The following is a 72089-nucleotide window of genomic DNA, read 5'->3' as shown; positions in this document are numbered from 1 at the left end:
CCCTTCTTATTCGTTTTGAGGCTGTTTCTAGGTTAAAAGTAAATTGGGCAAAATCTGTTTTGGTCCCTGTCGGAGGTACGGGTGAGGCGGGTGAGTTGGCTGGCATTCTCGGTTGTGGCACCAGTTCTTTGCCTTTGAAGTATCTGGGTCTTCCTCTAGGGGCTTCTTTCAAGCTTTTGGCCATTTGGGAAGACATGATGGAGAAGATTGCTAGACGGTTGGCCCCTTGGAAACGTTCGTATTTGTCCAAGGGGGCTAGGCTCACCCTCATCAAGAGCACATTATCCAACCTTCCTACTTACTTTTTGTCTCTCTTTCCTATCCCTGCCTCTATGGCGAATCACATGATTCAACGAGATTTTTTATGGGGGGGGCTCAACGACGAGCCTAAGATCCACTTGGTTAGCTGGCACGAGGTTTGTAGTCCGATATCGGAGGGCGGTTTAGGGATTCGGAGTTTGCAGTTTTTTAATCAAGCTCTTTTGGGGAAATGGTTGTGGAGATTTGCCAATGAGGAAGAGGCTTGGTGGAGAAGGATTTTAGTGGCAAAGTATGGGGTGTTTTGGGGTGGTTGGCGCTCTATAGTTCCTCGCGGTTCGCATGGGGTGGGGTTATAGAAACACATTTGTAGGGGTTGGAGTTCGTTTCACTGACACTTCAGATTCGATGCTGGCTTTGGGCTGAAAGTTAAATTTTGGGAGGATTTTTGGTGCGGTGAGATGCCCCTCAAGGATGCTTTTCAATATCGCTAGCAACAAGGCTGCCTTCATTGCGAATATCAGGGAGTGTATAAATGGTATGGTTCATTGGATTGTTACTTTTATTCGAAGAATTCATGATTGGGAGGAGACGGCCTTAGCCTCCCTTCTCTAGCTCTTGTATTCGCTCTTGTTGCGTGAGGAAGGGGAGGATCGGATGTGGTGGATCCCATCTAGCAAAGGGAAGTTTGAGGTTCGCTCCTTTTATAGGATGCTTGTCCTTAAAGAGCCCAACCATTTCTCTTGGAAAAATATTTGGCGCACCAAGGTCCCTTCAAGAGTGGCGTTTTTTGCTTGGTCAACTGCCCATGGGAAATCTCTTACCTTGGATAATGTTTGAAAGAGAGGTATTGTTGTGATTAATCGTTGTTACATGTGTGAATCGGAAGGGGAGTTTGTGGATCATCTCTTTCTTCACTGTGGGGTTGCGCGCTTTTTGTGAGATGTCATCTTCTCTCATTTCAACATGTGTTGGGTTAGGCCTAGAAGCGTCAAGGAGATGTTAGCTAGTTGGTGGTCGGGTGGTAAATCCCAAAGTGCGGTGATGTGGAAGATGGCTTCCCTGTGTCTTATATGGTGCTTATGGAAGGAAAGGAATGCTAGTTGCTTTGAGGATTTGTCGAGAAACCTTGAGGACCTTGTTCATTTCTTTTTGTACACGCTCTCTATGTGGACAGCAGGCTGGCTTGCACCCCTAGAGATCAATTTCCCTGATTTTCTTTTTATGTTCTCTTCTTCTTTCTCCTCTACTTAGCCACTCTCTTGTATACTTCCTGTGTACTTGGGTTGCGCCTCTCTACGCCCTTTAATGCATTATTACTTATCAAAAAAAAAAAAAAGTGTATGATCTATTGTATCTCCGTCCCCTTTTACACATATAGCAGTAACTATTAACAGAGTATTGTTCATGAGGATCAAGATCCTCTAGAATTCCTAGGATATTCTATCGAATAGATTTTTTCAAATCCTAACAATTGCTTTCAAATTAAATAGTTGAGATTTTGCCATATCAACATTTATTACTGTTAACTCCTCAACATTTATCACTCAATAGTTACTATATTTTTTCATATTTTGAAAGTGATGAATATGCTGATATAGCAAAATCTGAACCATTTAATTTGAGAGCAGTAGTTCAGATTTGAGAAAATCTATTTGGTATAATACCCTAGGAATTCTAGAAGTTTTTTGGTCCCTGTTCATGCTTCTTTGGTAATATAGTTCATTATTTTGTTTCAATTTGTAATAGACTTTTGAATCAGCTGGAGATGCATTTTTCTTTTCCAGTAGTTTGTGAAATGTACAATCAGAAAGTTATGGGCCTGGCAGATGACATAGCGACTAGTACCTTGCTTATATATAGATCAAAAAAATTTTCTTTCATCTTTTCATAAAATATACCCAAATAAGCTACGTTTTTTTAACCTCTTTGCTAGGTGATTCCACAGGTGCTTTTCCTGCTGCCATTGATTGCCTTCTTGCAGGGCTATGCCTCTCTGTATTTCCATTGTGTAAAACAAAGTGGTGTTTGTCTTTATATATTTCTTGCGAGTCTGAAAACTTACAGAGACAATATACTAGTATAACGTAATTAACAAATGAAACATAGGAATATTCTCTTCTAGCATATGGTAGATATTCATTTTTACTCCATATATCAGCATATGATTATACACAAACACACACACACTCATTTATATAGCGTCGTGGGCCCCTTGATATTTTGTATGTTAAGAAATTAATTATGAATGGACTGACGTAGAAAATATGTGATAGCTGATAATAGCATCTCTTGCTAGCCTACTTATTAGATCCTATTCAGTTAGTATTGTTTCGTTGTATTGCAGGTTTTTAATTTTATTGATTGAATTTACAACCTTTTTGTAGGTACATACCAACTGGAATTCTTTTTGATCTTCTATGCGCGGAACCTGAAAGACCTTGGAATTTGACAGTAAATTATTTTTCTTTGATTTTCATAATTTAATAGATGAAATTGTCACTTTGGAGTCCTTGTTTTGAAAATTAGGAGGAAAAAGTCTGATCTTGTCTGTCCAGGAGCTGCTTCATAATGTTTGCCTGGGTTTGGCTGATATGGTGTATGAATTGCTATTGAGATATGAGATTCATGAAACCTAGGCCTTAACTTAGGGGGAAAAGGGAAATAAAAAATAGAAAGATATAGGGTCTAAAATTGTCCTTAACAGTTGATATATGATGCTATGCATGCTACTTTGATGTACTGGTCACCTTTGTGATTCCTTTCTATGGCATTTCAAATTGACTCAAATCACTGTTTTTTTTTTTTTTTTTTTTTTTTTTTGTTTAATAAGCAATCGAAATATCATTAAAAGTAGAAAGCGCAACGCAGTACACAAGAAGTATACAAGAGAAACGCCTATCTAGAAGGAGAGAAAATAATAAGAAATCATTAGAACTAATCACTAGAGGAGCTAAAAATGCAGCTGTCCAAGTATAAAGAGTATAAAAAAAAGGACTTAAGATTCTTCAACATCCTCTCTTGGTCTTCAAAATCTTGATTGTTTCTTTCTTGCCAAAGGCACCGCAAAAGAGAAGAGGGCAGTCTTCCATACTACAACACTTTGAGAGCTACCACCTATTCACTAGCAAGCAAAAAAATCAACCACCCGGCTAGGTATAACTCAGGATAACCCAAAGCGACTGAAGAAAGCATTCCATAAGGAACAAGTCACCTCACAATGGAGAAGAAGATGGTCCAAAGACTCTTCGTTCATTGCACATGCAATACCAATCAACCACAATGACATATCGCTTTCTAAGATTATCTATGGTAAGGATCTTTCTTAAGGCTGCTGAAACAAAAAACGCCACTTTCAAGGCACCTTTGGTCTGCCAAATACTCTTCCAAAGGAAATGAATGTCATTATTAGAAGCAATGACCCTGTAAAAGGAGCTAACATTGAACATTCCTTTGTTTGAAGGGGACCACCAAAGCTTGTCTTTCCCTTCCCATCTCACTCTATAGGAATATAACAAATTAAAGAAAGAAGCCAAGACATCTACCTTTCAATCGTGAGCCATTCTAATAAAGCTTACATTCCATTGAAGGGGATCATTAGAAAGATCCAAATGAACTGCAAGAAAAGCATCCTTTACACAAGCAATGCTACACAACTCTGGAAATGCTTTCTTAAGGGCCATCTCCGCACACCACACATCATCCCAGAATCTGATTTTGGAGCCATCTCCGAGTACAAATCTGGTATGACTAGAAAACATGCTTCACACCTTTCTATTTTTCTTCTATAGACCCACCCCTTATGACTCAGGGGGATCAAAAGAACACCACCCATCTCAAGAACTGCGAAATTTAGAATCCAAAACTCTTCACCACGCCTCTTTCATGCACGCAGTGCCACAACCATTTCCCTAAAAGAGCACGATTGAATCTCAAGTTACAAACCCCCAAGCCTCACTCAGAAATTTGAGAGCAAACCTTGGACCAACTAACCAGATATATTTGAACTTGTCATCTATCCCAGCCCATAAAAAATCTCGATGGAGTATGCAATTTGTCACAACAGAAGGATGGAGGAAAAGAGACATAAAGTACGTAGGTAAATTGACAGGGGTGCTCTTTATAAGGGTAACCCTACCGCCCTTATACAAATACATAATTTTTCAACTAGCCAACTGACGCCTAATCTTTTCTACTACACCATACCAAATAGACTTGGCCTTGTAAGAGGCCCCCAGCAGAAAACCAAGATACTTCAAAGGCAAAGAGGAAACCCCACAACCCAAAATGCTAGCCAGCCAATCTACATTACCAATAAGAACCAATTCACTTAGCCTGGTTAACCTTCAAACCAAAGATAACTTCAAAACATAAGAATAAGGCACTCAGATAGCGAAGGTGATTAGGATCGACCCCACAAGATGGGAGTTCTCACAACCAATGTAGTAAGAACTCCCAGTTGACATGATCATAGGTCTCTCAATATCCAGCTTGCAAAGCATCCCTAGTTCACCAGATATGATTCTACTATCGTGACACTTATTTGCTATAGGCATTCAATCAAGGATTTGCCTACCTTTAACAAAGGCATTCTGGGTCTTCCAAAAAATCTTCTCTACTACCCTTCTTAACCTATTGGCAAGGACTCGAAATCGCACTTAGGTTAGAAGTTCAAAAGTAGCTTATGAAATGAATGTTGGTTCAAAACTCCCAGAAACAAATGTGGGGTCATATAAATTTGGTAATGGGACTCATTATGAAATTTTAGATACTGCTTTTCTATATGATATGGAACCAAAGTTTCTTTTACTGTGGACAACAAGTAGTTCTATATTATGCGGTATGAAAGTACAATGCAATGATATTGTCATCATATGAGAACAACACTTGGACTTGAATCAATATGCATGTATTGACCTTACCCTATGAATCTGATGCAGATATAGTTTAGAACGGCTTATCTTATCTTATCTTTTAGTCTTTTATTAGGTTTCTTTATTAGTCGTTTATTCTATCTTATCTTTCAGCCTTTATTTGAATTAGGTTTATTTGTTAGTCTTTTATTTGGTTTAGTTGTCTTTCGTAGACTTCTAAATTAATTTTATTTCATTGTTATTTTAGAATTATGAGTCTTGGGCTATAAATAGATGCTTATAGCCTTTAGCAATTCAGTTCTCATTGTTTGTTTTGTTTATCAATAAAGATTACTTAGAGTTTGAGTTTCTTCATTGTTTTCCTTAAAGCATAGATAGTCTCTATTGTTTAAGAAGATTTCTTTGATTCTTGTGATAGTCTCACAATCATAGAAATATTTACCCCTTCAACTTCCTGTTTTCTTGTTCACCACAATCCTACGCTGCATCAGTTGGTATCAGAGCCAGGTTTTCTTTCCATGAACGGGGAGGAGCGATCGTCTGGCAGATATGAACAAGGTGCACGTGTGCACGGAGGTAGCACATAAGAAGCCACCGGCGATTCGATTGCGCCACATGGAGGAGAGGTTTGGTAGTCTAACCGTGCGGAAGGAGGGGCGTGCGCGCACCCAACACGGGGTCCCTACCGATCACTTGGCCGACATGGATGGTCTGGGCGTTTGTCGTCATCAACCAAAACCGAGATACGCGGGGGTGGAAGACAAATTTATCGTCGAGGGTGAACCTGTCAATCCTTATCCGGGGCGCGGAGTGCGGAAGGAATTTCCAATGACACAAGCCCATGCTATATCACGGGATGCAGGCGTCAAGCTCGACACCCAAAAAGAAAAAAAGAAAAAATTCCTACAAAAAAAGGTGTCTTGGGAGATGGCAGAGGTCAAGCATCAATCGGTGTCTTGATACACTGGAGGTACATACCGACAATTTCAGACTACATGCACCATGGGAGACAAGGTGGCCAAGGTTGTCATCGATCCAAGGAGTGGTATGAATGTAGTCTCGGAGGAAGCGGTTCGGAAGCTAGGGCTTGAGACTAAGAGACATCCTACTCCCTATCGGTTGGAATGGCTTACGAAAGGAAACGAGGTAACGGTTTCTAAGCGTTGTCTAGTGTATTTTTCTATTGGTGCTAAATATGTGGATCATGTGTGGTGTGATGTGATCGACATGGATACGTGTCACCTATTGTTGAGAAAGCCATGGAAATATGATAGAGCTGCTATCCATGATGAAACAAAGAATACGTACAGCTTCATGTTTGGTAAAACCAAATTGACGTTGCTACATAGCCCATGGGCGGAGCCAAAACCTTCACAAGGGGATGATCAATCCTTCGTAGCCAAGCAGGAGTTGATGGACAAGAAAAGTGGCATCAAGGGAGAGGTACCGAGGTTGATAAAGGAGCTGTTGGGGAGATGTGTCGACATAGTCCAAGTAGAATTACTGAAAGTGATGCCATCATTGCGAGACATTCAACCTCAACTTGATTTGGTACGGGGAACTAATGTTACTAATCATCCGCACAACATCAAGAGTCCTAAAAAGCTTGAAGAATTGGGGAAACAAGTGGAAGAGGTAAACCTTTCAGAGAGTATCGTAATTTTTCATGAAGAAGAGGAACCCTTGGAAGAGATAAGTCTTTCGGAGAGTTTTGCAATTTTTCATGAAGAAGAGGAACCCTTGGAAGAGGTAAATCTTTCGGATAGTTTTGCCCTTTTTGACGACAATTTTACATATCATGTGCCTGATAAGAGCCCCGAAGATAAAGTCTTCGATTTTAGTGTTGAGCAAATTGACTATGTTGATTTCATTGCGATAGATGCTATTTTATCAAATTATTCAAACCAAAATTGTGATGAGATCTATATGGTGGAGAAGACTTTTCTATCAAAGATTGAAAGGGTCTTTATGAGTTCTTTGGGGATTCTCATGGCTTGTGGGAAGAGCAAAGAACGAGAGAAGCATGACAAGTCTACACAGCAAAGGGGTGTGTGGGGATTTCACGACAAACATCGAGGTACTTCGATGATGAGAAGCGTTACGCTTATTATGGAATGTTACCTTGTCTTGACCTTGAGGAACGGCAAGTGGAATGAGTTGACTGGGCATCCGAAGGACCGTGGAAAGAACCGGCCAAATTCGAGGACGAATTCTCTCCAACATGGGGAGAATGATGCAGATATAGTTTAGAACGGCTTATTTTATTTTATCTTTTAGTCTTTTATTAGGTTTCTTTGTTAGTCGTTTATTCTATCTTATCTTTCGGCCTTTATTTGAATTAGGTTTCTTTGTTAATCTTTTATTTGGTTTAGTTGTCTTTCGTAGACTTCTAAATTAATTTTATTTCATTGTTATTTTAGAATTATGAGTGTTGGGCTATAAATAGATGCTTTTAGCCTTTAGCAATTCAGTTCTCATTGTTTGTTTTGTTTATCAATAAAGATTACTCAGAGTTTGAGTTTCTTCATTGTTTTCCTTAAAGCATCGATAGTCTCTATTGTTTAAGAAGATTTCTTTGATTCTTGTGATAGTCTCACAATCTTAGAAATATTTACCCTTTCAACTTGCTGTTTTCTTGTTCATCACAATCCTACGCTGCATCAGAATCTCTAGCCATTCTTTCTATGGAGAGATTGCTGCTAAGTGTGGGATTGATCCCATCCAGAAATTTGTCGGTACTAGCACTCATCTGCTTCCTGTTTAATACCTTTTTAACCCTTAAGAACAAACTTTTATTGAGAAATTAATTTAGGATTTTGAGGAAAAACCATGCCAACTTTTTGTGTTAGCAGCAGTAAATTTTGGAGCATTATCCGTTATTTATCAAAGTAGACAAAATGGGACCATATAGATTGCTTTATGAAAACAACTTCGGTATGATAATAGCATGGGACATCTACAAATTGTTCTTTGTTATACAAGTCAGTGTATTTGATTAGGATGATGAAATAAATTTTGTGCCCTTTCTTTTCTTTTCTTTTACATTTTTTATTTCATTATGCAACATTTTTCGTGATAAACTCCTACTTTTTGGATCTCCTTTCTGCAGGTACATTTTAGAGGATATCCCGGAAATATATTGATTCCCTGTGAAGGTGAAGATAGTGTAAAATGGAGCTTTATTAATTCATTGAAGGAGGTCAGTGTATGATTGTTGTTTCTATGTTTGGTAGAGTTTTTTGGATTGTTCTAATTTTGATGTGATGTCCTGGTGTCTCTTCATGGAAAGTTGCAATATATATTCGAAGAAAATGAATAGGATATCTATTTTAGAGGCCGATGACATGATCCATATTTGCATGTAAATTGTTGAAAGGATTACATGTGAACTGAATGATCCTTAATACTTTTATATTTCAGTTTGTTAGATATGACAAAGTGTGACCTAAGAAAGTTAGTCTCATATTGGGAAGATGAATTGCCCACATAGAGTTGGTGGATTATAAAGGAGCTCATGGGTTTTAAGTCCTTACTAGATGAGACTGAGCTTTATAATTAACTTTAGGGAGCTCCAATTGCAACTTGACTATTCTTTTGGGACATTTGATAAAATTGGAACGATACAGAGAATATTAGCATGACCCCTGCGCAAGGATGACACACATAAATCGATAAATGGTCCAAATTTTCCTCTCTCTCTCTCTCTCTCTCTATACACTAGTTCAGTGAGAAATTGGGCCCTCCGTAGGCCCTAACTCTCTCAGCTTTGAAGTTTGTGTGATGGGGTATTCGAGAACATTTTACATTTGAAGCCAAAACGTTTGTGCTTGTAGCAGAGGAGGGGGCTTTAGTGTTCAAGTTCATAGAAAGGAGTAGGGGTGTTTCTCGTGTTGTGCATTTGGGGAAGGCAAGTGTGGTTGGTTGTTGGAGGCTGTTGAAGCTCTATTTTGCGAAGGAGGGCAACATGAGTTTGTGAAGTCTTAGAGGGTTGGCAGCACCATTTACATAGTGTAGAGATGTTCGAATCAGCATGGGCATTACTTGATGTTTGCAGAGTACATTGTGGCTTCATTGTTCTACCGGAGGGGCAAGAAGGGCAGGGATGGAAATGATGTGTTCTTGAGCTATGGAAGACTGTAACCTTTTTCTAGGTGTCCTTCGGCGGTGACCAAATAGGTGTTACCTCTACCCAACTAGCTATCACCGATGGGAAAGGAGTAGCTACCATGATTTCTCTTGGGCATGCTTCGTCAAACATGGTGGTGTGGCTACCGGAGCCCAAGAAGGCCATACTGGGGATATAGATGTGTAAGAGTTTGTACAAAGAGGTGTTGATTGGGTCGAGTAAGGACAATCACAACCATGCTCGGGCACTGGCTCGACACTTTAGCAATCGGGGTGGTACAAGGAAGGACAGTCCCAAGTTTCCTGCTAGAGGTGATTGTCGTATAGGTAGTGTCACAGTAGCAAGGGCGAGAGGCTCAGGGGGTCTCAAAGTTGACATTTGTTTTTGTCTTGTTTTGAAAGCCCAATTGGTTCATTGGAGAGAAGAAATTGATTGGGCTCTTAATCGTTTGGACGAAGGTTTGGGCCCATTTGGGTCAAAGCGTAAAGTAAGCCCGGTGGAGAATTGTAAGTTGGGGTTGGATTCGGGTCCATCATCGTAGGCTGTTTTTGTAGCCTTTAAATCCAAGTCTATGAGGCTAAGCCTTAAAAAAGAATTGGGATTCTTAGGCAAGGGCCCAAGGGTAGCCTAGGCTTTTCGGTTGCCACGGCCCACATTTAAACCCTTCCTTAAGTGGAGGGAGAAGTCATAGGTCGGGGCTAGTGGTAATTTAGGGTCGAGCAACCTCACAATGAAGCATAGGATGGTTCATAAACTCCCCATTCTTTTTACATAAACAATACCAATTAACCACAATGACATGTTGCTTTCGGAGATTATCCATGATAAGGATCTTTCCTATGGTTGCCAACCAACCAAAAAAGGCCACTCTCAATAGAACCGTAGTACGCCAAACACTTTTTCAGGGGAAACATATACTGTAGAAGGATTTAACACCAAACGGGGTTTTGGAAGGGACCCACCACAACTTGTTCTCTCATTCTCGTCTCACTCTCACTAAATACAACACTTTGAAAAACGAGGCAAGGCTTCCACCTCCCAATCATGAGCCTCTCTAGTAAAGCTCATGTTCCACTGAATCGCACCTCCTGAAATTCCACGAGTCTCAACAGAAGCATCCTTTATGCAAGCAATACCAAATAAAACCGGGAAAGTTTCCTTAAGGGCAGTATCCCCACACTAAAGATCATGCTAGAAACTAACCTTGGAGCTATCTCCCACCTTAAATCTAGTAAAACTACAAAAATTTCCCCAACTAATTCTAATATTCTTCCATAAACCCACCCCATACGCCCCGATGGGCTCCCTAGAACTTGTATTTTGTGCTATCATGTTTATTTCTATCTTTTGTAATCTTTGATTATTAATGAACTTATCTTACCCACAAAAAAAGCGAGACTCCTTTTACAAGATTTGTGAACTCAAAGTCTTCACAGTTCTATTGCGTCTTCTAGTATTCCTAAAAATAATCTAGGTTACATGCATCATCATAATTAGAAAGGAACAGAAAGAGCAAATAGGTTATTGACAACCTATAAAACTACCAAGGAGAAAATATGTTTAGAATATCTGACAATAAAATCTGTATCCTAGAAAGTGAAGTGCTTAAATTTTTCTGAGTGGAATTTGGTTGTTCACTTCTTGCCATGATTCTTTTCAGCTCTTTTAGTGTTATTGTTTTTTTTTTGGCAACTTCTGCTAATATTTCAATGAAATGAATTGTAGAAAAAGGACAAATTCTAAATTACCTTCCTGTGGTTGGGGTTAATTACGGATAATCTCCTTCTCTTTTGGATATATCCAAGAATAGAGTTGTTTTTCTGTCCTTTCAAGTGATACGTGCACGTGATGTAGGAGAATCCATCAAGAACAGATTATTAAGGATGTCATTTTACTCCAAACAGTAGAGGTTTAGTAATTTTTTTCCCAGAGATAGAGGTAATTTTTGATTATCTTTAACCACAGGGAAGTTATTTTGATGACGTATAGGAAATGTTCATTTTCATGACCTTGATTGCCATGTACCAAAAAAAAAAAAAAAAAATTGTCTTTAATGGTATTTTGTTCCTACAACAGGCAGCATATATAATCAATGGAAACTGCAAAAGTGTCATGAACATGTCTCAACCTGATCAGGTGGAGCTCTGGCGCTCTGTTATAAACGGTATGTCTGCTAATTGCTAACTAACTAGGAATTGATACATTTTTTTATTGCCTTTTCCCATATTTTGGTGCTTTGAATTGATGTACAAATGTCAGTAATAAATTATGATGATTCGCCAACCCGTTTTGACCAAAAAAGTGACTTATTTAACCTGATCGACCCAATTCAAGACAACTCTTTTGACCCGTTTTGACCCAAACACAACCCATTTGACTTGTTTCAACTTATATTTATTATATAAAATATATATAATTTCATAAACGGGTGAAACCCGTGATTGACTTGTTTATTAAACGGGTCAAGCCAATCGACTCGTTTATAACCCGAACTCGTTTATGCCAAACCCTAACCATCTAATTTCGTGTCGTGTTTGCGAGTCGTATAAAAATATGACAGCCCTTTCCATAGGTACCATCTGCTATACTTTTTAAAACCGAGGGATCTGTTTGATTTCGCGTTAAATGGCAAATTTGTGTAAAAGGATTTAACACTCTAATGTTTATAAAACACTTCCAAAATTTTACCAAACCAATTTTCAACTTTTTCAAATGTGGCTGCCACAAAATCAATTCTCAACTTTTACCTTTTTCAAAACCCAAAACACTTCGAGAGAACGGTGGTGGAATTAATAACTTTTTTCTTCAATACACTTTACCACTGGACATCGGCCTTTGACTAATTTAACATTTCTAATTTTCTTGATATTATTGATTTTTTTTTTCTTTTATTGCTTACCAAAAATAAGAATGTCTAGATAGTCTCAAATCTAGCAAGTAGGGCTTGTTATGTAAATTGGATTTAGAGAAAGTTCATGATCACATGAGTTGGAATTTTTTGTTATACGTGTTAAGGAGATGTGGCTTTGGGGGGAAATGATAAAATTGGATTGCTCACTCTTATCCATAGTCCGGTTCTCTATTCTGATCAATGGTACTCCGAGTGGTTTTTTCAATAGCTCTCAGGTCCAAGAAAGAATGACCCTTTGTTTCCTCATTTATTTGTGATTGTTATTCAAATGATGTCAACCTTTGTGAATGGGAGTTTTATCTTAGGCATTTCGGTGGGTGCTAGGAATGATGATCTATTATTTGTCTCTCATCTCCTTTTCACTGATGGTAACTCTTTTTTTTTTTTTTGTGGGATTGCACCAAATCATTTTCGCTATCTAAGATGTGTTCTCCTTTATTTTTGAATTTGCTTCAGGGTTAAAGATTAATTTGGTCACTGAATTGTTTCCTGTTGGTAATGAGTGAAATGTGGATGGTCTGGCTCATATTATTGGTTGTAAGGTTTCTTCTTTGCCCATGAAATATTTGGACCTTTGGGTTCTCCGTTCAGGCCAAATTTATTTGGGATACAATTATTCAGAAAATGGAAAGCTGATTAACTGGGTGGAATAGGCTCTACTAATCTAAGGGTGATCTTTTAACGTTGATTAAGAGAACACTTTCCAACCTTCCTACCTATTTTCTTTCTCTTCCCTATCCTTGTTCATGTTGCTAATCAGTTAGGAAAATTGTAGAGGGATTTTTGAGTCAAAATTCCATTTTTTTTTTTTAATTGGCAGAAGGTTTGTACTCCAGTTTATCTTTGGGGTGCTTACTTTCAATTAGGCTCTTCAGGGAAAGTGACTATGGAGGTATGTTGTGGAGAGAAACTTTTTGGAGATAGGTATTGGATAAAAAATATGGTAGTTAATGGACCATATGGGGTGAGCTTTTAGAAAAACATTAGTAGGGTTTCAGATGCCTTTTCTAGTTTTATTAGTATTGAGGTGGGTGATAACTTTCGAACCAGGTTTTGGCATGATGTTTGGTGTGGAGATCGCTCTTTGAAGGTAACTTTTCTGGAGTTTTTTTGATAGGGATGCTCTGGTAGTTGACCATATGCTTTCTCACAATGACGTGGTATATTGCGACATAAATTTTATTAGATTAGTGCATGATTGGGATGTGGATTCCGTATTTATTTTTTCAATGTTTTGTATTCCATTAGGATGGGTCTGGGTGGTAACGATAAGTTCTATTGGATCATTTTGAAAAGATTATCCTTTGAGGCCAAAACTTTTACAAAGTTCTCCTTCCCAACATTGATTCCTCTTTTCCTTGGAAGAGCATTTGGTGGACTAAGGCTCCTTTGGTGGACATCATCTTCAAGAAAAGTAGTCACTGTGAAAAATCTCCACAAGCGTCATATTATAGTGATGGATTGGTGCTAATGTGTAAAAGGAATGGAAAACTCTTGATCATCTTCTTCATCGTTGCGATGTTGCAAGAGATTTGTGGACCATTGATTTTAGATGTTTGGAGTAGATGCCTAGATGGTGGTGGATCTTTGGGTTTGTCGGAAAGGAAAGGTCAGTCGTAATGATATTAAAATTGTTTGGAATGTAGTCCTGTCATGTTTATTGTTTTGTATTTGGAGAGAAAGGAATAATTGAAGTTTCGATGATTGTGAGAAGACAAGTTCGATCCTACCGCTTTGTTTTCTTAAATCCTTCTTTGAGTGGATCTTTGCTAAGGTCTTTCTTCATATCTCCAATTTTATAAAATTTTGTGCTCTCTTTTCTCTTTCTTGATTTTCTGTGTTTTCTCTTGTATACGTACTGGAGTTGCGTATACAAGTGAAATAGTTTTACTTATAAAAAAAATCTGCCGTATATGCATGGAAAACATGCCCGATCTGTTTAGTGGTGCCAACAAACAAGTATTTAATGATGTGTATATTGATCAATGGAGTTAAATCTACCTCTAGAAAGTCAATATTTGAGTACAATACTGCAGCATTAGTAATGAGTCATAATAGCTTATCAGAAAATGGTTCTCTTCTAGATTTTGCTAATTGGCATTCCTCTATGTTAACAAACTGATTGTTGGCTTGCTCATCTTAAATACACGATCTGTTTAGTGGTGCCAACAAACCAGTATTTAATGATGTGTATATTGATCAATGGAGTTAAATCTACCTTTAGAAAGTCAATATTTGGGTACAATACAGCAGCATTAGTAATGAGTCATAATAGCTTACAAGAAAATGGTTCTCTTCTAGATTTTGCTAATTGGCATTCCTCTAGATTAACAAACTGATTGTTGGACTGCTCATCTTAAATATGTTTCCTCTTGGTTAATAGACTATTGTTTAGTGACAATCCGTAGCCACTATGAAGCAGACATGGTGGCTTAATCTTCTAAAAAACAAGAGTTGTGTCTCCCCCCATATGAAACAGATAAGTCAAATCCCTTAACTCTATACATGCTTCTTTTTAATTTTATTTATAATCACTGTGACACTAATATTATCTACAAACAAGTATGAAAAAATACGTTTCATGGTAAAAAATTGATTCTTGGAATTGATATGGTTTTCTTTTTGAGATGTACCAAAATCAATAAAAAAAATAAAAAAATAAAAATTATCCATTTAACTTTCCATATGACCATTAAATTTGGACTTGCATTTTAAACTAACTTGTTTTTATTTTTATTTTTTGAAAATAAAATTTTGGTCCCACCTTTCTTGGACCATCTAAGTGCATTTTAGGAAGAATATTTGTTTCTTCAAAATACATGTGATTTGTAACCTTGTACCTATTGTGGAACGGGAGTATATAATGCATCGACTTTCATGCATCCAGGCCTTCCTGAGAAAATTCCTTGCTCTTCCCTTAAGGTTATGCATGGGATCTTTACAGTCTCACCCTCATTTGAAGTTTGTGTTGTGAATGCAGCAATTTCATTAGCTTGTTTAGCTGGGGATGCTCTAACACACATTGTGTAGCAGGTAATTTGGAAGCCTACATACGGGTATCGTCTAAGCTTAAGCTTGGAACAGTTGGAGATGAATATGCAGCTGATTTGTATTCATCCTCATTGAATTCTCGGCAAAGTATTGGTGACACAGATAGTACTGGACAAGTCAAGACAGGTGACTAGAGACTTTACTAATTTTCAAGTGTTACAATATAAACCTGTTGACAAATAGTTCATCACGTTAATTCCGCTTCTTGAGAATTTTTTTCCCCCCATCATATTAAGTGGTACTTTGCTCTGGATAGCAGCGAATCAGGTGTATTGTGAGAGGGACTCTGGATACAGGGTTGTCCTTTATTTATTTATTTATTTTGGGAAATTGTCTCATATCCCCCCGAGTTTTGGCATTATGATGGATAAGCACCTGAGTTTCTATTTTTTTTTAGTAAGTAATTCATCTTGAAAAACCAAAATTGCCCCTAAGCGATGTGGCAATTGCAAAAGTCTGCCCTGACCCTATCAGAGCCTCCACATACAACCTTCTAGCAACCATAGTTGGAACCTTACTCCCAAACACCAAAGTAGTGCCACCCAAACCGTTCAAGTGATTACCACTGTGAAACTTTTGTGGTTAGGCAAAGCTGTGCACCCAGCGCCTATAGATGAAAGGTTAAACCTTTTGCAACTTGAGGGCACAACTTCTCCAATCCTACCGTTCTCGTCCTTCCGGAATGGCAATGAAGCCTCTCTGACCACCTCCATCATATATCGCTAGTGCCAGAAAACGGCCATGATTGTTCGAACATCTTTGTGTGATGAAAGCTTTGCTGCCACCCCTGCTGATTTCACAAATTCCTTGAACCTCTCCCCTTGAATCAGATCCTCCACGGTAGCCACCAACCACGCCATACTAACCTTAGCCAAGTATACTGCTTGAGAAACACACTTGCTCCATCCAACGATTCATACAACTGAAATCCCCCTCCTCTACAGAAAGCTCGAAAGCTTTGGCTTCAGCGTAGAACCAACTCAAAAACCCTATCGCAAAATGCCAAAAACGAGAAACTAAGGAATTGCCAATGCTGGAAAATACAAGAGACGAGAAAAACATTGGAACATGCCTACACGTGCCCGATGGAAGAATTGGACCTCCTATGATCGGTTTTCTAACTTTGACAATTAAGGATCTTAATTATTACCATGTGACGAATAGGTTCGTCTGTCAATTTTTTTGTGTCCTTTTTTTATAGTAGAAGTTCCAATTGGTATATTCTTCACATAAGACCAATGGATTTGTGCCACATGTATTAAAAGCCATGTCATCATGCCACAAGTTGGTCTACTATTAAAAAAGGGGGGAAAAAAAAGGAAAAAGAAAAGCTGAAAAAATTGGTTGGCCATTACTACCGACCATGTCTATATAAAATTTGGAAATTAGCCAAGTACCATGGAGTTAAAAAAGTTTAATAAAACCAAACTGGCGGTACTAATGCAAAAAAATTAAATATCAACTCAATATCAACTAGTCAAGGATATTTGAACTCTAGTGGAAGTGAAGTTAAACTACATTCGTCTTTTTCTTGTTCATCTAATTTTTATGAGCTGCCGATTGTCTGGTTGATATGAACCTTTATGTTTGTTAACTTGGGGAAATTGTACTACAACCAATTCAGGATATGAGTGCGTGGTTTCAAACTTGTAGTTACTTCACAAAATCTTGCCTTTTATGCAACTGGTTTTTCTCCATCATTTTTTCTTATTTTAATTCCTTCTGTTTCATAATAGTAACTGACTCATTATTATTATGGAAAATGTAGGCATTATTTCTCCTACGTTTTTATTGTAATCTTTGTTATGAATAAACTTCTCTCTGTTGGAGCTATGGTTAGGTAGAGTTCCCATTCGATTGTACGTTTGGAGTGTCAATGAGGATTTTGATGATCTAGAAGATGCTCCTCAAATTGATAGTTGGGACAAAATCTCTTACATAAACCGACCGGTTGAGATCCATGGAGAAGAAGGTAAGGCCATGCCTTATTTGTAGACCCCCATTAGGAGTGTTTAGATGGGGTGAGCTAAATTTATTGCTTTTCATTCTGCCTTTTTTGTTTCTTATACACTAGATTGTAGTAGGGAAAAAGTACTTTCCATCAGAGGACAGAATATAGAGTGCCTATTTTTTATAGTCAGTGGAAAGAGAAATAGTTGTAAAGAGAACTGATAATACCTTTATTGCCATGCAACTCTTTATGGGTAATTCATTTGAATTACGCCTCTGTTCACTGCAGTTTGGTAATGGTCGTTATTTTTTTGGCAAGTATGCTGGAATTTTTAGAGTTGCTAAATTTAGATGTTCATTTCAATTATATTTTAAATTACTCTTGTAAATCTCCCCTGTTCTTGGGTAGCACACCTATTTTGCTTTCTCTAATAAAATTTATTATTTATAAAAAAGTTATGTTTTCAGCCCCAAAAGTTTCTGACCAATGTCAGTTACATCCTTAAAGTTTCGATTGTGTCAATTACATCCCTTAATTCATGAAAATATTCCAATATTGTCATTAACCAGATGGCCCCTACTGGACTTGATAAATAATCTCTGATTGCTTATATTCTTGTACTGCAGGTAAATGCTTCACATTACTTGATGCTGTAAAAAGTCTTCTACCAGAATATTTTCCATACAAATCCTTAAACAATGAGGAATCATCCAGAGAAGAAGATAAGGATGAAGAGAAAGTTCCTTCAGAAAATTTGAGTGAACACGTGGAGTCTTGTTACTCGTCTGATGATGCTGAAGTGAAGCTTGTTCGCATCCAAGGCATTGAACCCAAATTAGAAATACCCTTCTCTTGGGTGGTCAACAACTTGGTCAACCCTGAGCACTTTCTTCATCTTTGTGTGTGCCTGAAACTTCCACAAGTTAAAATACCATCAGATACATAACCTTTATACCTTCGACCTCTTACAATAGGGAGAGGTGCCACTTGGCTACAAAAGCCTATGTTGGTGGTGATCTCAAAAGCAGTTGATTTTTTTTTTTAAAAAAAAATATTGTATAGAATTGCTCAGTTGCATTATCAATGTACTATTAACCATTCATTTCTTTTTCTTTGCTCCATTTGAGAAATTATGAAAATAAGAGGTTTGAGACTAAGGGCTTATAACAAGCGAAATGCTATGGTTCATCTCTTGATTTTACGTGAATATTGGTTTTTAAAATAAATATGAGGGACCGGTGTAGTAAGTTTTTTTCTATTTTTTTAGAAAACAACATCTATGTAAGATTAAGAGAACACCATGAGGAATTTTAACATGCTTTTTATAACAACCTATACAACATTCTTTTTATAACAACCTATCCCCCACTCCTTTGTAGGGTGGATGAACAGGGGTTTTGGGGGAGAATATTGGGTCTCCGTATGCAAGACCATTTAATATTTCATCTCTATTGTGATTTGTGAAAACAGATTCTAAAGTTTTAGTTTTTTTTTTAATAAAAAAAAAATCACTCGTACTTTTATTTGTCTATTATATTTTGCGACAGGAGTCCGTTTTCATGACATTAAGAACGTAGAATATGGAATAGGATTTATGAAATGGAGAGAATATACTTTTCGATGAAGGTTTTGTTTTGTTACATATAATGGTGTATATGATATCATTTTATTTATAATTATTTTAAATGATGCGGTAATATATATATACCATTAAATTTATAAAATACACTTTGGGGGTCTGGACCTGGTGTTGGAAGTGTAACGCCCCCAATATTGGGTCATCACAAAAAGGCACCAGGATCGACCCTTGCTAGGCAGTATCAATCTTGGTCCGTACAAGATTGATCCCAGTTCAACCATGATCGATCTCATTCCCTCAGGATCGAGGGGACTAAGATCGATCCCAACTCCTCAAGATTGATCCCAAACTATCCGGATTGATCCTAGACTGTTCAGATTGATCCCAAAACTTTCCAGATTGATACCAACTACCTTGGAAGCATGTTTTAGGGTTTCCAATGTGTGATTTAGGCTCCTAAGTATGTTTTAGGTCTGTGTTTAACATTTGTCTAATTGTAGGTTGGTATGCACTGCAAGAAGTAAGAATGTATAAGGAATTATCTGATTAGTCAAGGTAAGTGAATACTTACGGAACTGGAAAAAGAAAACCATTTTAGAGCATGCTATGTGATATAACTACCAAATATTTTGTTCATATTCTTTATGATTATGTTGGGAGCCTATAGATTTTCAAAGTATCGATTCATGTTTCTTTTGATAATTGGTTATCATTACAACTTTTAAAATTACGGTGAATTGAGAAAGAAATATAAATTATGTTAATTCATAATACTTGCATTTAGTATGACATGACAAAGGGTCATGGGCTATCATTATATGGGTTTGATCCATTTAGACTTGTTTACAAAGTAAATAAGTATGTGGGAGGCGCTGAAAAATTTAATCAATAAGTTGTATTTAAATATCCGGGCCGTTACACATCCTTAGGATTGCAATCATGGTATTCCTTAACAGATCAATAGAGATAGATTTGGGACCATTAAGGAGCCATGGTTTCAGATTGACTTTATCAAATGAATGAGAAGTAGAGAAATCAACCATTGTAGCGTGGAATAATGTGTTCTTTCTTCTTTTTTATTTTCTCTTTATTTTTTTTACTATTTGAAAAGTTGTAAGAATTTATTTGAATGATGTTCTTTTTTTATGCGTTGGATACTTTGAAGTGTTGTGACATTGGTTTTGACAAACCATATATTCTTATTTTAATTATGTTTTATTATTATTATTATTATTATTTCATATTCATTTTGTGTTTCGTTCTTTTTTTTTGTTTTTGTTATTTTTGCTGTTATTTAGGTTTTGTATTAAAAGTTTATTTATAGCTTAAAACCTATAAAGGTTTTGTTACAGATAGGTATTACAAACAAAACCCATAAAAAGTTTTACTAGCTATCAATGGACATTTCCCTAGCACCTTAGCATAAAAATTAAGCAGGTTGAACGGAGCTTCTGGCAGAGAATTGGAATAAGGCTTTTGTCAAGTAAATTTTAGAAGTACATTGATAACTGGAGGAAATGCAACCTAAGTGATTGTATTTCACTTGTGGATGAGGTGATTTTTTTTTTCTTTCTTTTTTCTGACGTTAATACTTTATAAGTTATCTTTAGGAACTCACAGGAACACTTGTGGTGGCTGCTATAATTTTTGTAGTGATGCCACATCTCATGTTTATCAACCATTTTTTAAGGATTTATCAATGCAGTGAAATGAAATCTATTTGAATGGTTTCATATTTTTTGCCCATAAACCCTTGAATACTTGCACTAGTGTGTATATATATATATATATATACACGCGCCTTTGCAAACACCCCTCCAAAGTTAAAATCTTTCACTTTGGTATATCGAACTTTAATTTCGTTCTACTCACCCCATTCTGTTAGGATTTTCTATGAAATCCTAACGGAGGTCCTCTCGCGTGCCACGCATGTGATTTATTTTTGCTGATATACCCGTTATACCCCTACCCATTCAGATAGAACACGTGTCTCTTTTCACCTCCTTCTTGCGATTAAAACCAGATTAGGGCTCCCAGGTTCTTCTTCACCTCCTTCTTCTTCTTCTTCTTCATACCCATTTCATCTTTTTACTTCTTCTTCTGGCTCACCATTTCATCCTTCTTCTTCTTTGTACGCATTTTATACGCATGATAGATCAATCAGACAGTGAAGTAAGCGACACAAGAGCAAGAACCAACAATCCAATGTGCAGATGTGGAAGGAAATCACACATCTTAACAGCATTCACGTGACCTAATTTCGGTAAAATGTTTTATACATGTGAAAATTATGTGGTAAGATTTTTTTTCCTTTTTTCTTCACGTATCGTCATATCTAAATCAATTTTTCTCGCAACCTAGCTATTTTATCTAAGCTGGGTAGATCCCATTTTTTTTTTTTTTTTGTGTATCTGAGCTGGGTATTTTGTCACAAATTGTGTTGCTGAGCTATTTTATCTGAGTTGGGTAAATCCCATTTTTTTTCTTTTTTTGATGCTATTGTAGAAGAAGGTGAGTATTGTATATAATGTCTTGTTTTTAAAATTAGTGCTCCTACATAATTTGTTCATGAAATTTTATGAAGCATTTTGATTTAGTTCTCTGGTGTGAAGTATTTTGATTCATTTGGAAATTTTAGAAAGCATTTTAAAATTTTAGGAAGCATTTCATGATTAGAAGGTTACACGGAAACAAAGAAAAGGTAAATGAAAACCAATAGGAAACTTGTGACGGACCTAGTGTGAAGGATTATTAGTAGGTATTGATACACAGTAAGTATTAAGTCATGAGAAAGATTCTCTATGAGCTATTTTTAAGTTGAACTAGATCAATATGTTGAGTATTGTTGTTATGATCTTGATGTACGTAATCCTGGAATAGTCGTGTTTTAGAATCACATTTCTTAATGGGATTAGGGTTGACAGTAGCAGTTTCTATGTTGATAACTTTATAATCCAAGCATTCAGGCTAAGTTCAAATTTGAAAACTTAGCACCCCCTTTATTTAACATTTACCTGCAAATTGGTTTATGTCCTTTTTGGTTCTTGTGATTATGCATAACATAGACAACCGTGGATGTAGCTTTTTCAAATGGGTGGATCTAGATATTTGTCAGCATAGTAAGCGAGCGGTGTCAAAGCTGTTTGAGTGGCACGAGAATATGAAGTTTGAACGTGCACAGATTGAAACAACAATCTCAAATGAAATTTTGAAATGCAAGATTGAATTGGCTGAATATAAGTTCAAAATGGAGGTTGAATCTGTTAATTTTGAAATGGAAATACAAATGCAGAATAACAGGTTTCATGCAAAGGAGATGAAGTACCGGTTTGCCTTATCATGTTCATTGCTTCTTCTTGTTGTATTGATGTTTTATCTCGTGTCTAATAGATATTCCTCAAGGCTAATGTTACCCTAAGCATATAGTCAAATGTGTAATGAAAACTGTTGCAATGTATTTTGAGTGAAATATGTAATGAAAACTCTTGAAATGTATTTTGTGATGTTGTGGTGTTGCCCACTATTTTGTGAAAGATTTGTAACTTATCTTCTTGTAATTTAATCCATATTTGTCTTTTTTCTAATTCACCATTGGTTATGAATGAACTACCTACATTAACATCAATCAAAAAAACCATAATGCATGTGATTCCTATACAATAACCATTAAAATCAAACTAACCATCATAATCCAAATGACCATTCACATTTACCATAAAAATACCATTCACAATTACCATCCAAAAATCCATTAATCACAATAACCCTTCATTCACATTTACCATAAACATACCATCCACAATTACCATCCAAAAAGCCATTACATTGGCTAATATGGTGAACACCAAATATTCAAATTACATAGTAGTCACAAAACATTCTTCAAATCATAAAATAATCACAAAACATTCCTTAAGTCACAAAAAACAAATACCCCACATCAATTCATGGTTGCCATATTTTCTTCTTTCCTTTCTCTTTCCTTTCCCCTTTCTCTTGTCCATCTTTGCAGTTCCTTCAAAACCAGGTAGAATTGTGTCACTTGCTACTATTTGGGATTTGGGTATGTCAAAATCAGGGGGGAAACCCTAAAGGTTATACCACCTACACGGAGAAGTCCCCAAGAGCATAGTGGTCTACCTCCTGAAATTTTTGGTGGCTCAGCAGGCTCACCGGTGATATCAATTAGGAGAAAATGCAGTTTACCTCCTGAAGTTTTAGGTGTTTTTTTAATTTGAATCCCAAAGTTTAAAAATTGGCAATATACCCCCTTAAAGTTTCAAAAAATTTTAATTTAAACCTTTCGTTAAATTTTTCCGTCTAAATGGATGGAACTCGCCCCACATGCTTCTCACGTGACATATTAACCCATTATCTTCCAATTTTGCCCTCAATCTAACCTAATGGCTTCTTCCTTCTTTTTTTTTTCCCAATTCCAACATTAGTCAACCCCTTTTGAACCCCACCCACACACGCACTGCTCACTATCCTTTTCACTCCAACACCCACACATTGCACACCTGAAGCACGACAAGAAGAAGAAAGTTTCAAAACGTGGTCCCCTCATTTATTCAAGCAGCAAATCACGAGTACCCAAAGTTGTGTTATTCGTGATCTCCTTTTGTTTCTACCCCATCCACACGACACACACACGACAACAGCAAGCCGACAATTTTGGTGAACTTGTTCGTGGTCCTATTGCGTGGAGAAAGGGGACAACAAACTACTTGTTCCCATAAATTTCGCTTTCTATCTAGGTATGCCCCAATTTTCATTTTAATCTTCGACCATCTACTTTAAGGTTTTTTGTAAAATTGGGGGTTTTGGGGTTATTGTCAATTGTTTATTGAATATTTTGTAGGGTTTTTGTCAGTATGCCCCAATTTTACAATTAATTTTCGACCATCTACTTTAGGATTTTTTGTAAAATTTGGGGTTTTGGGGAAATATTGGTTTTTGGGTTATTGTCAATTGTTTATTGAATATTTTGTAGGGTTCTTGTTGGCATGCCCAATTTTACAATTAACTTTCGACCATCTACTTTAGGGTTTTTTGTAAAATTGGGGGTTTTCGGGGAATATTGGTTTTGGGGTTATTGTCAATTGTTTATTGAATATTTTGGGTTTATGGTTTAGGGTCAATTGTTACATTATTGATACGTCATCATAATGAATTGAAGCAGTAGTTTTTAAGTTTTATTCTTTGGCTATTGAATTTTCTATAACTTATCATGTACATTAAAATTGTCCACAATAATGTTTGTTTTATTTAGCTACCAAAATAGATTCATGATAATACGCTTTCCTTCTTGGAGTTTACTGTAACATAATTTTAGCATTCCAATTATGACATTATATTATAATAAAAGTATCTATAATGCCATCCGAGCATTACCTCTCTCCTCATATGATTTTCCTTCTTCCACCAAATTTCCATGGAATTTAGAATTCTTTGGCACGTTAGTTTTGGGTATATATATCTCCTTTTTTTGTATACAGAAGCTACAATCTTTATAGATTCGAACATATGACTTAGAAATTATCATCGCATGGTCCATCTCCTTGTTGTACTTGTGATTATATTCACTAATTTTTTTTTCTTCTTCTTCCTATTTGACAATATTTTTAAAGCCCTATTTCTGAAAAACCCAATGGGTCATGTCAATTCTTTTTTATGAATCCAACTTTTCTTTTTAAGAGATGTACACACACACAGAGAGATATATATATATATATATGCTTGGAAGTTGGAAGAGAGACAAATGTAAGCAACCACAACTTGGATTTTCATTACAAAAAATCGAATGGTTTCTGACGTGGCAAACAGTAACCAAATTTTGCCACGTTAGTAATTATTGACGTGCCAAAAGTAGCATGTCAACAAATTTTTTTTTGACGTGTTGAATGTGCCACGTCAATCTTTATTGACTTGTTACTTTCAACACGTCAGGATTTCCTGACATGTCAATATTTGACACATTAGGAAATTTAAATTCAATTTAATTTTATATATATATATATATATATATATATATATATATATATATATATATATATCAAAGTTTATTTATATTATATATTTTATTTTTTTTTTCTTATTAGAGTTCTATCATGCTAAAAATTTGGCATTGTCAAAATTTTCTGATGCTATTTTTATTATATATATATATATATATATAATGCTTTTTTTGATGATGCTAAAACTATAGAAGAAAGTTTTATTTTTTTTTCTCCCACTCCAGACGCTTTATATATATATATATATATATATCTTCTCTATTCTTTCTTCTCTCCCTTTTTTTTTTTCTTTCTCCGATGGCTTCTAATTATTCTTCATTCCTTCTAATTTGTTTTTCCTTCTTTTTCCTCCCCTGTTCCAACACCCCAATTCTCACGACGCTTCTATCTTCTTCATTTTTATTTTTTATTTTTTTAATTTCTGACGTGTTAAATGTTGCCACGTCACTACAAAAAATGGGCGCCACATTAAACTTTTTCCCTCTTTTTATATATTATTTATTCGCTCCCTTTTCTATTTATTTCCCCACACACTCTCTCTCTCTTCTCTCTCAATATGCACAGCTAGCCGGCCAGCTCCCTCTACTCTCTCAACCCACACTTTCTTCTACTCTTCTTTTATTTCCGTCTACTTTTCTTTCCCTCTTCTCTGATCTGCACAGCCGGCCAGCACCCTCTAGAGGGAAGAAAAAAAAAAAAAAAGGAGAAGAGAAAAAGAAGAGAAGCAACAGAAGAAATGTAGAAGAAGAAAAAGAAAAGGAGAAGAGAAGAAGAAGAAGAAGAGAAGATATATAAGAAGATTTTTTAGGTTTTTGAAGATTTGTTGGGTTTGACGTTTGGGTTTTTGATTTTTCAGGTTGATTTTTTTATTTGAGTTTTTGAAGATTTTTTGGGTTTGAATTTTTGAAAATTAGTGGAGAAAAGAAGAGAGTGAGAGTGAAAAAATGGAGAAAAGAAGAGGGGGAGAGCTGGCAGGAACAAAAATGGAGAAAAGAAGAGAGAGAGAGAGTGAGAAAATGGAGAGGGAGATCGATCGATTTAGAGATGGTGAAAAAGATTAAAAAAAAAACATTTTATTTTAATTGAAAAATAATTTAAATTAATAAATTTTTTAATTGAAAAAAAAAATTCCAGAAAAAATTTTAAAAAAGAAAAATTATTATTTTTTAATAATTTTTTAAAATTTACTGACGTGTTAATTTTAACACATTAGAAAATTTCCTGACATGTCAATTTCTGACACGTCAATAATTTTTTTTTGACGTGTTAAATATAACACGTCAAAATTTTTTCTAACGTGTCACTTCTAACCCATCAAAAAATTCTAACGTGTTAAATCTAACACGTCAGAAATTTTCCGTTTCTGACACCCATAATATTAACACCTGAAACACGTCAAAAATGCCCCGTCAAGAGGATTTTCTGATGTGTCAGACCACTTGACACGTCAGAAAACTTATGTCAGCAAAAAATTGGTTTTTTGTAGTGTTTAGTTGGAATCTAAAGTTAAAAAGAGTATTGGTGTTTGGCTAGAGGCGCCAGTTAGACGGTGATATGGACTTGGAAAGTTGCAATTCCCACTTGGAATTAACATTTTGTTTGCCTAAATATATTTGTTTTGGTCTATGAATCATGATATCATGTGTTGTGTTTTCTAGTACTACATACTAGATGAATGTGTTGTGTTTCTAGTATACGTACCAGATAAAATGAGGGCCGCACATTAGTTTAATTTCCAAGAGATTAAGGATTGCAAATTAAGGTTGACCAATTTCTTCTTCCCTTTTTTTGTTGCAAACTAATCAAAAACATTGACCACAAAAACCAAATTAATCTTCAATTCTTTTCACACAACCGCATACCAACTTAATTTTTTTTTTAATATTGGTTTTGAGGTTATTGTCAATTGTTTATTGAAATTTTGTAGGGTTCTTGTTCATTTGTCCCACATAACCCATTATTCACATTTGTTGCTGGCATGCACCCACTAGGTGGGTCATTCAAACAATCTTAGGGTTTCTGTGTTTTTTTATTTTTTTAAAATTTTTTTTTTTTAGTTTTTTTTTTCCCTTCAAATGGTGGTTTGGGTTTATTGGATTTTGGATGAAATTCACCATGTCAATTTCTAATTCATCGTCTATATGTGACATGTTATTGAATTTGAAACACAATTATATGATGGTGTTGTATTTGTACAGCTTCTTTGTTGTTCTTGTGTTTTAGACTCGTTAAATCTTTATTTTGTTCTCCTAAAAAAGGTTATAGGTAATAGAAACATGTGAATTTACTATTTGAAATAAGAGAATGAATATGAAATTAAGGTTTAAACTGAGATTATGGATTTGTCTAAAATAGATGGTAAATTGCTTGAAGTAAGTGAGCTTTCACAACCTTCTTCTCTATGAAATTGTCCGAATTGCAAATAATGTCAAAGGGGGGCCTCTTATGCAAAATGAGAATCTCCAACAATTCGAAAAAAATTAATTCAATTCATTAAAATTATTAGTTTAGGATGGCCAATTCAATAAAATTATTCACTAAAAATCTTTATTTGTAGGATGGCCAATTCAAGATTAGTGTTTGAGGTCCACTATGGTGGTAGATTCAACAGGACACTTGGATGTGAGTACGTGGGGGGTGATGTGGTAGTCCATACAGAAAGTGTTGACTATGATGAATTGTCATACTTTGAATTGGAAGCCATATGTCGACACTATGGGTACAACTCAGGGGACTTAATATTTTTTCAAGAACCTTGTAAAAGTCTAGTCATTGGTTTGCATTTGATTACATCTTACCATAATGTACTATTTATGGTTGCATCCAATACTAGTCATAACATAGTTCACTTATTCGTTGTTTCTTTCGGGGAGGGTGTAGTTGATGAAGAAGATTGTGAGAAAGAGGATGAAGATGACGATGGAGGGAGGGTTGACCGTAATGACTCTTGGTGGCGTGATAGGATTAGTGATAATGAAGATCTATTTGACGTAGATGTTGATGACATTGATAGTGGGGCTAGACCATCAAATACAAAACCAAATAAGTCAAATGTAGTTGAGTGTCAGGAAGAGGAATAGGATAGGGATGAAAGAGGTGTTGATGAGGGTGATAATAATAGATGTGATCAACATGATAATGATGAGGGAGAGGGTGATGATGATAGAAGTGATCATCATGGTAATGATGAGGGAGAGGCTGGTGTTAACCAAGGTGAAGGGAATAACAGTAGCCGTAATTTAAAGAAATCTTGTGATGATGACGATGATGATGATGATGATGATGACAACTCTGAAATGGGTAGGAGTGATATACTTGAGTCACCAGTCATCAATGACGAAGATTGTGAAACACAATATGCATGCACATTAGATTTTCATGCTATGGATCTAGGGGATCCAGCCATTAAACTTGAGATGAAATTTTCAAACATTAAAATGTTTAGGGAAGCTGTGAGGGTGTACAATCTGAAGTAGGGAAAGGATGTCAGATTTAAGAAAAATGAAACAATGAGGTGCATAACAGTATGCAAGGGTGCCAAATGTAAGTACATGGTGTATGCAAGAAAGATGCCTGATGAAGAATCATTTCAAGTCAGATCTGTACAATCTAAATACATTTGTGGTCGAAAATACTGAAACACCATAATCAACTCCTCTTGGATAGCACATAAGCTAATTGGCAAATTTAGGGTTCAGCCCAACATGCCTTTGGATGTAATCCAAAATGAAGTGAAGGATAAATGGCGTGTTGATGTCAACCCAAGTATGATGTACAGAGCTATGAGGAAGGCCAAACAAAAATTATATGTGAATCTTGAGGACCAATATGGGAGGTTGTGGGACTATTGTGAAATCTTGAGGCATACTAACAGTGGAAGATACGTTGTGATGAAAGTTGACAGACCAAACCCAAATTTGCATCCAAAATTTGAAAGACTATATGGTTCTTTGGCAGCCATGAAGAAGGGCTTCTTAGAGGATTGCAGGCCGATCATTAGGGTAGATGGGATGCTTCCTAAAAGGACCATTCAAGGGCCAACTCCTTTCTATAGTTGGAAGGGATGGGAACAACATGTACCCAACTGCTTTTGCGGTTATTGAAGCCGAGGTCAAAAGTAGCTGGATCTGGTTCCTTGAAACCCTTGTGTCTGATCTTGGTACCCATGCTAGGCCTACATTCATTTCAGATCGACATAAGGTAACATTTTTTTTTCACATTTTAAATATTCATGCAATTTGTTTGAATAATGTTTTGGTAACATAAAATTATTTTATTTTGCAAGGTCTAATGCCAGCTTTTGAGGTTGTTATGCCAATGGTTGATCACATGATATGTGTTAGGCATTTATATGCCAACTTTAGAGACATTTGGGGGCATCGAGGGTTGGCATTGAAGGAACAGTTATGGTTTGCAGCGTCTTCATACACAGAATATGAATTCAATGATTATATGGAAGACTTGAAGAAGATGAATGAAGGCACATATGAATATTTGAGTAAGATTGACCCTAGTACATGGTCGAGGGCATGGTTTAGTGACTACCCAAAGTGCAACCTGCTAGTGAACAACATCTGTGAGTGTTTCAACTCATACATTCTGAATGCTCGTGAGAAGCCCATCTTGACCAAGTTGGAGATGATAAGGAAGAAGCTGATGAGGAGATATCAAGCTAAGAGGGAAGGGATAGAGAAGTTGACTGAGAAGTTATGCCCTAGGATTGCTGCAAAGTTGGAAGAAATTGGGTTAGAAGCAGTGGATTGCATTGCACAGTATGCTGGTGATTCAATGTTTGAAGTTACTTGTCCGGATAATAAACAGTTTATGGTAGACCTTGGTAGAAGGAGGTGTAGTTGTAGGCAGTGGGAAATTACTAGAATCCCATGTCCCCATGCAGTGGCTACTATACTTTATGATTGTGGGGAACTTGAAGATTATGTTGATGAATGCCTTACTATAGAGGTGTACAAGAAGGCATATACTCCAGTCATATACCCAATGCCTAGTGAGGAATAGTGGATCAAAACAAGTCATGATAAATTGGAGCCTCCAAGAGGAAGAATTACCCCGGGTAGGCCAAAGAAGCTAAAGAGAAAGGCTCCTGATGAGAGCAGAGACCCGAGAAATCCATATCGAATGAGGAAATATAGAGCAAGAGTGAAATGTGGGAAGTGTAATGGCCTTGGACGCAACAAAAGGTCATGTCCAACAAATAGAAGTGAATTATCTAACAATAAGAAGTCGGGTACAACAATTGTAAGTTTCTCATACATATATATCATGTTTAATAATTATATGTTTTATAATATTTATAGTTCGCTGTTATACATAATACTCAACTTGTTTTTGATGTTGTGTGTGCAGTCACGAAGTATTGGTTCCAAAACACCTAAAGTGACCAAAGGCGAAGGCAAACAAACTGTTGTGCAAAAGGTAGTTGAAGGACTTGCTATTTACTTTTATACATGGTAATATTGTGATACTCAACTTATTTTTTTCTTATGTGTGCAGTCACAAAGGGTTGGTTCCAGTACACCTGAGGTGAGCAAAGGCAAACAAACTGTTGTACAAAAGGTAGTTGAAGGACTTGCTATTTTCTTTTATACATGGTAATATTTTGATACTCAACTTATTTTTGTTCTTATGTGTGCAGTCACAAAGGGTTGGTTCCAGTACATCTGAAGTGAGCAAAGACAGACAAAAAGTTGTGGATTATTGCGTTTATTTTGTTCAGTGATTTGGCATTATTGTAACAAGTTATTGTACAACAATTGTGCTAAAACTTAAATGATATTTGCCATCAATCTCAACCAATTTTGTTTTTTAGCAGGATATGTCTTTAATTAAGGCATTATATGGTGGTGGACTATTTTGTCCACAATCATCTACTGTTTTTAAGGTAATTAAATCTAACCTCATACCTGTTTCCTATTTGTTTTTTTTTACCCTCATAATTATCTTTTATATAACTTTTTTTTTATTATTATTATTATTTTTTTTTACATATAAAGAAGAAGGGTATATCCAACAGGAAAGCATCTACAAGTGTTGGTGCACATTCCAAGAGAAAGGAAATTGACATCCCACAGCTTGTTGACGAGCGAGAGCACACACCTCCCCCTCGATTTGCTGATGAACGCAGAGAATTACCACCCACCAGGGGTGCTGTCGAAGGAAGAGTATCACCTCCCCCTGGAGCTGCTGATGAAGGAAGAGTATCACCTCCACCTAGATATGCTATTCATGAACATGGATTTGGTGCAGGCATTGTATTACCTCCAGCATGGGGTGTGTCACTTAGAGCCTTAATAGATGATCTAGTACTTCCTACGTTGTCCATAGGAGGGCCTGGAACAAGGACTCGCCATTCGAATCGAATAGCTAGTATTTGTCATAGTGTTCCAACAAAAAAAAAAAAAAAACACTAGCCCAATACACATTGACCTAACTGAAGATGATTGTCAAACTGAAACTGCTGCAAGAAGAAGGCCATCGACTAGGGGAGGCCGAAGTTTAGGATTTGCAAGAAAAGGCCCATTAACTAGAGGTGGTTCAACTATATCAACTGGAACTAGGGGTGGTGCAGCCAGGGGTGGGGCCACAAGGGGTAGTGCAGCCAAGGGTGGTGGAATACCATCTGTGGTAGGCAGAGGTGGTGCAAATGCTTCCTCATCATCAGATCAAGTGAAAGGCAAACGCATTGTTATAACAGTCCAAAAGGGAATAGAAATTATGGAAGCCAAGAGGAAAAGAAAAAATCCAGATTGGAAGCCATAGCAAGAGATGTTTTAGACTTGTAAATTATCATAATGTTAGTTTTGGTATGTTAGGTGTTATGTACAATGACATGTAAATTTATTGTTTTGGTATGTTTTGTGGTTTGTAATTCACGCCGATCTTTCGATGTTTGATAGCAACTGGTATTAGGATCTTTAATGAAATTTATAGCTTTGGTATTTTTGGTATGAGGATCTTTCAATGTAATGTACAACTTTGATATTTTTGGTATGTTGTTTTGCTATGAGGATCTTTCAATGTAATGTACAGCTTTGGTATTTTTGGTATGAGGATCTTTACTGAAATTTACAGATTTGATATGTTTATACAGCTTTGCTCCACTAACTATTATTTAATGGTGTTATCCACTACATACTTGTTGGAAGGTCTTGAACACAATAATGCAAAATAAATTCCACTTGAGACTAATGGAGTTAAACTAGGGTTTAACCCTAAACCCTAAACCCTTAAACTAAACAAATCCCACATGGGACTAATGCCTTTAAACTAAACAAATCCCACATAGGACTAATGGAGTTGGCAAATTCATGATCCAACATAGCGACTAATGTCTTTAACAAAATAACTCCACATAGGACTACATAGTTCTATCACACTACACATTGGTTACTATATTAACATATCACAAAACCACAACAAAAAACTACAGCACGATCCACTAGCTTCACCATGACGGCTAACCTCAGGACAGCATCACACGACCTAATTTGCAGACATGGTGACCATTGGGAATGTATCCAAAGAAGAACATGAATAGTGGGAACATCATTATGATCCATGAACATACAATGATTGTATAGTAATTCTTCTTCATTGCATTCATATTTATGTCCACAATCTCGATTTGTTTACAATACTGGGATATCTCATTCAGCAATTGTTCCTTCATATGCCGAGCTTCACTCTCCATTTCTGCCTTTAGCTGTGCAGTTGTTTTCTCATTTTTTGCTTTCACCTTCCCAACTTCAACTTCAACCAATGTTTCATATTGTTTCGCTTGAGCCTCCAAATATTTATGCCTTTGATGCAAACAATGTATCACCTTCTTACCAAAGGAACACATTTTAGGATCAAGCCATTCAAAGAATCCACAGTCTTGGTTAATCTACAAAACACATTACAACTAACAATTACCAACCGAAATTAATTAAATAAACTAAACAAAAGCAGTAAACAATGATGGTTCATATACTGATTACATAAAATATCAAGTACTTGCCTTCCAGTTTTCGCAACTGACAAACCTCCTTCCAAAGTTTTTCTTAGTGTTGGCAGTTTTGACAATAGTTGGCCGCTCGCAGAAGCAACCGTGCTGCACCACAGATGAAGAACTGCTATGAGCTGAACCAAAAAAGCTTGCACCTTCATTTGAGGTATCCATTTTACATGATACAGTAATACATAATTAGTCCACTTGCACATTTGTTTTATTGTTGATCACATTTCAAAGCAACCAAACTACCATCATATAGTCGAACTCAAGGGGTAATAATGCATGCATGTGACTAAGGTATTCTGAAACCTACACTATTCTTTTTTGGCAAAATAATTAGAGAAGGAGATGAGTTGAGGAAGCGTATTTCAGGCTGAGCTTCGGGCTTATACTGACGAGCTTTGTCTGCTCCTCTCCTTCTTTAATTAATTACATAGCACTTTATTAACTACTACCTTAGACCACAGAAAATAACGACAGCCAACCAAGCTACAAGTCCTTACAACTGTTCACTACACAGTTAACTCATCAATTAATTGTTGCAGCATGAAAAACGTAATGTTTATTAGAGGCTAAACCCTAATAAAGAAGAAGAAACAAGAGGCAAATAATATTTCCCTAAAGAAAAGGAACTCTAAACAATATTCCCACAAAACCCCTAATTTTACACAAAACACCTCATTTTACACAAAACCCTAAAACAGTAGATGATCTTATATTCTGAAATTGGGGCATACCTCCTAAGAAAGCTAATTGTTGTCATCTGTGTGTCGAAGAGGGGAAATGGCAAAGAAATCTCCACGAGTTCGTTGCGGTCGCTGGGTTAGGAGCACGAGAGTTCTGGAACTCTCTTCACGTTGTCGTGCTTTAGGTGTGAGGTGTGTGGGTTTGTTGGAGTTAAAAAGATGAGGAGCAACACGTGTGTGGGTGGGGTTCAAAAGGGGAAGGGTAATCACGTAAAGCCATTAGGTTAGATTGAGGGAAAAATTGGAAGATAATGGGTTAATATGTCATGTGAGAAGCATGTGGGGCGAGTTCCATCCATTTAAACGGAAAAATTTAACGGAGGGTTTAAATTGAAAATGTTTGAAACTTTAGGGGGTACATTGCCAATTTTTAAATTTTGGGGTTCAAATTGAAAAATCCCTGAAACTTCAGGAGAGTAAACTGTATTTTCCATTATCAATTACTAGCTTGCCCTTACAGTTAGACCCCCTAACACTACCAGCATCTGCCCTCAATCCACCAGCAGCTCTTGATCTTGTGGCTAACCCCAATAATTTCTTCTTCCTGGTTCTAACTGCACAACCTGCCTGCAGATTTAAAAAAAAAAAAAAAAAAAAAAAAAAAAATCATTAAAATCAGCTATAAGATAATCAATTCAAAATCAGCACATACAATTAATAACAAACACATACATTGGATTGGCCAGTTGGTTGGAAAGCAGACGGTTGTGCAATCTAGCTCACCACGCTTGATTGGGTTGTTTGAGTTGTATCATGTCCAGTACCAATATTGGTTGTTTTACCTCCTCTCTGCCATTTTCTTCCAGTACTGGTTGTTTTACCTCCCCTTTGTCTTTTACTTCTACTGATCCAACCAGAAAATAACATAATAAAAAACTATCAATGAAGGACTAAAATTAAAAGAATTAAATTAACATAATTTAACAAAACATTGACAAGAGATTAGTTCTAACTTACTATATCAAGATTCCAATCAATTCCTGCAGTGGATCTTTCATCTTGCCTCTACCTTGCAAGGCATGTTCTCTTGTTGTGACCCCATTTCTTACATCGCCCACATTGGTTCTTGTTGCCTCCTTCCTTATTATGTTGGGATTTCTTGGCTCCTCAACCTCTCTCTGTCTTATCTTTCTAGGTCTCCCACGACCTACCATTGCCTTTGGTGGTTCAATAATAGTTAATTGCTCTTAGGCCATTGCTCCTCATTGGGCACGGGATAGATGATGGGTTGATATGTTTTCAAGTACTTCTCCTTGCTATAGTAATCACTAAGAAAGTCTATTGGATTTCCACCATAGTATAAGATGGCTGAGATGGCATGATTGCATGGTGTACTAGTGCATCTCATTTCCTACACCCACATGTTATGCCATCAACACTGACTGCAAATCGTTTGCCAAGACATTCGACCTCAAAAATGCCATCGCCGGCATATGTGCACTAACAACGGCTGACACCATCCTCTTCCTTTTCCAACTTTGCCATTATTTTTGGTCCTAAACTACCCTCCATTACAGCAATCAACTCCCTTTTCCGAACATACCTCCGCATTAACTTATTCCTAATCCCTTCCAACATTGACAGTATTGTCAAGTGACGGTACTTCAAGACCCATGAGTTGAAACACTCACTACAATTGTTGTATACCAAGTTAGACTTCGCCATGGTGTTGAACCATCCACTAATCCAAGTACTGGGATCAATCTTTGCAAGATAATTGTAAGCAGGCTCACTAATTTTCTTCATCTCTTCCATCGCACTATGGAAATATGTATGAGTATAAGATGAGGCAGCAGTCCAAAGCAGTTCCTTCAGTAGTATCCCCTGGTGAGCAACAATTCTAAAATTTGCATACAAGTGTCTCATACATGTACGATGCTCAACTATAGGACAAACATGTTCGAGGCTTGCTACTAGGCTCTGCACATATGGTAAGAGAAAATATGGTAGACTTTATTTGTAAACGACAGCTTTCGTAAGTGCGATTTTGGCAAAATAATTTCAAGAGTGTTTTCGTAAGGTTCTATCTGAATGGGCAGGGGTATAACAAGTATATCAACAAAAATAAATCACATGCGCGGCACATGAGATGACCTCCGTTAGGATTTCACAAAAAATCTTAACAGAAGGGGGTAAGTGGAACAAAATTAAAGTTCGATATACTAAAGTGATTGATTTTAAACTTTGGAGGGGTGTTTGCAAAAAACGCATAATTTCAGGGGTTAAGTGAAGTTACCCCTATATATATATATTGGAAACTTCACTTACCCCCGAATTGTTACTCTTTTGGAATGTTCTCCTAAAGTTCAAAAACCCTCAATTTAGTGTATCGAACTTTTAATTCTTTTTCAATGTCCCATCGGTTAGGATTTTTCGTTAAATCCCAACAAAATTCTCAAAATTCCCCCCTTTTTTTTTAGAAAAGATATTTTAATTTTTTTTGCAAAGATTGAGGCATTGGTATTTTTGCAAATAACGTTAAATTCGGACCATCGCCTTAATCTTTGCAACTTTTTTTCCTAAAACAAATGGGGGCATTTTGGGAAAAGTAAACAGAAAAGTTAACGAAGGGGTGAGATTGAAAAAACGTGAAAGATGGATACACTAACTTGAGAGAAATTGGACTTTAAGGGGGACATTACAAAAGTGATGACAATTTAGAGAGATAAAGTGAAGTTTTTTCTTTTTTTCGTTGCCCATAATCACAAAAACATTTGTGAATGTTCTAGGTTGTTCCAAAGGCGTGTATACTTTCTATTTGAACATGCTTCTGTGGTCCTAACCTTTTTTTTTTTTTTCCTGGGCATAATGGGTAAGTCAAGGAGACCAATTGTGGCTATCTTAGCCAGACATGACTATAGTAACACCTATTTGCTGGGAGGTGCACATGAGGGGCTTAGACGGTAGGAACTACAAGCGCTCCCTCAAGTCCGACTGAGCCATAGCCTGACCCAGTCCCCACCAAGGCATTAATTAATGATAATTTAAGGCGGCTAATACTAATTAAGCATGTGTGGAGATTCTCCATTTCGGAAATTTGAACTCACGCCCTAGTACATTCTCTGACCACTTGATAATTTCTTTGAGTCATTGAACTACCACCCTTGATCCTTGATGGTAGTCCTAACTTTTGATAATAGATGATAGTCAAGTAAGAGTGGTGATGAAAGTACATACATTAGCGCAATATGTTGTTTGACACATATATGGCCAAGTGAATTACTGGACTACTTGCTTATGGTTTCTCTCTGCTACATCTTCACACAAGATTGCTCAAAAAAATTGCTAGAACGTACAAAATTAAACCATTAAAAAAGTTCACATTGACCATTTTGATATAAAATGGAAAAACAAAAACATTGCATGTCATTTTTGCAACTAAAAACATTTTTTTAGTTTTGTTACCAAGAGTAATAGTCAAAAAGCGTTTAAAGTGTAGTTACCAAACAATTAAACAACTGTTAAGCTTATCAACGTAATTCCAAATAAGCTTTAAAATTAATCTTAAATGAATTTTTAAGGTTGGAGACCACACCTCATGAAACGGAGGATATTAGTTCAAATCATATTTTTCTTTTCTATCCCTTTGTGCGGACATGTTAAAAAAAAAAAAAAAAAAAAAAAAAACCTCAATAAATTTTTACAAATGAATATTTATAATCTTTTTATCATAGGCTAGTCCCGGGTCGCAGGAAATCGAAGCCCAAATAAGAATGCCATGAATTGGTATTTGACCCACTTTCCACAGCTCTTTTGACGTTTCCAATTTGGTTATTGGGTGAATAAAAAGTTGGAGAGCAAGACAGCGAGAGTCCATGTACCATGTAAGTTGTGATTTCAGGGGATTCTCTGTAATGGCTGGTAAGCTCGCATTCCTCCATTTATTTTCTTGAGTTGAGTGGAATTCAAACTACATTTTAGGAATTTATGAGTTCAAGCCCTGAATAGTTTTCTTTTTCTTATTTTGATGTAATTATAATGGGCGATTTTGAAGGCAAAAAAGGAGAAGAAGATCAAACGGAGAGGGAGGGCGTGCGTGGTGGTACTCAGGAACCTTGGCCATAGCCCTCGGATGCAGTATCATGCTCTCTCACTTGCCCGTCAGGTGTGTTCAATTTTTTTTTTTTTTAATTATATATATACACAATTAGATGATCCTAGCTTTCTGTGGTAAATTATGAATATCTCCTCGCTTCCTAATTCCATCACTAGCGAGTTCCTCTTAGCGTACCACCATCGCCTTGCTTTTCTAGAGAACTTGTAGGTTGCGTACTTGACTCTTTGCTCCTCAGTGTAGTCCATAACTCGTAGCAGTTCCTCCAAGTTCGTAAGACAATCCTTCGCCACTCTAGAGTTTAGGTTCCCCTTAAACTTCGGGAAAAGATGCTCATAAAACTCCTTGAAAAGAGCAACCCTTGATTCCACTTGGAGTCCCTTCTCCACGTACATTGACCAAAGCCTCTGCGAGAAGACTTGCCACAATTTCTAAAGCTTGTGTTGTGTCCAGAACGTTCCTTGTCTTTTCATTGAGCTAGGATGGTCCCTTACCATTGTTGCTCCCAATGCCATCGTGCAATGACATCTTTGCAGTCACAATGATCATAGAGCCCTACTTCAAAGCGCTACGTCACGTCTCGCTCAAAATGTCAAACCTAATCGCAAACCTATTCTTACTAAGGGCCTAAACTACTACCACCTTATCCAAAGTACTAATGCAGATCTAAGCTTAAGACCGTAAGTAACTATCTTAGTGCAAATCATACCTAGTCTCCAAAGTTACATCATCAAAGCGGTCCTAACCCTGACTTCAATACCATATCAAATTCCTAAAATTCTCAAGTCCAACATCCTCAAGATCGTCAAGATTCAAACCTCTGTATCCCTTCTATATATTGAATCCATCCTATGCTCTGGTAGATTATCTCCTAGCACCTAATAGATCAGTTCCTAGAGTCTGCTAAGCCAAAAGCTCTGATAAATCTAGATTGAATACCTAATCGATCAATTCCTATGGTCCAAAGAGCAACTGCTCTAATACCAACTGTAATGGCCCGAAAATTAATTAACTTGTAATTAATTCCACGGTTCGTCTTCCAACCTTATCCTTCACAAAACAAGACTCAAGGACCTCTACTCCTCGAAAATAGAGGATACTAAACAGCGGAAACATCAAGATTCTATAAACATTAATCATTACAACCAGAGCGTCTACCAAGGAACATCAAAGTAGCTAAAATCATACCATCCACATCATCATTACAAGAGATCTATGCTACACCTTAATATGCAAGCATGCTTCAAGCTCTTAAGTCTACAGCATAACTCAGAAGTACTAGTTACTATGAGTACTCGCCTAAGCTTGCAATAAGTCCTTAAGCATCTCCCGGATCGAATCCTCTAAGGTAACCGGATGCTTTGCGGTATCCATTTTCTACTAAACAATCTATAACAGTATAATTGTACATATGGAGAAGAAAAGAGAAATAATACAAGGGTAAGTCTGACAACTTAGTGAGTATAAATGCACATGACGTACCCGTCATTAAATGGTGAACTCAATTGTTTATAAAGCACATGCAATATTATGAGATGACAGTTTATCATAAATGTGATATAGATATAATATATAATTATAATATAGAATAACAGTAATAGTTCAACCGTATAGTCTACCCAAAATATTACCCCTTCTCAGCAGGATTGACGCTATCCCAAGGGACCTGTAATACAAAGCTAGTGCCCTAGCTATTGTAAGCTACTGTACATAACATTAGTGATACGACCGAGTCCAACCTAGGGTGGCTCACACCATTAATGATGTTCGTCCTATAGTGACCATCCATTAGGGAATGGCTGCACCTTGGTTACGAAACCATTGGATCCAAAACCTACACACACACACACATTTGACCATAAAGTTAACTTGTATAGTAAGCCCATGACCATTATACTGCACGTACCGGTATATCATGTCATACGATGCAATTAGTCTTATCAGTCTTTTACATACATAGCTTTATAAGCCTCATTGTTATCTTATTAATCAACACACGTTTTCATAAAAGAAAGTTCACGGTAGTTCCAAAATGTATTTCATGAGAGTTGCAAAATATGCATATTTGATATATATAAAATTGACGTGCAATGCAGGAAAAAGTAACAATAAGCATCCATGTGAGTTTGTACTCACCCGGGTCGTAAGGCTCCTCCATAAAATTTCCTTGAGGCTTCATAACCTCAAATACTAAGAAAAGACCTATCATCAGTTCTAATCCAACTAAAATGAACCTAGAACATGAAAACATAGGCTATCGGATGACTAGCCAAAGTGGCGTTCCCTGAAACACTTTTGACCATACGTCCGGGTCCGTGGCCGTATGTCTGCCCAGAAGGCTCTTACGTCCGGTCTCGTGGCCGTGCGTCCACTCAGAGAGTTTTAGGAACCTCATTTGGTTCAACTGTCCTCCTATCCTCCCAAATCGATTTCTAAGGCTACTAAAATGCTCTTTAAGACTATCTAGCTCAAAATAAGGTCGCCATGCAATAGAAAACACAATGTAATGCTAAGCCCAACTCTAAACAAGATCAATGGTAAAACATGTCTAAAGTTTCAAACCAACGTCTAAGCTACTCTAGAAAGTATTAAAGAGCATAACGACTTAGAAAGAAAAGTTAAGCGCAGAGAGTTACCTCCTAGAAGCAACCTTCAAAAAAATACCTCTCCTTCTCCACAAAAGGGCTTCTGGTAGCCTGGGGGCGAGTTTGAACGAGAAAAGGGTGAGGGGTAGGGAGTATTTATAGGTGACGAAAAGTTGAGGGCGCTACCAACTCTTCGAAAAAGTAGAGGACATCCGGTACTATTGGGGCGTACGTTTGCGTACTATTCAGCCAACGATCCAAAGGTTGCATCGTACGTATAGGTATTATCCAATGGTCAATTCAAAAAGTAGAGTACATCCTGTACTATAAGAGCGTATGTCTGTGTACTATTTGCAGAATACGGATTACTATTGTCAGCGTACGTCTAGTGGTCCCCATTCGTACGTCTGCACTAAAAACAAGGGCGTACGTACGGTGGTCCCCCCCGCGTACGTCCTCAATTACAGACAAGAGCGTACATCCCGCAGCCCTAGCGTATGTCCAGTCCGAAAGTTCAAAATTTCCAAAATGCCCTTCTAGCTGTCCCTATTGACCCAAAGTCCAAATTAACCCTCTAACTAAGCTACCTAAACTTAATTAAATATTTGGGTCACTTAGAGTAACGATTTATAGTCCAAATTAACCTTCTAACTAAGTTACGTACCTAAGCCAAGGCTAAACAATTTAAAAAGTGGGGATAAATCATTGTGACGTCCCACATCGCCTAGGTATGGAGATGGGAATGTGCTTATATGTATACTTACACCCTTAATGACAACAACGCGTTTTAAAGTCATGATGGTTATAAACCCATCAGAACTCCGCAGTTAAGTGTGCTTCTACGAGAGTAATACCAGGATGGATGACCTCCTGGGAAGTCTGATTTGAGGGAGCCAAAAGCAGACAATATTGTGTGTCATTGGGTTGAATTATTACATCAACCAACAACCTTCCTTTCCAGTTTTGTCTATTTTAGTTTACATAATGCAACTATAAAAATACAATAAATGTTATACATCATACTTTTATTTCATTTTTATTTTAGTTTGTTGATGTGATACTGTCAATCAGACTTTGAATTTTTTAACAATGGCGATTGGCAATGTCACAACAACAAAATAGAATAAGCCTATGTTTTCTAACATTTCTCTAAAAAAAAAAAATTTTAATAAAATTTCCTTGGGGCTGTATGCCGATTTCACAAGTCTCGGTCTAGTCTCCTAGGTAAACTATGAAAACAAATGAAAATTTAGGGTATTGGAAAAAAATTAGAAACTTGTTTCAGTTCTTAAACTAAAAACTGTTCTCAAATAGCAATTTCAGATTTGGCCCCACAATTAATATATTAATTTGAAGAGGATACGTGTATTTATCCTAAAATCAAACAAATCGGCATACAGCCCCAAGGAAAATCAAACATTTTAGAGCAGTCACATTGGGCTACTCAAATAACTAAAAATTTATTTTGGTTAGGCCTGTAGTAAAAAATACCAAAATAGAGTTTTCCCATATGGCAAGCTACTTTGGCTAGAGATTTAACTAGTTGTTATAGTGCCCAACAAATTTATTAAGTAATATAGCTCAACAATGCATAATTTAAATTAATAAAAAATTCAATTTGATTATATTTTCTTTTTAGGAATAGTGAAAATAAATAAAAAGAAATAATATTTTAAATAAAATAGTGAAAATAAATAACTAAAGTAATAGGCATGATATAAGTGTTTTGGAAAATGAATAGTTAAAATAAAAAAAACTTATTTTTTAACTAAATTTTTTTAAATGTTTATTTTTTTGTACTTACTTAAATGTTTATTCCCTTCGAACGCGTGGAGTTTTTCTTTTGCGCTCTAAGCGGTGTCGTTTCTTCTTCTCGTTCGGTTACCATTCGCTTGTTTTCCCTCTTTCTGACTGTAAGAAACTCCCAAGCTTTGTACATGAAAAGCGCAAGAGGCACTAAAACCTCAAAATCCCATGACTCCAAAGCTGCCCACTAACCTTCCCCCTCTCCTAGGCTTTAAGCTCATCAAGGCTTCGTGCTATTCTGGTGATTTACAACGCGCACGCCACCTGTTCGATAAAATTCGTGAACCAGACCTACGTACGTGGACTATCTTAATTTCAGCTTACACACAACATGGGTTTCCTTGGGACGCTATAAAGCTTTACACTACATTGCGAGCACGAGAAATCAATCCCGATAAACTAGTACTCCTATCGGTTGCTAAGGCATGCGCCACTTTGGGTGACATTGTGAAAGCCAAAGAGGTTCACCATGATGCGATTCGCTTCGGGTTTCACTCGGATACTTTGTTGGGTAATGCGTTGATTGATATGTATGCCAAGTGCAAGTATGTTGAAGATGCAAGACGGGTTTTTGATGATATGCGGGTAAAAGATGTGATTTCTTGGACCTCGTTGTCGTCTTGTTATGTTACTTGTCATCTACCTAGAAAAGGGTTGGAGGAATTTCGTGAGATGGTGCTAGATGGGGTGAGACCCAATGTGGTGACGGTGTCTTCAATTCTGCCTGCGTGCTCTGAACTCAGAACTTTGAATTTAGGACGAGAGATTCATGGGTTTGTAGTGAAGCATGGAATGGGGGAGAATTTATTTGTCTGTAGTGCGCTTGTTAGCATGTATGCTAGTTGTCTAAGCATAAGGCAAGCCCAATTGGTATTTGATAACATGTCTCAACGAGATAGTGTGTTGTGGAATGTAATTTTAACAGCATACTTCTCAAATAAAGAATGTGAGAAGGGTCTTGATTTATTTTATCATCTGAGAAATGAAGGTGTTAAATTAAATGATGCTTCATGGAATGCTGTCATTGGCGGGTGCATACAAAATGGACGCACTAAATGGGCCTTGGAGATGCTTGGACAGATGCAAGATATGGGTTTCAAACCTAATCAGATAACAATTACCACTGTCTTACCGGCTTGCGCAAGTTTGGAAAGCTTGAGAACTGGCAAGGAGATTCATGGTTATATCTTTAAACATTGGTTTATTGAGGACTTGACGACCACAACAGCTGTTGTTTTCATGTATGCTAAATGTGGTGACTTGGAACTATCACGAAGGGTCTTCAGTTTGATGCCTAAAAAGGATACTGTTGCTTGGAACACAATTATCATTGCAAACTCCATGCATGGGAAAGGAGAAGAAGCCTTGTTGCTCTTTCAGAAAATGTTGGACTCAGGAGCCAAGCCCAATTCTGTTACTTTTTCTGGTGTTTTGTCTGGTTGTAGTCATTCACTACTTGTTGACAATGCCCTCTTAATTTTTGAATCAATGAGTAGGGATTACTCAATAGAACCTGACAGGGATCACTACTCCTGCATGGTTGATGTACTTAGCCGTGCTGGTCTCCTAAAAGAGGCATATGAGTTTATACAGAAAATGCCCATAGAACCAACTGCTGGTGCTTGGGGAGCATTGCTTGGTGCATGTAGAGTACATAAGAATGTGGAGTTAGCAAAAATTGCAGCGAAGCGGCTTTTTGTGATTGAACCTGATAATCCTGGAAACTATGTATTGTTATCCAATATTTTTGCCACTGCCAAACTATGGGATGAAGCCTCAGAGATTAGAAAATTGATGAGAGATAGAGGAATTACAAAAGAACCCGGCTGCAGTTGGGTTTAGGTGAGGAATAGTTTCTACTTTTCTACTGTTGGTGGTAAGAAGAATGAACACTGTGATAAGATGTACAAATTTTTAGATGAATTGGGTCAAAGAGTTTCCAGTGCTGAATTTGTTCTGAAAGATGTGGATCAAGAGGAGAAAGAGGGGATACATTGTGACTGCAGTGAGAATTTTGCAGTTGATTTTGGGATACTCAATTTGATTTGGGTTATATAGAAATTACGGATCTTTGGGGACTGCCATAATGCCATTAAATTCAGACCAAGATTGTTGGTGTGCATATCATTGTCAAAGATCCCTCCAGACTCCACCATTTCAGGGCTGGGAATTGTTCTTGTCATAAATTTTTGGTGACTTTCCAAATCCACCTTATAGGATGAAATCCTAGTAAAAATAAAAACCAGTTTACGCAATGCTATCCAGGAGGTGCAGGTGCAGAGGATAGAATCAATTTATTTATTAGAGTAATAACTATGGGAAAGCACTGGGGACTGCTATTCATCCTGATCTGAATATACCCTAACAGTTAGAGATCCTTAATTAGATGATGAGTTCAGATGTGGGGATCACTTGGCTTGTAAGGTAGCTGGGGAAGAGCTGGTTGTCTAAGACACTGCCCAGGTGCCACGCAAATCCTGAACCTCTGTGGCATTCATTTGAACCGAGAGAGGATATTTCACTTCTCAGTTTACTAGACTTGAGAGGTTTTATGGTGTAAAGCAAGATGTGGACATTATTTATGTTAGTGAAATTTTATTTTTGATGTTTTCTTGAACTAAATTAATTTATGAATGTACTTAACTTTTAGATAGCCATGATGCATGGATTACTATTGTATATATCACCCCATTGGGATTAGTATACCGCAAAAAATGGGACAATGCAAAAAATCTGAATTATTCTCAGGTGTGTTCAATTTTGACTTTGAATGTTCTTTTTTTTTTTGTTTTTTTGGGATATTAATTATATACTTAACTCTCTGACTCATGGGTTGCTGCTGCTAATGCTAACCAGTCGCAATTGAATATACTGCAACAATGCAACCAAGCAAGCTGAGAAAATTAAGTGCAATAATCATTTTTGGAGTGCCTAGTCACCGATGGCCCGTTCAGCCCACCACGTCAAACAAGTGTCGAAAGCCCTTTTGATCCTTGCTTCCTTCAGGCCACTTTCTTACACCACAGACCACTTGGAACTTGGGCCTTGAATCCCACTCAAACTCGTCTAGATTAGGGGTCCGAACGAGAGCCTATGGCTCCGGTCAACGACAGGCCGAAACTACAAAATGAGTCCACTAAACGCTATATAAACACTATCAACAAGTCCCCTAAACCTCATTCCCTTTCTTAAACCAAGAGAAAGCTACAATGTTATCCAAGATTTAGAGAAACACTTTTGCTTCACTACCTTGCAAGTTCACTTAGATTTGGGTTTTATACATATGGGTTTTGCTATTGTTATCATTACCTAGATGATTTTGGTTTTATACATATAGGTTTTGCATAACACCTGGCATCTGAAAGTTTATTTTTCAGTAAATAAGATGACCTCTTAGTTTGATTTTCCACATTTCTTGTGTAATATTTGTGATGTGATCACATCTGCCATATTAAAACAAAATCTTTGTAGTATTTATTAGATTCTTAGACTAGTATTTTTGGTTTTGTGTGTGTGTTTCTTTTTGTTTTCTGATTAGTTGAGCAGGTAAATTTTTTTAAACAATGACATCTTTCTTTCAGAACCTCATATAAGAATTTTGGCCTTCACTTAGAAGCAGCGGTAATGTATGATAGGTGTGTTGCTGCAATATTAAATTAAGATGATTCAACCAATGAAGAGGTTATCTGGAAGGAAATCTCTTAGGGAAAACAATACTTGTACCCTAGGTTGTTGTTCATCATAACAGGTAATGATGAATTCTGTTGGCTGGATTTTCCAGCAAGACACACTCCAAGGACAGTAGATTAAACAAGGGAAACACAAGAGAAAAAGAAGAACAACTTGCTGCAGAAAATGAGTAAAAAAACAGAGGAAAAACAGGGGAGAGGATGAGCTTTATTCTGAATAGAGCTTCTAGCTCTTTTTCGGTTCTATTTTTTCTTCTTCTTACATTACAACTTTTCTGTAGCTGCACAATACAAAAGACGAGAAACCTTTTACAAAAGTAAGTTCTAGAACCACACGTGGCTTCACAACAAACACACATTTTCATCTACTACAAACTAGATTTTAATAAGCACAACCAAAGGTAAAAATTGACAAGTCAAAGCACATTAATTTGTAACATTCTCCCCATTAATGTGCTGTTCTTGAACTCCCAATGCTTCTCTCAATTGCTGGAATTTCTCCTTTGGCAATGCTTTGGTGAAAATGTCAGCTACTTGCTCATCTGACTTGCAAAATTTTCAGCTCCACTTCACCTTCTTCAATAGCTTCTCTAATGAAATGATGTTTGATTGCAATATGTCTGTTCCTGCTATGGTATACTGGATTCTTGGCCATTGCTATGGTTGATATGTTGTCACAATGCAAGTGTACAGCCTCTTCTTGCCTCTCACCAATATCTTCAAGTATTCTTCTCAACCAAATTGCTTGAGATGTTGCTAATGCTGCTGAAACATATTCAGCTTCTGCTGAAGATTGAGCAACTGATTGTTGCTTCTTTGAGGACCAAGAAAACACACCTGATCCAAGTGAAAAGGCATAACCTGAGGTGCTTTTCATATCATCAACATAGCCACCCCAATCACTATCACAAAAACCAAGCAACTTTGTGACGACCCGCTTGATAAAATCATGTTTAAAAATTTTTCTTTTAAAAACCAATGACTCACAACAAAGCAAATTGTCACAGTGGCATGGCGATACCGCAATATGCCACGAACCCATGCATTAACCTGGTTGACAATATTATAAGTCTCACAGAACTATATGCATCATCCATAATTATTTAGAGTTTATATCTTTACAGCGAATATAAATAACATAGACATAACTTAACACATTTGAGCTGACAATACATCTATGTGAATAATGCTTACATACAAAAGAATGGCTATACAAATGTGTCATATGCGACACGAGCCATGGACAAAATACCAACATCTAAGCATATACATAAATGCTCTAATAAAGAGGGCTAATAACTAGTCCAACAGAATCAACCCCCGACGCATCTAGGCCTCAAACATCGTGGCCCAAATACATGGCAATAGGATCCTCATCTACCGTCTCTGTACCTGCATCCACAACATTGTCTGCACCACAGGAATCACCACCACCCATGATGCAGGCGGATTTCATGAGCCAGCCGTCTCCATAAAATAGAGACGCTCAGTAGTATAAAACTTACTAGTTTTATCAAAAATAACAATTGAACTTTGTTCACACTTACAAGATACATAGCTCACAATAAAACATAGGGAATTCATCATGCAATGTTTAGCCATAACAATGTACATATATGTTCCATCTTATACCAGTCACATATGCATATTGATACATCTAGTATAAAAATCATACAAAACCAATCATCATCATTATACAATCATATGCTATTCATGCTTATCCTCATACTCATCATCTTGTGCTGGTTCCATTCTGAGGCCAACTCTACGGTAGGAAACTTGTCATCACTACCGGGAGCCGTCACCCCGTTTCACTTATACATATGAGGCCAGCCCTGCGGTAGGAGACTTGTAATCACTACCAGGAGCCGTCACCCCGTTTCTCTTTTACATATGAGGCCAACCCTACAGTAGGAGACTTGTCATCACTACCGGAAGCCGTCACCCTATTTCTCGTTATGCATGGGCCAGCTCTACGGTAGGAGACTTGTCATCGCTACCAAAGTTGAACCCCATTTTCATATCAATGCATATGCCATGTTCATGTTTATGTCAATAAATCCTTGAATTCATATGCTATCATAACTCATATCATAAAATCATAGAATCATGTCATAAACTATGCAAACCATCAAAATGCTCATAACAACATAATCATCACATTATCTTGCAAACTCATAAAGCTCATAGAAACATTTCATCAATCATTCATCCAACACATCTCATAAAACATCATCAATAGTCATAGTATCTCAAAACATCATGCATCAATCGTTCAACCAAAACATCTTTTATACTTTAAAAATAGTACCCTTTTGCCCAGTAAGTTAAATACTTACCTTGTTCGCTTGAGTACCCTTCGGTGGATTCTTGACTCAACCGCAATGCACCTAAACATTTATATAATAAACACATAATTAAGCTCTATTCTTAGCTTAACAACTCTCACTATTTAAAAATACTTGAGCACTACAAGTATCACGTTCTATTGGTCATCCCAAATCTATTCAACTAAAGCCCTTAAAATCCATATATATATATATATATATATATATATATATATATATATATATAAAGCTAATGCATTAATTATCTAATAGCTTAGTTACATTGAACTATGATTCTACATCATAATATATTAAATCACTAAATTTTGATGCATATACATAGACTCTAGGTTAAGCATTACACTTAACCCTATAATTGTTATTCTCTTCTAAGCCATTTAATCTAGCAATTTACCCCCAATTTTATAGTTCTCATAACACTTACAACAATCATTATGATTCTATTATGACATATTAGAACATAAACCCTATAGTTATCAATTTCCATGGAACCTATGAAAACCTAGGATTAATTAACACTTTAAATGTAATTAACCCATTTAGATAGCATTCCTAGTGTTCACATACCAAAAGCCCCAATTTAATTCAAACTACATAAAATTAGGGTTTATGTTCATACTTTACCAATAGGTAAAATTAGAGTTTCAACACATTAATTCCATAACCCGGAACTTGTATAATGCATAGCAATCTATAACACATAAAAGCCCCAAGCTAATTTTAGGAATTAGGCTTCTAATTAAAATTCTCCAATTTTTGGACCTAATTAGAAATTCCCCAAATTATTATGATTTCTAGCTTAGAATGCAATGGGTAGGACAAAACCTTAAAGAGAAACTAGAGATTCAACCATATAACAAAATCTCATTCAAGAACCCTAATTTTCAGACCAAAATCAAAGCCCCACAAATCCTCACAATTTATAGCTTCCATCCCCACAAGTATAACGAAAATTACAAGAAAAGACTAAAGCTTTTACCTCACAAGCACCCATGGCCGAAACCCACATTAACTTCCTTACTTTCTTTTTTCTTCTTCTCCTTCTTCTTTTTCTTCTTCTTTCGAACGGCCAGCAACACCTCTCTGTCTCTCTCTCTCTCTCTCAATCTACAGCTCTTTCTCTCTCTAGCTCGTTCTCTCTCTCTCTCCCTATCGGTGTGGTGTGCATACGTGAGAAGAAGGGAAAGAGAGAAGAGAAAGAAAAGAAAGAAGGGAGGGGGAGAGTGCACGTGAGATGGGAAAAGGGAGAAAGAAATGGGATAAGGGAATAAGGGATATCCCACATAGCCAATGGTAGCCCAACACGTGGTATTAGTTAGATTTCCTTTTTATTTTAAAGCCCCATCTTTCATAATTTGCTATATTACCACACCTCATATTAATTCTATCTTTTTTCTGTTCTCTTTAATTCCCCACACTACATTTATTTATTCTAACCACAACTTATCATTACCATTAATCATTTACAACACTATAACTTATTATTACACTTTATTATTCTAATATCATTAACCTATTTTATTTATTGATCAATTGTCACACTAACATTATTATTAGTTAATCTCTTTATTACTAAAACATATATTACATAAGTATATCATCATTAAATAATATTGCTATTATATTATTATCACACAAATATTATTATTGTTATTAATCAATCTCATATATATCTAAATTATGATGAAATCATTATTATTATTATATCTATTATTCTAAATTATCCCATGTGCAATTTATCCCATTAATTAATTCATATTACTATAAGGTTACTAGTATAGCTTCATTATTTTCTCGGATCTTACAAACTTTACCATGGAATTTCTGCAATACCTTATTCCATAACTTGTGGTGCCTTGAATGTATCTAAGCACCATTTTTGCTACTGCAAAATGAAAATGGCTTGGAGAATGCATGAACCTTGATAGCAAACTTGCTGCAAACATAACATCAGGCCACGTAGCGGTGAGATATAGCAAGTTTCCAACCAAACTTCTATAGATAGTAGCATCCACCTTTTTTCCTCCATCTTCCTTCTTTAATTTTTCATTTAATGCAAGTGGTGTAGCCATTGGTTTGCAACCAACCATTCTGAATTTTCTCATAATTTTTTCAGCATACATTCTTTGTGAAATGAACACTCCTTTGTCTTGATAAACTTCAATACCAAGAAAGTAATGTAGCAGCCCCATATCACTCATCTCATACTTGTTCACCATATCTTTCTTGAATTCTTCAATCATTTTAGCATTGCTTCCAGTTAATATCAAATCATCAACATATAATGCAACAATAAGCAAATCAACATTACCTTGATGCTTTACATACAAGGTTGGCTCACTCTTGCTCCTTTTGAAACCACTTTCATTGAAGTAATTGTCAATATGGCTATACCATGCTCTAAGAGCTTGTTTCAGCCCATACAAAACTTTTCTTAGCTTATACACTTTCTCTTCTTCACCTTAGATGACAAATCTTTGAGGTTGTTCAACATACACCTCTTCTTTCAACTCTCCATTCAAGAAGGCTGATTTGACATTAAGTTGGTACAATAACCAACCTTTTTGAGCTACTAAAGAAATTAAAGCTCTCACTGTATCCAAGCGAGCTACTGGGGGCAAAAGTTTCATGAAAATCAACTCCGGGCTGCTGTGAGTATCCTTTTGCAACTAGCCTTGCTTTGTTTCCTTGAACCGACCCATCTACATTATACTTCACTTTGTAAATCCATTTCACACCAAAGATTTCTTTGTCTTGAGGCCTATCAACCAACTTCTATGTTTTATTTTTTTCAATAACTTCAATTTCATCTTCCATAGCTTTTCTCCAACTATCTTCTTTCATTGCTTCTTCAAAGTTTTCAGGTTCAACAACACAAAAGTTGCACCTTGCATAAATATCATCCAAATTCCTCAATCTCATTGGACTTGAGCTTGGAGAAGTTGAGCTTGAGCTTGGAGATGATGGTGAGCTTGGTGATGGAGTTGAACTTGATGATGGGTGAGTACTATCATTATTGCTTGCACTTCCTTGAGCTGGACTTTGATGTAAAACAGTCACCGGAACCAATTGTTCTTCAACTTGGCCTTGCTCCCAATTCCATTTAGATTTCTCATCAAATAAGACATCTCGGCTGATGATTACTTTGTTGGTTTTCAAGTTGTGCAGCCTATAGCCCTTTGACATTAAGTTATAGCCAACAAATCTCCACTTCTCACTTGTCTCATCCAGCTTGTATATTTTCTCCTTTGGAATTTGAGTATAGCAAATACAACCAAACACTTTGAGATGCTTGATTGATGGCTTTATTCCACTCCAAGCTTCAAATGGTGTTTTATCCCACACGGCCTTGGTTGGACATCTATTCATCAAATAAATAGCTGTGTATACAGCTTCAGTCCAAAATGCTTTTGGTAAGCCTTTTTCATGCAACATAGACTTGGCCATCTCCATAACAGTTTGATTCTTCCTCTCGGATACCCCATTTTGTTGTGGAGTATAAGAGATTGTCAACTGCCTCTCCACACCTTCATCTTCACAAAATTTATAGAATTGATTTGAGATATACTCTTTCCCTCTATCACTTCTCAAGACTTTAATAAAACAACCACTTTGCTTTTCAACAAGACATTTAAACTTTTTAAAGATATTAAACACTTCAGATTTTTGTCTTATGAAATAAACCCCAAGTCATGCGACTATAAATCATCAATAAAAAAAAAATGAAATACCTGTTTTGAGAATGAGAAGGAGTTTGCATAGGCCTATGTTAGTATGCACCAATTCTAGCATCTTCTTAGCCCTCCATGCTACATCTTTGGAAAATGGTTGTCGATGATGCTTCCCAAGAGCACAACCTTCACAAACTTCATTCTTTCCATTAATAATAGGAAGCCCTTGCACCATATGTTTCTAATGTAGTAGCTTGAGACTATGAAAATTCAGATGACCAAATCTTTTATGCCACAACCATGATTCATCAATTACACTAGCTTTTAAAGCCATGTCTTTGGCATATTTGAAAGTGAGTGGAAAACTTCTATTTGGAGCCATTTTAACTTCAACCACAACCAATTTTTCTCTTCCTTCATCATAAACTGTACAAGTACGGCCTTCAAAATGAAGAACATAATCATGCTCCATAAGTTGTCTAATGCTAAGCAAGTTTTGATCAAGCTCCAGAACAAATAAAACTTCACGAATTTTCTTCAGCCCTCTCTTGGTTTCAACTCCAACATTGCCTTTCCCTTTAACATCTACCAAAGCACCATTTTCCATCTTCACTTTAGAATGGAATGAAGTGTCTATGTGAAGGAAAATTTCCTTCTCCGGTATCATGTGATTGCTACAACCACTACTTAAGAACCATGCATCATTTTTCTTCTTGGAAACATGTTGACAAGCATAGAACAAGTTCCCTTCACTTTCTTTCTCCTCAGTGAAATTAGCTTGTTGATTGTTCTTCAAGAATCTACAATCCTTTTGCAAGTGGCCAAACTTTTAGCAATTAAAACATTAAGGCTTTCCTTTGAACCAACAATCTTTTTCAACATGACTACTCTTCTTGCAAATATTATATCTTTGTGAAGAGCCTTCCACACTTGGTTTTCTTTCATATCTACCTCTACCTCTTCCTCTTGGACTTCTTCCTCTTCCTCTTGCTCTAAAACTTCTACCTCCTCTAGTTGAGTCCCCTTCACCTTGTTCATGACATAATGCTCTCTTTTCAAAAAAATTTGAATTAACAGTGAGCTTAGATTGAAATGCACTCTCTATTGACTTTTCGGAGTGTCGTTCCAACCTTTGCTCATGAGATTTCAATGAACCCAACAACTCTTGGACACCTAAACTAAAGAGGTCTTTTGTTTCTTCAATTACACCCACCATAGGATCAAATTTTTCATGCAAGCTTATCAATATTTTTTCCACAATTCTACGATCAATCATATTTTCACCATAAGCTTTCATTTGATTTACCAACTCCAAAAATCTAGTGGAATAATCTTTCACACTTTCATTTTCTTTCATTCTCATATTTTCAAAATCTCTTCTAAGAATTTGGAGTTTGATGGCTCTTACCTTTTTATCTCCTTGAAATTCTTCTTGGAGAATGTCCCAAGCCTCCTTAGCTCTTGTTGCTCCCATAATTCTTGGAAAAATAGTTTCAAATCATCCCAAGAGCTTCTGCATCTTTGCTTTTGTTCTCCTTCAATTCCTATTTTTGAGCTTCGGTCAAGGTTGATGTAGATTCAGGTATTTCATATCCTAATTCTACCATCTCCCATAAATCTATGGAGACAAACAAGGTCTTCATCTTTATAGACCAAAAATCATAATTTTCACCAGACAAAATCAGTACCTAGACATTGCTCCAATTCATGCTTGTGTTGGCCATGGATTCTCCTTCAACTTATCATCTTCTTTCTCTTCAAATTTCTGCCCAAAGCTCTTCTTAGAACTAAGCTCTAATACCAAATTCTGTTGGCTAGATTTTCCAGCAAGACACACTCCAAGGGCAGTAGATTAAACAAGGAAAACACAAGAGAATAAGAAGAACAACTTACTGCAGAAATTCTGTAGAAAATGAGTAAAAAAACAGAGGAAAAACAGGGGAGAGGATGAGCTTTTTTCTGAAGAGAGCTTCTAGCTCTTTTTCGGTTCTATTTTTCTTCTTCTTACATTACAACTTTTCTGCAGCTACACAATACAAAAGACAAGAGAAACCTTTTACAAAAGTAAGTTCTAGAACCACACGTGGCTTCACAACAAACACACATTTTCACCTACTACAAATTAGAGTTTAATAAGCACAACCAAAGGTAAAAATTGACAAGTCAAAGCACATTAATTTGTAACAAATATATATTTACTTATGCACACAATTGTGCACACACCAACACAACTATAGAAAGTGTAGCATCAACTTTGATGCAAACATATTTTGACTTACGATCTAGTTCTCCCCAATAAGGTAAAGGGCTTGAAAAGGAAAAGTATGAAGAGAAACTAAGGAGGTTACACCTCAAATGTGTGGCATTTCGCACTATGTGGCTGTCAACTGAGGATTACCCATTGCTCCTGGGTAGGTTCTTTATTCTTGATTTCTTCTTCTCTTCTTTTTTCCAGTAAGGTATTTAATGTCAACATATTTGCTACATTGGTAGGATAGGCAAACCTGGGCATTTGTCTGTACACTTCCTTATTAGGGTTAGACCTTCCAATGAAGGTAATTTAATTCATTGTCAAATTTCCTGTTATGACATAAAGCTAGACACTGGGCATGTAGAAATGTTTAGGAGCACAACCATTCTTAAGGAATAGTATTATAACTAGAATCAAATTAACAATGGTGTATCAGGTTGTGGATATGTTTGGTTGTAGACTGCCTGTTTGTGCTGTTTTGTACTCTTGGTAAGCTTTAATTATGGCTTCTTTAGTACAATGCCTTTATGTGGGCTTGACTTATGTTGTATGTTGTTTTAATGATGGTTTGACAGTTTTTGAAGCATTGAAGAACTTGTAAAAGTTGAGAGAAATTCATCGTCTTCAGAGCTAGCTAATGAACTCTTGGTAAGTTTAATTACTTGACGAAGGTCATGTACGGTCATTAGTTGTCAGGTAATGAACAATTTCTTCTGGTATAACATGTCATACATATTGAGGTATATATATATATATCTTCTAAACCTATAACATCGATATACTTGTAAACATTTAAACATATCGCCATGTTGTATGAAAAATATGTGAATGTCTATGTATGAATATACTAGTGTCATTCTTCAGAGAGAACAAATACTGGACAATTTTATTCTAAACAATTTTTCATAACGTTTAAATTGACCATTTGGCTGGCATAACCAGTTTGTGTCACTTCACTCCTATATGTGCATAATATGATTGAGCATGGTGTTTTTTACATGATTTTGTTTACAGATGATTCACCTTAATTGGGGCTATTAATAGGAATGGAAGCTAACAATGATAATTCTGATGTATCAAAACAGCTGCATTTCATGAATCTGAAAATTAATACATTCTATGCCCAACTACTTTCTTGATGCTCCCATTCTTGACAACAATTTATACCTTTATTTGCTTTTTAAAATGTAATGGATCCATTTAATTAACATTGGGTGAGTATATGTAGTCTTGTTCTTAAAACTTTAGAAAATATACAGAAAATGAAAAAGTTTAGGACATAGAGTGGCAATGTATAACTAGGTAATTGGTGCTTAACAGTGCCTCCATCAAATTTATCGCAGGACTGGTTCATGATTGTCAGCACTTAATATCTATGTCTACTTCTAACAATACTTCATATTCACATCCATCATTTGAACTGTGCTTCTTCTTTTTTTTCTTTTTTTTTTTTTGATGGAAAACCCCCACAAGGCAACATAATAATGTAAATTTGAAGGGAGTAAGCTTTGGCGTGGTGATCATGTGTAATTTAAAGCAATAGAACTCCAACATAGTTGAACATATCCTCCTGAAGCTGTGGGCAATTTGGCCTACTACATCGGACCTAGGACAAGAAAGGAAAATTTGAGAAATTGATAGTTTAAACATTTCTATATTTATCTAAAATGTAGCAAAGGAAACGAATGTATGATAACTATAAAGAAAAGTTAATCTTCCTTCGAAGAATTGCTAAGAAAGTGTAGGTAAAGAAGCACACATTGGAAGCCAAATACAGAAAAAGATATTAGATCTTTTTGTTAATTTCTTATATAATGAAAGAAGAGGAGAATGGATGAGTCAAATAAATAAAGTTAGAGTACATTCTGTTTCATTTTGGTTGTTGAGAAAACTAAAGAATAGAGGGAATTTTTAATTATATGTGGTAGAACCGAGGAATGGTTCAACCCCAAAAACAAACACATAGGCAATATATATATATATAGAAAATAAATTGTAGTACTTAATAATAAAACATCACAACTAGAACACAAGTATTCTTTTTACAAAGTGAAAAACCCATTGAATACATCAAAGAGAAAAACCATTCTATGGCTGCTAAATCCAAAAAAATCACTATTACAAGGAAGATTCAAAATACACACATATAAACTTACAAAGCCCCTTTGTAAATCTAATATTTCGTATGACGACAAGCTTCCCGCTTGCTTCCGTGCTAGCTAATATTTTTAAAGTGCATTTCCTCACCGATCCATCAGTAAACTCTTTGGTGTACAAGGGTTGTGTATGGTGTGGTTTGAGCAAAATCAAGAACAAAGTCCCATGTGAGATAAAGCTTCAAGCTTTTTAGAATCCGCACTTGGGTTAACCATGGTGAAGGAAGGTGTACATCTAGAGGGATTCTAGGATGTAATGTTTTCACTTTCTTTTTCACTAAAAAGTTCAAAGTTTGGTTGAGAGCAATGCGAAAGATAGATGCTAAATGAAGTCAAGATCTGATTTTCATCCTGCAAAAAATACACATCGCATCATGACGGGAGACATTCATGTCAAGAAGTGCAATTAGGATTTCATCGCTAACTTTCTGACATTTGGCAACTTTTAGCCGGTCACGTCAAGACGGGCTTTGCACGGGACAAGACATAAACTTTCTGACTCTATCTTCGTCTTGACAGGCTTTGAACAGGGTGGTAAGGCAGTAGTTTCTCTATAGCTCTGTGTTATGTCTCCATTGTGACGAGCTTCAACGAAAGAAGGCAGTTGCTTCTCTATGGCTCTGCTTCATGTCTCCATCTTGACAGGCTTTGAATGGAAAACACAAACCACTCAAACACTTCTTTTCACTCCGAAACCTTAGTTGATGAAAGATATTACATGTAAGATTTTGACCACTAAATGAAGCCAATTTCTAAAATTTAACAATATGTTTCGTTTTTTCTATTTCAGTTTATTATTTTATGGTGTATTTGGTACCTATTTGCCAAGTGGCAAAGTTTGGTCACATGAGTTTCACATCCCCTATTTTGATTATTCTAAGAGTAGTTCACTGATGTAGGTGTCAAGTTGTTAATATTTCAGAAGTATAGGTAAGAAGAGTGCAATTAAACCCAATCCTTTAGGGGAAAACAGTTATTTTTATGATAATATAAATACACACCATCTCATATGGATCATAATCTGGAAAAAAATAAATAAATAAATAAAACTAGGTTAGGGTGTCAACATGTGATGGGGCCAATTTTTCAAAACATGTGCTTACCAATTATCTGGGTCACAACAAAGAATTATCTTTTCCAACATTTAAGCTGCCAAAATGATAAATATTAGTTTTTGTGCTTTCAGCGTCAACCGAGTCTGTCTAATTGTGAACTCCTAATTGGTTTTCGGCCTCAGCTGTGAACATTTAAGTTGTCAAACTGATAACTATTATTTTTTGTCCAATATTTAAGATTCCAAACTGATAAATTTTTTTTTTTACCTACCCAAATATTATGAACTCCCCAATTCGTGATCTTTTCAATTAATCTGGTAAGTTCGTACCAACTGGAGTTAATTTGGGATCCTTGGATCCTTCATACAATACACTCTAGTTTATGAATATCATTTTGGATAAATACCACCTTCTCCCCCCAACACCCCACGGACATCCAGGACAAGAGAAGAAAAGGCTATATATGCTTTGGCATCCCTTGTTAACAAATAAGTGCAATTTGCTCCCTCCACTAAAATGCATTGCTATTACATTCTCACGCATTTTACTTATTTTGATATCTTGGTGTATTATCTAACATCTTGAGGTAGCTAGCTATTGAAGTTGATGAAAATTGGAAGCATCCTATATATATATAGGTGCTTGTTTTAGTATATTGATTTGTTAATATCGTTTACTAAGTTGCTTTTGAGTATTTTTTGGAGAAAACCTTTTAAATTCTCTTTGAATCTTCATGCTCTTCAAGGGTTTTCTAGATGGATGTGACGATCTGAAGTTGCTGAGAAATGGAACCTTGGAAATGGGTTCATCTGGAAGGTGGGCTACCGAGTGGGAAGCACATGCCAAGCCATTAGTATCTAAGGCAAGTCTATTCTTTCATATTCTCATATCTATACTAGAAAGTGAAATATAGGATACATAACTGATGCAGATCAGGTCACTCAAGAATTCGGACATAAGCGTTTGTTCGCAGGGGCGTTCAAACAGCTGTTCGAACGTGCAATTCTGGAAGGCTGGCAGAAGACCCCGTTCGGAGTCCCGTCCGAACGGCCTATGTTTCTTTATGTTTCTTTGTCTTGGCCTTCCGGACGGGCGCCATCAGTTTGTTTTATTTTCTAGCCGATTTTATGTTGTTATTTTATTAGGGTTAGGGTTTTAGGGGTATTTATATCATATTTTATTAGGTTTTGGGCTATAAATATATGCTTATAGCCTCTAGAGAAAGGGGAGTTTATGTTAATTATTGATTTTTATTAATGAGAATTAATCATAGTTGAGTTTATTCCTCATTTTCCTTCAAAACCTAAAGAGTATTTAACTTTTCAAGAAGAATTCTCAGATAATTGATAGACTCAAGATCTAGAATTACCTATATGCTGCTTTATTGTTATCTTCACTGCAACCTACCAAGTTAGATTGCATCAGTTGATATCAGATCTCAATTACTTTCCATGAATGGGGAGGAGTGACCGTTGTACAAACATGAACAAGGTGTACGTGTGCACGGAGACAGCCCGTAAGGAGCAACCGGCAATTTGCATGCGACACATTAGTGGTGGGCCGAACGGTTGTCGTCGCCAACCAAGACAGCAATTCACAGAGGCAGAAGGCAAATCTATTGCTGAACATTGGCAACACACGAAGGATCGACTCAGAGCTATGAGGGATCAAATTGAAGACCTCACAACCCAAGTATCCGACTGGTGTGGTCAACATGGGAATGGATCCGGAAACCCTTTTGCGGAGCACAGAATGCACGGACGTTAGCACCATGTGCAAGCTTATGCCAGTAGGTGGGTGAATGGCTTCGAACTCAATATTTTGAAATTCTACAGGGATCTACAACTCTTCAAAGGGGTGTCCGATGAACAACGAGCCTCTTTGGTGGTACGCACATTCCAAGGAAGAGTTGCTGCGTGGTGGCAACAATTGAAACAAAATAGGGTGCCGCAAGGCAAATTGAAGATCAATAGTTGGGAGAAACTATTGAAATACATGCGAGTCACCTTCTTGCCCCATAAGTATACCATGAGCCAAAAATCACAGAATTGGAGACAAGGGTCTATGGCTGTGACAAGAAAAATAGAAAACTCTTACAAAAAAAAGGTGTTTAGGGAAACATGGGATGAGGCAAAGAGTCCACGACAGGCCAATTTAACCTTTACCCAATAACCTCAAATCCGTCTATCCAATCTATATGTGGAGGGGCAAGGTGAGTCCGTTGATGAGGAGTTCCTAGAATCTGAGATCCTTAATGAAGAGTTCGAGTATAAAGATGTTGAAGATCCTTCACAATGGTTCGTGGATTGGGATTCCCCCACCAACCTATGATGATGATGTCGGTGAGGAAGATCCCATTAAAAGACCTTTGCCATCCGACCTAGAGGAAGAGTATGTAGAAGAAGGGTCTTCTCCTATGTTTGACGGCACCTACCCCGAAGAAGATGACCCATTGGAAGAGGAAGAGCCCACGGATGACATCACCGATTATGAAGAGGTTGATGAAGACCTGCCAGGTGAATATACTACTTTTAATGGTGAAGAGGTTGATTATGTTGATTTCCTTGGTGTTGAAGATATTTTAAACTCTCCTAACAATGATTATGATGAGTTTGATGTGGATCAGAAAAATTATAGGTTCATAAGGGAAACAGCGGCTGACCCATTCTTGAGTATTTTCATGGCACGTGGGAGGGAGAAGAGACAAGAGAAGTAAGGCAAATCCGAAGAATTGTCAAGTGGTGTGTGGGACCTCACAACAACCCTCAAAGTATTTCAATGATGAAGAACACCATGCTTATTATGGGCTGTTGTCTTGTTTTGATCTTGAGGAAGGGCAAATGGAATGAGTTGATAGGGCATCTGAAGGACCGTGGAAAGAACCGACTGAATTCGAGGTCGAATTGTCTCCAACCAGGGGAAGATGATACAGATTGGATAGCTCAAGAATTCGGACAGAAGCGTCCATTCGCAGGGGCGTTAGGACGGCCGTCCAAACGTGCAATTCTGGAAGGCTGGCAGAAGACCCCGTTCGGAGTCTCGTCCGAACGGCCTATGTTTCTTTATGGTTTTTTGTCGTGGCCGTCCAGACGGCCATATATCCCGTCCAAACGAGCACCGTCAGTTTATTTTATTTTCTAGCTGACTTTATGTTTTTATTTTATTAGGGTTAGAGTTTTGGGGGTATTTATGTCATATTTTATTAGGTTTTGGGTTTTGGGCTATAAATATAAGCTTATAGCCTCCAAAGAAATGGGAGTTTATATTGATTATTGATTTTTATTAATGAGAACTACTCATAGTTGAGTTTATTCCTCTTTTTCCTTCAAAACCTAGATAGTATCTAGCTTTTCAAGAAGAATTCTCAGATTATTGATAGACTCAAGATCTAGAATTACCTATCCACTGCTTTATTATTGTTCTTCGCTGCAACCTACCAAGTCGCATTAGTAACATTTATTTATAATGATAATTGTTGGGGTCGTTTTCCTCTCTCATGTTTGAGTTCCCTAGGTGGCCTTTAATTTAGGGGATAATACAATTTGTTCTAAACCTCATGAGAGATTTTGACTTTCAGGTTATCTCTCAGAACTTTGATTGGCTAAAAGTTACAATGTTTCATCAGTTAATGGTCTCTCATCTGTTGTATTGTACTAAAAGGTTACCTACTTTTATATGTTGAGTTGATATCTCAGGAAAACTGGGTGTCTGAATTGGAATTTTATTTGTTGTATTTTGCTAACTTCTATCTTAAAGAACCAAAGTATACTTAATTGTAAGGGTGAAAACCCGGTCCCGGTTCCCGGTTATTGGCCAAAACTGGGAACTGGAACCGGAGTACCTGGTTTTTGATTTTTGAAAACCGGAACTGGAACCGGGTTCCTAGTTAACTGGTTATACAGTAACCGGCCGGTTCCGGTTGGCACCCGGTTATCCAAACTGGGTAACTGGTTTTTAAAATTTTTTTGCATTTTGGGTTTATTTTAGGTATTTGGCCTAATTTTTGGGCTTATTTTAGGTATTAGGTTAATTTTTGGGCTTAGTTTAACCATTTTGTGCCCCATTTAAAAAATAATAATAATTCAAAAATATTAATAAATATACTAAATTCAAATATATATATATATATACCCGGTTACCCTGTTAAAATCTGGTATTTAAAAACTCCAAAACCAGTAACCAGAACCGGGCTCCCCGGTTACTAGTTTTTCCCAACCTGTTTTCCGTGTTTTTTTTTATATATATACCCGGTTACCCTGTTAAAATCGGGTATTTAAAAACTCCAAAACCAGTAACCAGAACCGGGCTCCCCGGTTACTAGTTTTTCCCAACCTGTTTTTCGTGTTTTTTTTTTTAAATAAATAAATAAATTAGGCTTACAAACAAATTTTACAAAAAAAACTTTTACAACATAATGTGGCACAATATAATTGGATTTCTCAAAAGTTGAATTTATCTCATTTTCAATCATGTTGTGCCACATCGTGTTGTAAAAGTTTGTTTGTAAAATCTTGTTTGTAACCCTAGCATTCATCTTGTTTTTTTACACGCCTACTTAATTGTGATGATTTTTTAAAAAAAATAAAGATTTGATCAACAAAAATTTCTGGTTAATTGTACTATCCCTCATTTTCTTCTTTTGTGGTGCAAGGGAGATGCTATTTAGGTTCTGTTTTTATGTTTTATGGCTTAAGAGAGTAGCACATGACATGGAACAGTAGCATGTAAATCTTGTGCCACTCGAACAAGAATTATCGGTTGATAATTTATGTTATGTGAAAACTTCAAAACTCATGGCCATCTTATGCATACTTCGTAATAAGTGGATTGCTAGATTTAGACCATTCATTTTGTATCAAATGGTTTCATTTTGTTAGTGATACTATGAAATTGGTGTAAATTGAGGTACATGCATCTAGGGGTAGGGATTAATCGGTTACCGATTACCGACCGTTTACTGAAATTAACCGAACCGATATTAACCGCAACCGATAGTTATCGGTCAGTAATTGGTTAAAACTTATATACCAATAAGCTTATTTGTCGGTAATCGGTCGGTTAATAATTTGTTATCAAAAAACCGATATAACCGATAAGGGGGTACAAATGTAATTCTCAATTTTTTTATTTTTCAAAATATACAATTTATAAAAAATTTGGTGCATCTTGGGCATTATTGTCTTCAAAACTGTAATCAATTTTTTTTTTTCCAAAGTTACTACCCAAATGTTTTATCATGGCAGGATATATTATTTTGCGAAATATGTCATCATCTTATTGGATAATGACACATCACTACAAACCAACTTTTGAAAAAAATAAATAAATAAATAAAAAATAAAAATAAATGTAGTATTTCTCTGATTGATTGGGTCACCATTGATGCAACCAACTGGTGGGTCTATCTATGGCCACGTCCAACTGGGTTCACATGTTTAAGTATTGAGCTAGCCCATTAGGGCTAGGTTTATTAATTCAATAGATCAAAAGCGCAATGAAATTACAATCCCAAGCCCAGAGCAACATTAGTAAGACAAACCAAACCTCAATATTAATTATGCGGAACGTAAAGGTCTACATAAAGAGTAATGTTACACATACTCTTACTTCTTTACATCCACTTCTTTACACTTATAGATGGCTTTTAAAACTACCATTAAATTTTAAATTGATCTTTATTAGATTTTAATCTAATAGTGATTTTAAAAGCCACCTATAAATGCGAAGAAGTAGATGTAAGGCATTTTTACGTGCTTTAGTGAATGGGATAATGCATATTGTACCATAGTGATGATAATAATGAAAATATTAATAGTAAATAAGTTGAGATATTGCATGTTACCAGTGGGCTGGTGAGTTGCGTGTTGCTAGTATCATATAAGGTAAGGGTGATAATTAGCTGTTAAAACAACAATGATATAATGGCTTGTACCGAGGGTATAAAAATAACATAAATAAGACTCTACTAAACCAAACGATCATTGTATAACTATCATTAATGAAACAGTAGACTTATTTGTTTGTCTATGTAAACATGGTAACGTCATATTTAAATAGGCTATGATGCTAGCTAGTATGGAGGACTCTAGTGTTTGTTTTGGTTTGTTTTGGTAATCACTGATGTTCTAGCTATGTTGTTTTGATATGTAATTATTTCCTTCGTTATGTATTATAGGACTCTTTAAGCTTATGTTTCCTTATAATGTATAATTACTCTTAAACATGTTTGCTTATGTGCAGCATGTGACACTTATGTTTATTTGATGCACTAGTGTGTATTTATTGACGTAGAAATGTCACGTCCGAAATCAGATATTTTCACTTACGCTTTTATTGTGTAAAGGCAAAGAGTTACAATTTGTTGATACAAAAGTTTTTGTTTTTTTGTATTGCTTTTCATTAGTGCTCGCCAGTTAGTTTAAAAGAAACCAGTTGGATAATTGAAGAGTATAATAATGAAGGACTTTGTCGAATGGGTTTGGCTATATATCCTTTACTCTATTTTGTAACATAATGGATGCTCTTTCCTCAACCCAGATGCAAATTTGTTTCGTTTGAAACTGATTTGTGAAGATTAGGGAAAACATGAATTTTGTGAACAACTAAATCAGCCCCATAGAGACATGATTTACGAGTAATTTAGTTTTAGACACATACGTTTGCTATAAGGGTAAAGCCCTATAGAGCTACATTATGCTCTCTTATTGATTAATATGATTGCTTAAGAGGCTATATTTATAGAGCTTACAAATGATTTGAATTTATTCAAAACGAATCTAATCCTAATCAAATCCCTTCATTTTGGGCAATTCAATTTCATCAAACCTCTAAATTTAGCATAATCCAATCTTCATTATAAAGATTTTTATCTTTATCATCTACTCTAACATTCTCTCTCAAACTAAAGGTAAAGATTCTGGAAGCTTAAGTTTATAAAGAAATGTATTTTATTTTGCTGCGCAGGTTGGAGATAATGGCCAGAAACTCGCTAAAGTTGGGAAGAATTAGCAATGGTGACCGGAGATGAGTCTTTAACAACAATAGGCTAAGAAACTTGGGGTAAAAAAGGCCTAAAATGAGTCAAACAGGGGCCTAAAATGCACATAGGTCATCAAACAAAACCAACAAAAGTCGGACCTGTGCAATTAAACAAGACCAACAAAGGTCTAAAGACTAGGCGAAAAAATGGGTCACATGGATCAAATATGGCCATTTGGCTTTATTTTTTATTTTTTATTTTTTATTTTCATTTTTTATTGAATGATGCAACCTGACACAATACCTGATGAGATAAGAAAAATTGTATGATGAAGCAAAAGACTCGAGGGACAATTCAGGTAGACTTTATGCGTGTGGTACATGTTTCATGACCACCAATGGCCCACACAAAAAAACAGTAACGAAGCACAAAAATTATTGGGTCTGAAAAGGAGTAGAACAGCTACAGTGATGAAACACGAGAGGCTGCGCACTCTTTGACCACACAAGAGAGAAAGAATAAAATATTTATTTTTTATTATAAAAAATAAAAATATCATAAAAAAGAACCATCTCATTTCACAGATCCAATGAATCCCGACAAATTCAATAGTAAATGCACATAAATTTTATCATTTCTCATTGCTCACAGCTAAATAGAAGTAAAAGAATTTGGCACTAGCCACGTAAGAAAAGAAGCAACACATTACGAACAAAATAGTATAGCAGAATGCAAATTAATGAGTCAACGAAAGCATTCGGGTAAGCACATACTCTTAAGTCTTATCAATCCGAAGGGCTGAAGATATAGCAATTATTTTGGCCCTTGTAAAAAGAAAACTAATTCTTAAAAGGTGCAAATGTAAAAATACAGAGCATCTGAAGTTGTTCTAAATCCAAACATAACGTTTAAAAAACAAAAACAAAAAGGAAAAACGAAAAACCAAACAGTTGATTAAAATCCATAGAGTGTGCTGCTGCTGCTGCTGCTGCTGACGACTCCTGCTCCACGGTAACAACATTGAAAAGAAAACGCAGGCAGCAGAGGGTTAAACAGGTTGACAATGAGAAAAGAAATGAAACTTATAGCTTGTCCTCGAACTCGGAAAGCGGGGTCATCTGCTCCTTCAAGCCCTTTCTCTTGCGGATGTCTGCAACAAGCTGAGAAGCCTGTGATCCAGCTTCCAATGGATCTGATGCCATCATGTCCCAGTGATCAAAGACACATTGGGGGAAAGCTTGCCCTGAGGTTGCAGCCCTCAAAGTGCTTGAGAATCCGAAAGATTCAATGACAGGAAGGTATGCCTTGATGTTGTATAGTGGGGTACCAGGCCTCTGAATTTCCTCAAACACATGCCCACGTTTCTGGTTAAGAACACTGTAGATACCACCAAGTGCCTGCTCAGGAGCTTGGATCTCAACCAGGTATACTGGCTCAAGAAGCCTGGGCTTGGCTGTAATCTGGGAAGCATAAATAACCCTCCTAGCAGTTGGAATCACCTGACCACCTCCTCTGTGAATGGCATCAGCGTGAAGAACAACATCACAGACTTCGAAGCAGATACCCCTCATGTTTTCTTCAGCCAATGCACCTTCCTTAGATGCCCACTGGAACCCTGCAACAACAGAATCCTTAATTTCATTCAGGTACTGAACTCCCTTACACATATCAACCACCATGTTAGGGCCAGTGGTCTCAGGGCCAAAACACCAGATTTTCTTAGCTAGATCCTTATCCCAACCAAACTCCTCAGACAAGATTTTGGAACGAGCTTTAGGATCATCCCTTGGGCCGATGCGGCCATCATCAATGGCCTCTGCAAGCCCCTCTTCCATGGGACGTGCTTCCATGTACAGACGGTTATGCTTGTTGGGCGACTTGCTCATCACAGTACGGCATGACTTCTCAAGGACTGTCTCACGGAAGGAGACAACAGGATCAGACTTGATAATCTCCGCTCCACCCATGAAATCATCCTGCAAATCCTTCAAACAGATCTCAAGGTGGAGCTCTCCAGCACCGGCTATGATGTGCTCCCCAGACTCTTCAATAGTACAGACGACCATAGGATCTGACTTGGCCAAACGTTTCAGGCCCTCAACAAGCTTAGGAAGGTCAGAGGCAACCTTGCATTGAACAGCCACACGCACAACAGGTGACACAGAGAACTTCATGGCTCGGATTGGGTGTGCATCAACTTCCTTCTCGTTTGTCAAAGTAGCGTTCTTGGTGATATATTGATCCAAACCAACCAACGCAACAGTGTTACCACAAGGCACATCCTCAACTGTTTCCTGCTTCTTACCCATCCAGATAACAGTTCTCTGCACGCTCTTAACATACAAGTCCTTCTTTTCCCCAGGCACGAAGTTGGGACCCATGATTCTGACCTTCAAACCAGTTGAGACCCTTCCAGCAAAGACCCGACCAAAGGCAAAGAACCTACCCTTATCAGATGCAGGAATCATTTTTGATACATATAGCATAAGAGGCCCATCAGGATCACAGTTCCTGATAGCATTAGCATAAGCATCATCAAGGGGACCCTCATACAAGTTTTCAACACGATACCTTTGGGCCTTGGATGGGGAGGGAAGGTGAAAGATCATCATTTCCAATAGGGCACTACTTGCTGGAAGCCAGGTCTGCATCACACGTTTCATCAATGCCTTACCCATTAAGTCCTTCTCTTCCGACTTCATGGTGACACCAAGTTTCGTCAACATGGGCCACAGTTTGTCCTTCTGGTCATTCATGCAAGTGTTGATAATCTGCTTGATAGGTTCATAGCAAAACTGAACAAAACCACGCTTGCAGGTGGGAGAGCCAGTATTCTTGCTGGTCCATTTCTTCGTAGCTGGGTCAAAGAAGTTCTCACCCCATAGCCGTTCCATCATTTTTGACTCGTCAACTCCAAATTTGGACGCATACATCTTTGCAAAGTTTGTCAGTGTAAAGGCCCAGCCATGCAAACCAGCAGAGAAAGCAACTGTTCCTTTCTCGGGGTAAACCTGGACATCACCAAGGAGGGGATCTTCATATGTAGCCATGATGACATTAGCATTCTCAATAACCCTCTGGAATGTTTGGTAAGCCTCCTCTCCATCAACCTGGAGCTCAAGAAAACACCTGTCCATCTTGTTAACTGTCAAGACAGGCCTAATCCTTTCTCCCAAGGCCTGTCGAAGCACGGTTTCTGTTTGGACACAAACACCTTCGACACAATCAACAACCACAAGTGCACCATCAGTAATGCGAAGAGCAGCAGTAACCTCCGATGAGAAGTCAACATGCCCGGGGGAATCGATGAGATTGATAAGGTACTCATTCCCATGTCTCTCTCCCTTGTAGCTCTGCAGAGCCTCATCAGTCATCTCATAGTAGAGGGAGATACCAGTAGATTTAATTGTTATGCCACGCTCCGCTTCATCCGCACGAGTATCTGTCATCCGGACATCACCTGCAGTTTCTTGTGCAATGATACCAGCAGCAGCCACAAGAGAATCCGTAAGTGTAGACTTCCCTGAAATTTTATAACCAAATACATCGTTAAAACTTGAAGAACCAAAACATTCAAATAACATTGTTAAAGTAGTATAAGGCATACTATAGAAAGCCATAGAACAAGGGCTAAAGTTCCAACATCAAATAACCTTCCTGGACTTCAACAAACCAAACAAAAGATATTGCATAATAGGAGGCATACAAATAAAACTAAAAGTAGGCATTTAAAAAACGACAAGTCAAAATGAGCATCCATCTTGCCCCTAACGGATGTAAAAACCTCCCACTTATGCATGCTACAGTCAACTGCAATACCCCCTATCAACAATACCACAAATTTATTGCTCGACTAGTCCTCTCTTGCTAGAGACAAATGTTTAGTCATATATGCAGATATAAATTTGCATAAATGCAAAACTTACATTAGAAAACTTTCATAACTAAAAATAAACCTAGTAAGCCAAAGTAAAATAGAAATCATACCATGATCAACATGCGCAATAACAGACATATTACGAATATTGTGCTTGTAGTCCATAATCCTACGAAGCTCGTCTGCTGTGAACTTCACCTGCACACATCACAAACAATTTTTCATTAACCACAAATACAAAATAGAAAACAAAATCAGCAACCAAACAAGCCATATAAGATATAAATGACGTACCATCTTGGCTGGCCTTTAAATGGCACGAAAAAAGAAAAGGTATTCGCACCGAGGTCTTCCTCCAAGAATCAAATTAAAACCTGCCCACAAGAACAAAAATTTTAGTCACGGTTTACATTGACACACGCACAGAGCAAAGAACACAAATATAATATTGTTTTAACCCAAATTATACTTTTTTTTTCTTTTAACAACCATAAGACAATCTATAGGGGAAAAACACATTTGCTGAGAACAGGGTCCGCACAAATCATAGAATCCGCGTCACCCAAGAAACAGTATGAGCTCCATTCAAACATGTAACTCTCAGCAGTCATTAATCAACAATCTAAACATCCTAAAACCTCTTACAATAGTTGTATTTGTTTCAAGAAGATAACATATATATATATATATATATATATATATATATATATATATATAGCGATTTAACCAGTTCCATGTAGGATAATTTTCGGGGGTGCGGTGCACGGGACGGGGACGGGGACGGGGTTTACTCTGCAGGGTGGTCCGAAGGAGGTTCCTCGACACAAGAAAAATAAAATAAAAAAACTACACGCATATGTATATATATGCAAAGGAACAGAGAAGAAAATTCAGCAAAGAAAAAATAGAATACGGAACCAATCAGAATCAAATGTAAACATTATGCATATATACATATAAGTTATAACATAATTTTGTTCGATGCATAAATACTGCACCCTCCCAACAAATCATCAAGAAAGCCAATACAATACTATTTGCTTATCAGCTGTTTAGAATCTGGATTTAAAAGAACAACTATAAAAACGATTCTCAATAATCAGTCTCGTCCGGATCTCCAAACGAACAACACGAAAAAACGCAAAAATATACAAAGAAAGCGCAAATGAATCATTAAAAGAAGTGAAGCTGAGGACGAAGGAAGAGCAAACCTGAGGGCAGCCTCTCTGAGATGCAAACGTACTGTGACGGTGAGTGAGCGAGCGAGCGGGCGAGAGATGCCTATATCTATATATATACACATGTATCTTGTGGTCGACCTCGATTTCGCCTAGGGTTTTGTTATTCGCTGGGCTGGGTTGGATTTCGCTGACTTGGGCCCCGAGCCTACTATTTTAAGGCCCAAAATAGAATACCAAATTAGCCCCTAAAATGTCTGATGACTGCGACTGCTATGTCTCAATGCATAGTATCGATATTTTAGGTTAATTGATTAGAAACATGCAGCAAACTTAAGTGGGATTGGATTAATAAAAATAAAAATTACAAAAAAAGCGAGTTGGAAACCACAAATTAAACTACAGTACATACATCAACAGTGCAAGATAAAATTTAAAATCTTTAAATAGGCCCAAAAAAAATGGCTTGGTGACGGAGAATAGGGAAAAAAAAAAAAAAGACTTAGGGACGGTAAGGTCTTTTTGATTATGGACACCACACCCAACTGGGTCTTTAAACCCTGGCTAGATCATGGGTCTATGTGATAGAGATAAGATTAATATTAGATAGGTTTAAGGATTAAAAATTGAATTGAAATGATCCCTAAGGGGTAGCTCAATCGGCTGTGAACCACGCCTTATGAAGCGAAGGTCACAAGTTTCGAATCCCCCTACCCCTTTCCTTGTGTGGACATGTCAAAAAAAAGAAAAAATAGTTGAATTGAAATGATTATTTAAATTAGAATTATATTAGAATTATGTTTAATTAGAACTCTTGTCAGTTTATACTTCTACTGTACTTTATTTAAAGAGCATATTGTTGTTAGTGGAAAATAATGAAGAATTATTAAGCAAAAGTTTATTTGTGGTCTATTTCTAATCATAATTGGATTTGTTTGTAGTCTCTCCTATTCGAAAGGAGTTCAATATTTCTGTTTATAAAGAGTGGTTTATAAGGAGTTGATGTCCATCACTTTGACCATTAAGACCCACGATCTAGTCATAGTTCTCTTTTCATGATATTTTTTTAAGACTCATTTGGTAGGGAATAAAATAATTATTTCTTTATTTGGTTGAACATTATTTCAAAGAATAGCTATTACCAGGAAAATAATTATTACTTTATGAAAAGAGATGGAATGGTTTTCCAACCTTTTTTTTTTTATTTTTAATTTTTAATATAAAACTAAATATACATTTAAAAAAAAAACTGAAAATCACAAAACCATAAAATGGGACCCTTTTTCCCGTGTTGATTGTCTTTGTTGTCTCCTCCTTGATGTTCTTTCTCTCTGTTTTTTTTTTTTTTTTTACTGGGTTCAATATCTATGTATGAGAAAAACGAACCAGCATCTCCATCAAAAGCCAAGAACTTTCCTAATAAAGTGTGACCCATATGTCAGTAATTTAAATTATAATTAGGAGTGTTTCGTAATTTATTTCGAATAAATAATAATTTGTGAAACTAAATAAATTAAAATTAATTTTATTATAATTTTTATTCAAAGGAACAATTGTTATATATTAAAAATTTGACATACCTATAAATAGTAACGACATAGGTCAAAAATAATTCTCTTTCTTCTAAATTTTGTTTTGGGTTTCTGTTGTTGAGACGTTCTTTGATTGAGCAAATATTGCTAAAAATAATTCTAACGTTTATGTTTTTTTTTTTTTCTAATTGAAAAGAGGGGGGAGGGGCGACCAGTGTAGATTTCTCCCCCTGGGCGTGACCATAGGGGCCCCCCTCGCCATGGAATGTCCGGTTTGAGCCATAGCTACTGCCTAAGCGGCGAGCCCGTCACCACAGCCCCACAAAGGTGCGAGTTGGTAAAGCCCAGAGTTGAGCACGCACTACTACCACAAGCGGGTTCGAACTCGTGCCCCTGGAGGGAGGGATTTACCCGGCTGCTTTACCATCTCGACTACCACCTTGGTGGTTTCTAACGTTTATGTTAATTTGTTCAAGAATGCCATTTTTGTTGGTTTTGGTTTTCTTTCTGATATATAGCCTCTATCAATAAATATCAATAAAATTAATTACGTAGCGAAACGTCTGAGTAGACTTGAAAGACACCGCATGCATGCTGTAGTGGAAAATGGTACCGTTTTCCACTAAACGGTACCGTTTTCCAATGTTAAAAATTAGGTTTAAAAAATTAATAATAAATAATTCATTAAAACTTAAAAATTATAAAAAAATAATAATTAAAAATCTAAAAGTATTAAAAAAAAAATTAATAAAAAATGGGCTTTCATTGTTCCAGGTCGTCGTTCATCATCTCCTCCGGCGGCGGCATGTCGAAATCCTCCTCCATTTTCCCACGCACAAGAACAATGCTCAAAACTTGCAATAGAGATGACCTGTGCTCACTAGCAACCTTTATGTCTGTGTTCATGTGCTGCAGAAGCTTGAGAAGGACACCAGGAACAAGATTGGCAATGTTTTGTACCTTCAATTTGCATTACACTGAAAATCCAGATGGAGAAATATTCAAGATTTCAAATGTGAACACAAAAATCTTGCAGAAAGGGTCACAAATATAGAGTTTTTTTTTTTTCTTGTGACATTCTCAAGGTCAGAAAGGGTCCCATTCTCAAGGTCTGCGCGTGGAAAAATGGAGGAGGATTTTGACATGCTGCTGTCGGAGGAGATGATGAACGACGACCTGGATTTGCCGGACGAGGGCCCCATTCTCAAGGTGTGTGTGGGAAAATGGAGGAGGATTTTGACATGCCGCCGCCGGAGGAGATGATGAACAACGACTTGGATCTGCCGGACGAGGGCCCCATTCTCACGGTCTGCGCGTTGGAAAATGGGGGAGGATTACGACATGCCGCCGCCGGAGGAAATGATGAACGACGACCTGGAACAAT

The 72089-nt window shown here is 36.7% G+C and overlaps 3 protein-coding genes, 1 long non-coding RNA gene, 1 other non-coding gene and 1 pseudogene across 8 annotated transcripts in view; 3 read left to right on the top strand and 3 right to left on the bottom strand.

Moving 5' to 3' along the window:
* The window catches only part of LOC132176324 (autophagy protein 5), a 21087-nt gene extending 2808 nt beyond the window's left edge, over positions 1–18279 (top strand). The window contains exons 3-8 of one of the 4 annotated variants that reach the window (XM_059588498.1): positions 2646–2712; positions 8242–8331; positions 11335–11422; positions 15203–15346; positions 17061–17192; positions 17798–18279. In XM_059588498.1, coding sequence (XP_059444481.1) covers positions 2646–2712; positions 8242–8331; positions 11335–11422; positions 15203–15346; positions 17061–17192; positions 17798–18117 — 841 coding nt within the window. In that variant the 3' untranslated portion in view covers positions 18118–18279. Of the gene's footprint in view, positions 1–2645; positions 2713–5970; positions 6279–8241; positions 8332–11334; positions 11423–15199; positions 15347–17060; positions 17193–17797 lie in introns of those variants that run through there. The other 3 variants (XM_059588497.1, XM_059588500.1, XM_059588499.1) reach the window with 3 other exon arrangements.
* LOC132176751 (U6 spliceosomal RNA) lies at positions 8717–8822 on the top strand. The gene has a single exon (XR_009439605.1). It is a non-coding gene; the product is annotated as a U6 spliceosomal RNA (small nuclear RNA).
* A 23754-nt stretch (positions 18280–42033) lies between the features above and the next one.
* On the top strand, positions 42034–44644 carry LOC132175808 (pentatricopeptide repeat-containing protein At1g20230-like; annotated as a pseudogene).
* A 2138-nt stretch (positions 44645–46782) lies between these two features.
* Positions 46783–49122, bottom strand: LOC132176547 (uncharacterized). Its single transcript, XR_009439533.1, has 3 exons — positions 48986–49122; positions 47998–48048; positions 46783–47068 (listed from the first exon to the last, which is right to left on the bottom strand). It is a non-coding gene; the product is annotated as an uncharacterized LOC132176547 (long non-coding RNA).
* Positions 49123–51918: 2796 nt separating this feature from the next.
* Positions 51919–53151, bottom strand: LOC132174239 (uncharacterized). Its single transcript, XM_059585929.1, has 3 exons — positions 52808–53151; positions 52629–52728; positions 51919–52485 (listed from the first exon to the last, which is right to left on the bottom strand). The coding sequence occupies exons 1-3, from the start codon at positions 53149–53151 to the stop codon at positions 51919–51921; spliced, it is 1011 nt and encodes a 336-aa protein (XP_059441912.1).
* An 11677-nt stretch (positions 53152–64828) lies between these two features.
* On the bottom strand, positions 64829–69304 carry LOC132173500 (elongation factor 2). The gene is made up of 4 exons (XM_059585018.1): positions 69207–69304; positions 68290–68369; positions 68106–68193; positions 64829–67641 (listed from the first exon to the last, which is right to left on the bottom strand). The coding sequence occupies exons 2-4, from the start codon at positions 68290–68292 to the stop codon at positions 65201–65203; spliced, it is 2532 nt and encodes an 843-aa protein (XP_059441001.1). The 5' UTR covers positions 68293–68369; positions 69207–69304; the 3' UTR covers positions 64829–65200.
* Positions 69305–72089: the final 2785 nt, after the last annotated feature.

Source organism: Corylus avellana, chromosome ca3, assembly GCF_901000735.1.
Source record: "Corylus avellana chromosome ca3, CavTom2PMs-1.0".
In the NCBI taxonomy this organism is placed as follows: domain Eukaryota; kingdom Viridiplantae; phylum Streptophyta; class Magnoliopsida; order Fagales; family Betulaceae; genus Corylus; species Corylus avellana.
Note: the sequence above shows the minus strand (reverse complement) of the source record. Positions and strands in the feature narration are given on the sequence as shown.

What these genes read in the sequence shown, in the direction of transcription:
- LOC132174239 (XM_059585929.1), bottom strand. Translation starts at nt 53,151, where the DNA reads ATGGGAGCAACAAGAGCTAAGGAGGCTTGGGACATTCTCCAAGAAGAA. An exon ending in TTGAAATCTCATGAGCAAAG is followed by an intron (nt 52,729 to 52,807) that starts GTTGGAACGACA and finishes TTTTTTGAAAAG; the next exon opens with AGAGCATTATGTCATGAACA. An exon ending in TCCAAGAGGAAGAGGTAGAG is followed by an intron (nt 52,486 to 52,628) that starts GTAGATATGAAA and finishes CACTTGCAAAAG; the next exon opens with GATTGTAGATTCTTGAAGAA.
- LOC132173500 (XM_059585018.1), bottom strand. An exon ending in TATTGCGCATGTTGATCATG is followed by an intron (nt 67,642 to 68,105) that starts GTATGATTTCTA and finishes ATAAAATTTCAG; the next exon opens with GGAAGTCTACACTTACGGAT.